General features: G+C 38.4%; 1 protein-coding gene across 6 annotated transcripts; it reads left to right on the top strand.

Annotated features, from left to right (window-relative positions):
- The first annotated feature begins 33,473 nt into the window (after nucleotides 1-33,473).
- Nucleotides 33,474-66,484, top strand: HD1 (histone deacetylase 1). 6 transcript variants are annotated; one of them, XM_028208380.2, is made up of 8 exons: nucleotides 33,474-33,725; nucleotides 34,249-34,793; nucleotides 35,594-36,034; nucleotides 47,148-47,378; nucleotides 52,389-52,459; nucleotides 52,538-52,595; nucleotides 65,774-65,845; nucleotides 66,058-66,484. In XM_028208380.2, the coding sequence occupies exons 2-8, from the start codon at nucleotides 34,263-34,265 to the stop codon at nucleotides 66,151-66,153; spliced, it is 1,500 nt and encodes a 499-aa protein (XP_028064181.1). In that variant the 5' UTR covers nucleotides 33,474-33,725; nucleotides 34,249-34,262; the 3' UTR covers nucleotides 66,154-66,484. The 6 variants fall into 6 exon arrangements, with proteins under 6 accessions (XP_028064181.1, XP_028064183.1, XP_028064182.1 ...); XM_028208382.2 differs by having other exon boundaries at nucleotides 33,476-33,714; XM_028208381.2 differs by having other exon boundaries at nucleotides 33,483-33,828.
- The last annotated feature ends 5,605 nt before the right edge of the window (nucleotides 66,485-72,089 follow it).

Genomic DNA, 72,089 nt, shown 5'->3' with positions numbered 1-72,089 from the left:
CAGCAAAGTTAAGTTGTCGCAATGACACGAGTTTGCATTCTCTCCACAGAACAAAGGTTGGAGTCTCTGATTGATCAAAGCAGAATTTCTTGTTCAAGACTTGCTCAGTTGAAAAGTCATTATTATACCTTGAAATATCTTCCTCAACTCCAGATCTGAAACCAGAATTTTGACAGGTTGAAATGCCTCTCCGACGAGCAACCCACACCACGGTGCCATCTTTCTTATCTTCCATTTTCTCGAACAATTATGTTTCACAAAAGCACGTCCTAGCAGGTGTAGAAGGCTTGAGTACACGAGAAATGGACAATCGAAGCTCGCCGGAATCAAAATTCTGTGAAGTGTTCTCAAAACCGTCAACATTTGAATACGAAAAAGAATCATCCGTATGCTTACTAAAGCTCCTCATGGACTTGAGTTTCCCAGAAAATCCCGAATTCGTTTCTCGGAACTCTGAATTTTTCTTCATAGTCGTCTCAGCCGAGCAAACAGCTCCCATTGTGCTTAGATTATCCAAAGAAATTTTGAATTTATCTGGAGAGAAATTCCGAAGTCCAGAGAAATTGGCAATGCTTTGTCCTTGTTTTACTTGATTTTCCCCATCATCATACAAGCATTCAGCCTTTGTATTTTCCCACCCTGCCATAAAGCATCAATATCAGTTCCAGAGCAATTCAAAATTTCTCTGGAGATAAATTCAAAATTTCTTTGAAGATAAATTCGGAAGTTAGAGAAATTTGGTTAAAACACATTATGAAAACACATTGGATAAATTTCGAAGTTAGAGAAATTTTGTTAAAACACATTTCGAAGTCAAAGAAATTCCAAAATCAGAGAAATTCAATATTTCTCTAGAGAAATTCCGAAGTCTAGAGAAATTTCCAGAATTTCTTTGGAGAAAAATTAAAATTTCTCTGGAGAGAAATTTCTCTGGACTAATTTTCTCTGGATCAATTTTCTTTGGATCAACTTGAGGGACCTTAGACATTATGAAAATATTGAGTGTCCTTTATGCTGTAAAATCTTAATACCAGGGACCTTAAAAAAAATTCCCCTTTAATTTATTATCACCAATTATTTTTACTAATTGAACAATCAGATTTTTAGATTGGTCCAAGGTAGAATAATGCACATTTTTTAAGTCAACCCAGCATTGGATAGTTTTTTTATGCCAATACAATTTTCTAAATTTAGATAATTTATATAAAAATTGATTCAAATTCAGCTTCTAAATTACTTTTGTGTTTAATCCAATACTAACACTCTCAAGTTAATTCATACCCATCATAGCCTCAAAAACTAGGATATAAGTTCAAACATAAAATTTAAATTGATTATTATCAATTGTTTTTACTAAAATCAATTTTTTCGATCAAGTGCAAAGTAGGGTTAGAATAAGGCCTATATTTTAAGGCGACCCAATATTAGATAGTTTTAATTGGCAATAATTTTAAATATAAATATATAATTTTTGGCCCAAGTTTAATTTTTTTTAATAAATATGCATATACATGTATATATATATATATTTATTTTTGCTAGGGTTAATTGCACCAAGACTCCCTCAATTATGAATGAATATTGCTTTCTCTCACTCATCTATGACTCTATACATATTGACTTCCTCAATTATGAAAATTATACAAATACACTCCTTTTGGAGGTGGTTTGGAGAGGGTGAAAATGTTATATTTTTATAGTTAAGGAGATCAATATGAACAAATTCATTGATGAGGGAAGATAAAGTAAAATTTGTTAATAGTTGATAGGGTTTTGGTGTAATTAACCCATTTTATTATAAAAATCAAATACTAGCACATGTGTATTTGTTAATTTAATAACTAAATAAATAAATGGATTAAGTGGTTCATGAGTTAGGCATAGACTAAGGTAGTGTTTGATAAAATTGAAAACTAAAAATTAAAGTATTGAAACTTGAATGTTGATTTTTTTTTTAAGTTGAAAATTATTTGATAAAAATTTAGGTGCTGAACTAAAATTAAATTGTTTGATATGTATAAGATCAAATTTAAAATTTATTTTTTAAAAATTATATATTTCATGTTATGGTGGTGGTAGTTGTGGTGGTGACATGGTGGTGGTAGCGTTGATGGTGGTGATGGTATGATAGTGGTGGTGGCGGTGGTAGTGGTAGTGGTAGTGGTAGCAATAGCGGTGGCATGGTGGTGGTGGTGTAGCGTTGATGGTGGTGGTCGTGGCAGTAGCGATGGTAATAGTAGTAAAATGATAGTGGTACTTATGACAATAATAACAATGGTGATGAAGGTGATATTGGTAGTGGCAGTGGTGGTAGTGGCGGCAACGTGATGGTAATGGTAGTTGTAGTGGTGACGGTGGCAGTGGCACGGCGGTGGCGGTGGTGGTAGCGGTGGCGGTGGTAGAAGTGGTGGCGGTGGCATGATGGTGGTAAATGTGATGGTGATAGTGAGTTTATAGCAGTATATATCAATATGTGTATTTAATATTTATAAATTCAATTAGAATTAAATAAATTTCATAGGACTTAATTTTTTATTTTATTTTAAGTTTTAGTGTATATTTTAAAAGGTAATTAAAATTTTAAGTGATATAAATTATAGTTATCAAATGAGTTTAATTGATTATCAATTAATAAATTTAATTCTAAGTACTGAATTAGGTAATCGAACATCCCATAGATAATGTTTTAATGATTAAATTAGAGCAAAATTAGTGCAAAGATCAATTTGATTAGATTCTATATTATGTCTAGCTCAACTCTAATAACTCAATCCAACTACTGTTCATTCTTACATGAAAATTATAAGGAAAAATATACTTTTATGCAATATGATTTAATACAATTCAGTGAACTTTGACATGGGATAAACTAAAATTGAAAAACTTATAGAACATAATGTAGTTTTATTTTATCATAAATGTTCTCTCTCTCTCTCTCTTTTCATTTCTATCAATTAAACTATGATATTTATTTCTTATTAAAAACTTAGAATATACAATTAATTCCATAAATAATAAATAAAACCTCCAGTAAGAATAGTTAAAATTTAATTGATTCTAAATTAGTTTTCCTATACATGTCAAACAAATTTTATATTGTTATTTAATTTTAAAATTAAAATTTAATTATTTATTTAAACCATGCGGAACACGAGTACACCACTAATTATTAAATTAAATAAAAAGTGACTTTTAGTTATTTTTATAAATTTGAGAATAAAATACTATTTTTTATATTTAATATTATGAGAAACTTGATAATCCTATACCATTCTATCTCACAATCCTAACCTCTTCTATATCCATCAATATATCTACGCAATTTGTTAAGTGAAAGTTTCAAAGTGAGCAAGACTTGAATTTATAATTGTGAGTTTAAGGGAAGTTAAGTATATATTATAATATTAATTTTATTATTATTATTTATTATTATTTATTTAAGTTGCACACGACTTGTGGCTAATAAATCTTTATTAGAATAAGAAATTACCCTAAAGTAAATTTTATGGGTAAATTATAAATACACCTTTGCTTAAAATATAAATTGCCTCTTGTGATTTGAAAAATTATAAATATTTTTTTGTCAAAATTTTTTATTTAACAGAATTAACTAAAAAAATAAATTAATGATTGCTCTACTCTACGATAATAAAATTACTTAAATCATTAATTAAAAAATATTTCTAATATCATTAAAAATTATTAATTGATTTCATAATTTATTAATAAAAAAATAATTTATTATAAAATTAAAAACATCAAGAATGAAATATAATTTTTAAAATTATAAAAGATAATTCATACTTTAATCAAATATGAAGAATCAATTTGTAATTGGGTGGTTCTACTTACACCACTCTTTTACCTCTTTACACCTTCCATCTCATTACACCACTAGAAAAAATATTAGATTCTCATTACACTCAATATATTACCAAGACAAACCCTAAGGTAAAAAAATCTTGAAAACCCATCTTTACACCCATACTTTTCCGGTGTTCAGATGCCGGAAACAATATATACTTCTAGCATTTTGTTGCTATACATTTACAGAGCCACTTTCTTCTAAACAATGTTTGTTTAATTTGTACTGGGCTTGTTCGGTAATACAATGCTAATTCATTTGAATTACTCCAGTGCTATGTTACTAGATACAATTTTTTTCTCCAGCATTATGTTACCGTTCAATTAGATAATTTCAGTTTGCTTCACAACAAAGCCAGTGGAGCCCACATTGAAGTGCTTGTTCGGTCACACAATGCGAAACAACTTTCAAAACTTCTGTGTTATAAAGCCAAAATGAATTGGTTTGTCCAGCCTTTTGTTCCTATATATTTACAGAGCCACTTCCTTCCAAATAATGTGGTAACAATTTGTGTCGGGCCTGTTCAGTAATAAAATGCTAATGAATTTCAATTACTCCAGTGTCATGTTACCAGAAAAACTATTTTTTCCTAACGTTATGTTGCCATGCAATTGAATAATTTCAATTTGTTTCACAACAAAGTCAGTGGAGCCCACTGTGAAGTGTTTGTTCGGTCACACGGTACTAGAGAAATTACAATTTTTCGGTGTTATGTTGCTGGAAAAAATAGATTTGTCCAGCGTTTTGTTGCTATACATTTACAGAGCCACTTTGTTCCAAACGATAATTTGAGCCTGTTCGGTAATACAATGTTAACAAATTTGAATTAATCCAATTCGATAAAAAAATATTCATAAATCAAACACGCATGTATAAAATCATACATAAAAAGTATCCATAAAAGTTTTCATAAAAAAATAAGTATACGAATACCCATAAAAACATTCATAAAATCTATCATTATTTGCGTCCATCAATCAAACATGTTATCACAATTTGTCTATATCAATTGTTTCAGCAGTTATTACGTCAGGGCTAATGTACGGGGAGCAAATATTCCGACAAGCCCGTACTCCTTTCTTCCGAGCTCCGTCGATATCCGATCACCTGCGAGCAGGAAACGGTGAGCTACCCGGCGGTGTGTGGCCGGAAAAACCCTCCGACGATCAAGTTAGCACACACCTTAGGATGGATAGAGAGAAGGGAGAGAGTGTTTTAGTGTAAGAATTCCTTACAGAGATGTTCGTGTGTCGCGTATGGGGGGCGCAGACAAGCTTATATACCTTCTGAGCCCCATATCCACTCCCAGTCATCTCCTGACACGTGGCTCTGCTATCCCATCTGTCAGCGTAAACCTTGCCGATCATCACCTAATCTCAACTGCCTGACTTCACCGCTGGAGCTCGGCAGCCGAGCTGCTCTACCACGGTCATGCCATGCTTCCTACCCAAGCGCCTAACTGGATAAACACATGGAGGATCGGGCTAGGCGGCATCCCGGCAGTGCCTAGCCCGGATACCTCCTTTGGTCGGCCTTCCTGCCGGTCAAACAATCTCCTCGGTTGACCACGCCTTTCCGGGCGCCGGTTACTCAGCTTGTCTGGCTTCAGCCATCCCCTGATCAGGCAGCTCGGTCCAACCAAGCGCTATCTAGCCGAGCTCCTTCTTGGGCCGGGGCGGCTCACACTTGGCCCAAGTTCTGCCCGGCCCAGGTTCTGGCAGCCCATTTCCTGGCGGATGGTCAATCATCTCGGCCCCATGCACCGTTGGGCTCTCAATCTGCTCGGCCGTTACCTCGGCCCAACTTCTGATCATAAATCACCCTCTCAATTGCCCCTTAATTCCGTCCGCGAAAGCGTGACTGGGATTATTCACTTCAACCGAGATAACATTTCTCCGGTCTCCAAGAGGCCAGAAGGCAACCGGACTGGTTAACAACTGTCCGCAAACTTGACCGGTTGTCCGCCACGGATGACGCCCTCTTTTTCGGAAGTAGCTCGGTTGGCTCTTCGAATTTTTAACCCGTCACTTCAGTACTGACATTGCCATAAATAGGGACACGTGGCGGGCTGCCATTGGTCATCGGGCAGCCAACCCGCCGTCCGTGCCAGAATTTTGAATTTTGGCGGCCTCCAGGGAAGACATTGAGGTGATGGCAGATAAAACTTGGGTCGAGGCCAGGCATGTCGTAAGGCGACCATGCAAAGACTTCGATATTCGCCATCAAAAACTCAATCATCTCGGTCCTCTCTATGGCCGTGAGACTTGAACCGAGCAAGAAGAATTTGTCCGGCTGCTCGGTATCAATCCGCACTTCAACCAATTCCTCAACAGCCTTATCTTCGGCCCTGGTGCCCACATCATCCAAGACACCCTGGTCCTCCGGTCCCTCAATCATTTGAACGAATCCTTTGGCAGCCCGGCTTCCGTTGACTGCCACGAAGCACTGCTTGGACATGACCTGATCGCCCCAAATCTCCTCGATTGCCCCCATAGCCGAGGGAAATCTCATTACTTTGTGAAAAGTTGATGCCACGGCTTGCATGGCGTGTAGCCATCCCCTTCCAAGGATAAGGTTGTACGTCGAAGGCACTTGCAGCACCCAAAACTCAACTTGTTTGACCACGGATCCCGCTTTGACCGGCAGGATAATCTTTCCCAAAGGCCACTCTGGTTGCGAGTTGAATCCAACTAGTGGCGAAGTTGCCAGAGCTAAGTCTGTCTCCCGGAGTTTAAGCTGTTTGAACGCATCATAGTACATGATCTCGACCGAGCTTCCCTGATCGATCAAGATCCGCTTAACATCAAAGTCCTTGACGCGTAGTGTTACTACTAGGGCATCGTTGTGCGGCGTCTGGATACGCTCTAGATCCCTTGAGGTGAAACTAATCACGTCTTTTTCTCCTGTCTTCCCCCTTTTGATGGCAGACTGTACCGACAAAACTTCCCTCATATGCTCTGCCTTTTTTATCATGCCCCAGAGTTCATAAACTCGCTCCGGTTCCACGATGCTGTGGATGACATTAACAACTCCTTGTGGTGGTGCGTCTCGGTCATCCTGTCCCCTGGGATCGACCGGAGCCTGATTCGGCTTTACTCCGCCATCAATGTAAAGGTCTAGATGCCCGGCCGCAACCAGCTATTCCAAGTGCTGGCACAATGGAAAGCAATCCTCTGTTCGGTGGCCCCTCTCCCGATGGAATGTGCAGCGATACCGCGGATTGTAGCCCTTCTGCCCATCGCCCAACTTAGCAGGAAACCGGACATACTCCTCGTCTTGGATTTCACTAAGTATGCGCTAAATTGGAATTTTGAAGACCGTGGTGATGCCAGTCCTCGCCTTCATCCTTCGGTTTGCGTCTGCTATGTCATCTCGGGGGTAGTCATCCCGGTCATTCCGACGTCCTCTGCCCCGATTTTTTCGGTTTGAACCACGGTTCGATTCCTCTGCTCGGTCATTTGAGCGGCTGGACTCTTGCACAACTGCATGCACTTTGCCTGCTGTCATCTTGTCTGTTGCTACCGGGGTGGCCTTCACGGTAGAAGCTGATGCGTCATCCTCTACTCGGATGTGCTCATTGATGCGCTACATGAGCTGGCCCATGGAGGTCGGCTGGTGCATGGTAAGCGAGTCCCGCAGTCTATGTCCGACCGGGAGACCACGCTTGTATTGCGTGATTGCAAGGTTGACCGGGCAGTCCAAGATCTCGTTGAAGGTTTCCCAGTACCTTGAGTTGTATACCTTCAGTGTGTCGCTCGGTTCCATCTTGACACTTAGCAGATGATCAACTTCCTTTGGTGTTTTTGTGTTGGTTTTGAAGCGTGTAACAAACGCCTCGGCCAACTGATGCCACCTTTGTATGCTCCCTTCCGGCAACCGCTCGAACCACTTTAAGCCCAGCTCGCCTAAACTTGACGGGAAGATTAGGCACATAAGTCCGTCATTCCGCCTATGTCCGGCCATAACCTGTCGGAAGTGACTCACATGCATGTAAGGATCGGTTTTTCCGTCGTAGAGTGTGAACTTAGGTTGGTGGAAGCCTGCCGGAAGTGGTGTTGTTTCAATTTCCAGGGAAAAAGGAGTGGCACTCAGCCTGGCCAAGTCCATATCTTCAAGGAGTGGCACTGCTTGGCGGGGTGGAGGCATTCCGACCTCATCGCTGGCGTGAACCCCGTAGGATAGCCGCTGGAAAGCTGGTATTCTCTGGGCTTCACGCCGGCGGGCCCGCTCCTTTAAGACCGCCCGTAGATCCTCTGACTGAGCGGAGTAAGAGTACCTCGACGTCGTCTCCGGACGTGAGGGTTTGTAGGTGCTGTCTTGCGCGCTAGACTTCCCTGCACCCACGTCGGAGTCACCAACCTGGTAACTTCTGGTAATGGATATCGACTGAGTACGTCGCTGACTCTGACCGCCTGAACGGCGGGATGGGGTGCGCTCACTGTGGTCTCTCACTCCAACTACACCCTTCCCTTTGACATGCCGCTTGAAATCTTCCATCTCCGCCGCCATTCGCCGGATGACAGCATCTTGATCCCTCAACTTGCTTTCCAGTCGCCTGGCGTGCGTGAATGTCCGTGACTTCGTCCGCGCTTGTCCCGCGCGTCTCCAGACTGTCCGCCAGTGGGCGTTCCCAAGTCAGCCATTGGGTGGACAGCAGGAGGTCCCTCTCTCCTTCGGGTATACTCAGGGGTGGCTCCGTCGATGGCGGACAACGGAAACTCGTCGTTGTTCGCCATGGATGGCGATCAGATGAACCTGGAAGACAAGGTTTTGTCTGTCAAGCTTCCCACAGATGGCGCCAATTGTACGGGGAGCAAATATTCCGGCAAGCCCGTACTCCTTTCTTCCGAGCTCCGTCGATGTCCGATCACCTGCGAGCAGGAAACGGTGAGCTACCCGGCGGTGTGTGGCCGGAAAAACCCTCCGACGGTCAAGTTAGCACACACCTTAGGATGGATAGAGAGAAGGGAGAGAGTGTTTTAGTGTAAGAATTCCTTACAGAGATGTTCGTGTGTCGCGTATGGGGGGCGCAGACAAGCTTATATACCTTCTGAGCCCCATATCCACTCCCAGTCATCTCCTGACACGTGGCTCTGCTATCCTATCTGTCAGCGTAAACCTTGCCGATCATCACCTAATCTCAACTGCCTGACTTCACCGCTGGAGCTCGGCAGCCGAGCTGCTCTACCACGGTCATGCCATGCTTCCTACCCAAGCGCCTAACCGGATAAACACATGGAGGATCGGGCTAGGCGGCATCCCGGCAGTGCCTAGCCCGGATACCTCCTTTGGTCGGCCTTCCTGCCGGTCAAACAATCTCCTCGGTTGACCACGCCTTTCCGGGCGCCGGTCACTCAGCTTGTCTGGCTTCAGCCAGCCCCTGATTAGGCAGCTCGGTCCAACCAAGCGCTATCTAGCCGAGCTCCTTCTTGGGCCGGGGCGGCTCACACTTGGCCCAAGTTCTGCCCGGCCCAGGTTCTGGCAGCCCATTTCCTGGCGGATGGTCAATCATCTCAGCCCCATGCACCGTTGGGCTCTCAATCTGCTCGGCCGTTACCTCGGCCCAACTTCTGATCATAAATCACCCTCTCAGCTAATAAGAGTATGGAATTGATGAATACGGATAGTATATGCTTTCTTCCATTCACTAACACACGGGTGATGAAAATGAATCCAATTATTTGCTATCGGAGGTACTGGATGACCAGGTTGCAGACAAACCTATAACAAAGAAATCAATAAGCAGAATTACAAAATAAGACATGGTAATGATCTAAGTAGGCTTGGTAGTTACCTGTACAAAATGGTTTCCATTAACAAATCCTATGTAGATATCTCTTCGATCATGTGTTGCAATCGGTACTCGTCTAAGTGGTAGAAATGTTAAGCATTGTTGCATGGATAAATGATAAAGAACGACTCGATAGTATGATGCTATCAAATGGTCCATGTCTGGCATAGTCATCTCATGATTAAATCCAGGGCCAGGTTTGAAGTAGGATAAGATAGAGTTAAGGTCATCAACCCTTTCTTGTGAACCAAACAGTTGCACGTAGTACACTACATTCGAATGCAACTCAGTCAACAAGTTGCGCCTAACTTGTTGCCAATCATCTTCATCTATACCAATTAATCCAACTATTACCCTGAAACCACAATTGCCATCTACTTATACATCTTTTATGTGACGGATATATGGTCTTAACTTTTTCAAAAATTGTTCGAAGTAAGAGATATGATTTGTTGACTTCGTCATACAGACCTACATCACAAATATACAACAATGGATATATGAAATAATTGAAATGAGGCTGAACAACTATTAAAATAGATTTTGTACATAGTTACAAGTTTTATGTAATTACATACATTATCATTTTTTGCCTTCTTCCGTTGCAGTGGCTTACAAACTGGTGTAGTTGAGATGGTAACACCTTGTGAATAACTATATTCCCTAGATAGTACAAACTCAAACACAGATGACTCGCATTTAGTAGATGTGTCGATTTTGAATTGACCACGACCTCGGCCCCTACCTCGCGTGTCAGTCTTGAGTTCAGGTTCCATAAAAATGTAATGTCTGGACTAATTAACTCCCTTAACTTTCTCAGAAGGATCACTTGTTGCGTTTCATCATTCTTTTGGAATTTCTCAATAAAAAAACCAGTCTCTGTTTTGCAATCTAACTCCACAAAAGGACTTTCTGAAACTGGAAGCATATCTAACTTCTTCCTATGGGTGTTCGCGGTTCGGATTTGGACGGTTTGCGGATCGGTTTGGACCCGCCCGCATCTATGCGGTTTAGAGAAAAGACAACCCGCAACCGCTCGTAATGCGGTTTGTGGTTTGTGCGGATAGGGTTTGCGGATGTGCGGGCGGTTTGCGGATTGGACTTTTTTCTTCAAAAATTTATTTTTGAGCCTTATTTTTTTACCATTTTGTAAATATTTATTTTGGGCCCTTTTCTCCCCATTTTCTAAAATGCTCCAACATTAATAATTAATGAATTAAAACTTATAAAATTAAAAACACAACAAAATCAATTCGTAACAAAAATAAATCATTTAAAATCTTAAATCAAATCATAAACTAACACAAGTACATATTTCAAAATCCTAAACCATAACTGCATGTTCATTAAGGAATTTAAAATTCCAAATCACACTTCATCCAGGACAAGTTCAATTATGTAACAATAATAATATGATCAGTATTTATTTAGTTTCAGTTGATATAATACTATTAGCAAATGTAATGCTAGAGTAAGTTTAAAGAATAAAGGGTGTTTTGTTTTCGGCAAAAATATCTAGGTGGGATATATGAATAAAATCAACGGTAAAGATAAAAAAATAAAAATAAATAAATAAAAGTGCGAGCGATTTCTTGTGGGTGCGGGTTAAACCCGAAACCCGCAAATATGTCATATTTTAAAGCGCATCCACCTGCATTGTATTTGCGAAACCGCCCATTTGTATGTGGATTGGGCGGGTTGGACGGTTTTTGCGGATCGGATAAACCGTTGCCCACCCCTACTTCCTCCAATGAGGATTTATGCACAGGAGGGGAATCAGTCGACCTTGTTGAAAATACTCAGTCATTTCATGTGCACATGGCGACCCATGTGTACGTCGCAAAATGCAGCTACATGCAGCAACATCTATTCCCACACTATTTGATCTCTTTAACTCTACCAATATTTTGTCCAAACTACAAATTAAAATAAAACCACATAACTCAGTGAACTCAGTAGGTGTGTAGTTGTGTTGGACTATAATCAAATTTTGCTGAAATAAGGCTTTAATGTCTGTATGCTGCAACTCTAACAAATTTTGTATTTTGGTCTAAGATGTCTCAAAACTACCTTGACTTGATCCAAGTTGTCTCTTCAATTTAGCATAAGAACTCTCTACCCTACAAGTATGTATATTTTGGTATTTAATATAAAAATCAAAAAAATATAGCAATTTATAAATGTAAGGACCATAATTTACCTGTTTGTAGTAGTATTTCCGAAATGCATGATATTGTCTATCCAAGCTACAACAAATTTTTCCTTGTATGGCTCTAACCAATTGGTAGTAACATACTTAATAGCTTGAGGATACATACTAAATTCGGTCTTCAGATTGGAAAATTGTTCATTGAATTCTCTTTCTATTCTAACCAATACCAAAGCACTCAAACTATGCATGAACTTATCCTATTTATCTTTCGTCTCAAAAACCTTCCTGCACTTCATCAGAACATTCTTGCTAATATTCCATCTACATAAAAGATTAGTGGCCATAGGTAGAACTTTTGATATGCCTTTCGTCAAAACCAACCCTCTATCTGTAATAATGACTTTTGGAAAAGCAGTATTCTCCATAACAATACGCAATATGCCTAAAGCCCATGTATAGTTGTCCTCCCATTCATGACCTAGATAAGCAAAAGGAACTGAAAATGTCAAGTTCGTTGATGTTACCCCAACAATCTCTAAGAGAGGGAGTTGATACCTATTAGTCTTGTATGTGCAATCCATAATCAACACATGTGGAAATGCACGTAACAACTTCAAACCAACCATGTGTGCCCAAAACAAGTTAGTCACCATCTCTCTATCATCACATCGATGCCACTCAACATAATTTTGAATCAACAATTGCCCCAATAGTTGTTGCATCTGTGATCTTCCCGCCCTCTGTACTACTCGATGTCGATGACGTGCGTTGTAGATTGTCTTCATTGTTGTTGCATTAAAGGCATCCCTTTGTTTCAATGTAACCAATATCTTTTTTGGTCGCACCATACTCTTTGACATGTCAACTAATAAGGATGTTTCCTCCTTAGATAATCTGCCAGCAAATGGGTACCCTTCAAGATGATCAACAGACGGATGATTGTGCACTCTGCATAAGACATGCAACATTCACTCGTCATTTGTAGGTAATTTTTCCCTCCTTAATAGAAATGGACATCCACACCTTTTAGAACCTATCAACCTTAATCGTTCCCCCTTGATATTCCTGTTATCTCTATAGTAACCACTTCTTTCACAAGCAATGGTAAGTCTTGGTTTTCTGCCATTACCTCCCGCATTTGATGTCTTTACAATAATGGCAAATCCAGTCTTCCTCCCAATGTCAGAACCTATTTAATTAATGCTTGATGACTACTAAAAATCTAAACATAATAAATACATTTATACGTCAAATTATAATAGAACTCAATACCAATTGAAAATAAGAAAAATCGTGTTCATTAAAAAACTTAACAAACCTCGTCTGTAATGAATTGATGACTAGAGTCCACTAATAATGCAGTACTTATGTTGTTGCAATGAGTATAAGTATAATCCTTCAAAGCAAAAAAAAAAAGAAAAAGAAATTGAACATACATGGCAATGAGTTGCCGAACAAATTTAAAAAGTCCGGCTTTATATTACTAGAAATGTATCTTTTATTCGGCAGTTGGATATCTCATATTTTTTGTTCGACAGTTTGATATCATACTATGTTATTTTGTTCGATTTCAAAATACCGAACAAAAGTCGAAGACCAGTCTAGAAAATTGAAGCAAAAACCTGCCAAACAAATAAAAAAACTCACCATTTCACTTTTTTTATGGTTCTTCATCATCGTTTCTTCATCCATTGCTTTCTTTGATGATCAAAATACTATGATTCTCACTTTTTCAAAAACGATGTATAAGAGAAAAGAAAAGTTGAGAAATGAAAAAAATGAGTAGGGATTGAAGACCAAGGGGTGTAAAGAGGTAATCAAATATATTTAATTTTAGTGTTTTGTCCTTAAAAGTAATTTCACACATGGATAAAATTAGAAAAAAAAAAAAAAAAAAAAAAAACTAGATCCCAATGCTCATGTATGGTTCATCCTACGACGTTTACGATAGTAGACTTGACGCTCTGTACGTGTCGATGTAGATCCCAAACTCTGTCTATCAAGAACTTGCAACATCCGACCAATGGTTTCATACAGCATGTCAAGGTGCAAGACATACTCATCACGACCGCGCCTATGGATTGCAGCACCAACATTGAAAGCACCATGATTACACTGCAAAAAAATTGATAAAAATCGTACTTAGTGTTTGATTTATGGTGAACCACTTAAAAGAGAAATAAGTTAATTCACAATTTGCTTACCCACTCAGGATCCATAGTAATATCATTCTTGGGACGTTGAACACGTGGATCAAATTGAGAATGCTGCGTAGGATTTTGAGCAACCCGGTGCAAAAACACGAGCATACCGCTCACGGTATCCCCGTACACATTCAGATGGGTGCTGCTGTACAGGCACACTACAAGCGTTAATGGACAACACATGATTCTCCCATTACGCCCATATCGTGTCATGGTATTGATACATGATTCTGTCATGTCCTGATTTACTGCCTCGTGTAGCTCGAACCGGAGATAATGGTGCTGGTGGGATGGTTTAGACCCTACCAAACTGTCGCAAAACATTATTGGGGTGATAGGGTTCAACAATATCAAAGTATTTCAAACATCCAATATACTATGCAACCTCATGAAGTGGATGGTGTGTCCTACATAAACGGTATGGATCCAACTCGATCTATAAATAGGCAATGCATAATTTTAGTTATGAAATCTTATTTTTTTTACAATATAACACTATTATAAAATGCCTAACCTCATTAGCACGTAACATGTCAAGCTGCTCTCGTAATGTCTGCAAGTGGTCTTCTGTAAAACCCCTATCTCTCTATGGACTCTAACGACAGACACGAGGTTGTTCATCAGAATAGGACAAATTGGGATGAGGCCTTCCTAAGCGAAAATGCTCATAAATCCATGCTTCCAATAGTTTCAAGTACCCAGCAATCTGCGAAGAGGGTAAGCAATGGGTACACGAGGTTGTTCAAGTCCTAATTGTCTATACAGGAATGCCAAAGCTGTAGCTCCCTATGCATATGAGCTAATAGCATCAATGTCAGTCAACATGTGCAGGTAAGCAATGGGTACTCGAGTCCCACTCTTATCAGCGAAGAGGGTACAACCTAATAAATATAGCAAGTAAGTTTTCGCTGCATATTCTATGAAATTTGCATCATCTGTATCTTTAACTTCATGAAATCTGATTCTCAACCACTCTAGCTTCACGGATTGCCCACGAGATTGAACTAATTCTACAAATGCATCATTCACTGGCACTCCCAAAGTAGCACTCACTAGTTCAACAGCCTCGTATCTTGTTAACTTAGGACATGACAAATCCCTACCAGTGACTGGAATGCCAAGTATGGTCCGTACATCATCCAACGTGACAGTTATCTCACCGTCTGGCATGTGAAATGTATTTGTCTCTGGATACCATCTTTCAACGAAGGCAGATATTGCCACTCTATTGCCATGTCGATATGTGTGATCAATAAGGACATTAAGACCAGATTGCTCAACCAAATGTTGTCATCTAGCATTTTCGAATGTTGGTGTCATCTATGGCCACTCGACAAGCTTTCGAGAACGATTCAAACATTTAAGAGGTCCCCGTTCCTGCATTTCACATGAAAATATAAATAATTTGAAGCATATAGTACATATAATTAGTTTATTGTTGAGAAATTCAAAAAATACCTTTTTCTTCCAAATAACGGCATCAACATGGTTACGGAAGCTAATTAGCAATGCAGGATCCTCTAGAGCACCAGAAATTGGTTCGGTGTTGTCATCGTCCACACTAATATCGTCCTCCATGAGGTCAGCCCCTACACCAATATCGTCATCGTCATCGTCATCGTCATTGTCCACACCAACATCGTTATCAACATCATCATTATTCACATCTACATGGCCATCCTCCTCTACAGGGACATTCACTTCTAATGCTTCAGGTTCTATTTGCCTAGCACGTCTTCTGTTGGATGCCGTTGGTCTCTTACGTGAGACACCACTAACCATTTCTGTGTAAAAAAAAATATTAAACCCAATATCAGCAAAAACTCGAATATGTTAAATAACTGATGTAAACAATATTAGCAAAGAAACCATAATTTCATAGATAACATTCAATTTAAAAAAGAAAAATTTAATGTGTAAATGTATAGAAAAGGGAAAAAATTCTAATTCTAGAAGAACAAAATACATTATGTTTTAGAAAAAAAATTGTTAAAATGATAAGTAAAGGGGAACTTGGCACTATTTGAAACTTTTTTGTTCCAGAAAATTGCATCAGCATATTGCAAGAGGGGAACATATAGCAAGACTGAGAATTCTATTGAAAATTAAAAAAGTTATAAGAACATATTGCAAGAGGGGAAAAATGAAGAAAATCACATATTGATCTTCTAATGACCAGGAGAATTTATAAGATTTTGAATTTTAGAGTGGCATAACCATTAGGTTACCAACAGACATGGTTTAAATAGCATGGGTTTTCTTCAGGCTTGGTGCGAGTAATAGTTTACATTGAATGGATGTTGCATACCCATTGGGATTATATTTTCTTGAAATTCATGTCTTCAAATTCAAAATTTTATTTTTCATTTTTTTTGTATTGTTTCACACAATAATTTTTGCCTTAAATGAGTGTATGGGTTACGTAGGACATTTGTCAAACACATGATTATTTGATGAAGATGAAAATAGTATCAAAGCTTTAAGTTATAGAATGAAGCCAAATTGCCTTATTCCTGTTAAAGTGAAGAAGAGCAATGGATTTTAAATTTATACAGTATAGGATATTAGAATAATATTTGCCTATTAATCCAAAAGTATGAGGTTGTAATATGAGTTCAACCTATAGAAACAACAAGAACTTTTTAATAAACTTGGATTTGGGTGTGTTTGACTTCCATCTAACTTTCCCCAAGTGGACTTCAAACTGATTTTAGATAGAAAGTAATAGAATAAAATTGAAAAAGAGACAAAGACTCACGACATAGCTTCTTATAATTAATTTGTTCATTGTTCCCAATTTTTCGTTAAATTGTCAAAAAGTGAGAAGACCAGCTTGCTTGTTTTCTGTAGTCATTATCTGTAGCCATTATCTGTACTGATAAGGTTAAGAACTTGGATTGGACTCTAGTTTTCTTCTCTTTCTTGCTGTAAATTTTTGAGCTCATCTTAAGTGAAGTATTGTTCAGATACGTGCGTCAGTGATTAAGAAGTGGACCTGTGTTTCATAAAGGGTTTTGGCACTTTAGTTGTGTGTTTCACTTGGGGTCTTTTACAACAACTTGATTTAAATAGGGCCATGTTTTTAGTATTTTTGCATGAAGTTCTTGTAGACTATTGCCCCAAATATTTAGATAGGTGATAATAAGTTATTTAACTTGGGTGACTTGTTGTACAAGTGGAATGCAATCTTGAAGTGTATAATCATCAATACTACTATGATCTAAAAGTTAAAATTAATAAAATGTATTTTATTTAAAAAAACAAAAACAGTTTAAGCTTATTAAAAAGTGCATAGAAACTGGGCTTGAAATGGGCTTTTCTAAATGCGTGTTGAGGATGGAAGCAATTTTGGCAAGCTTTCAACTATAAGAGTGACACCATTAATAATACTAATGCTCTTAGTTTTCTCATTTTTGTTTTTTTTATTTGAATATAGTGCATGAGATTTGCAAATAACAGTTCTTTTTTTTTTTATAAAAAATTTGGAACTCTTTGCTTTTTGGTAACAATTTGCAATATTAGAATTAGAATAATCTAATATAAGGATTGATCGAAATGCAAGATTTGGCTTTAAAGGCTCTAATCCAAATCTTATCCCTAATTCAATACCAAATCTTTGAACCAAGTAATGCCCTAAAGTGTAGGCTTCCAATCTGAGCTAAATTTTGGTGAAAGCTATGTAACTTAAGCAATTGCCTTCAATTAGCATAAATAACTATAACAATGTCCTAGCTATCTGCAGCTTTTATTTAATTAAAAAGCAAGCAATTTGTATATTGTAGTTGTATATGCATATTTGTGGCAGTGATGGTTGGCCTAATGGTGGATTAGCAATATTAGGAGCAACTAACCCACAACTTCAATTTTTTCGACAATTATTGACAACCTTCTATGGCACCTCTTTACCCACATAACTCTAACCCTTTCCACTTGACTATCACTCTAAAAAAAAATAATAAATAAATAAATAAAATAAAAATAAATAAATAAATAAATAAATAAAGACAATGGGCAAAACAGAGGATCAAAAACCTGATAAAATAGAAAACCAAAATTTGAACTTCAACATTCAAACTAGCACAAAAAATCACTGTGACAACCCTCACCACTGATTAGTGCTAATCTATGATTAAGCATGTTAAGTGACCGATTAACTGAAATTCTGACTGACTGATTGAGTGTATTAGCTTAAATGCAAATCTATCTGTTTGACTGCTAAATGATCTGTTCATGTTTTATGTTTTAAACTGCAAATGGAAGGCCTTATCGGCGGTCGAATCCGAAATTGATTAGTGTTTTATGCTAATTAGAATTAATATGATTTTATGGTAAATTTAGTTGAAATTTGATTTGGTATGATTAAATTGGATTAAATAATGTTAAATTGCATTAGTGGGCTTATTTACCAAATTACCACTTAGTGGCCTTTCATGAGCCTTTTATTTGATTCATCTATGTTAGCTTTATCACATTTCCTCAGCCATTTGAGACCCATAACCGACTAGAGAGAGAGAGTGAGAGGAAAAAACTCGATTTCAACAAATTTAGCTTGGAGACTTGAAGATTTTGAAGAGAGATTGCATAATTGAGCCTCTAGACTTGAAATTGAAGACTTAAGGTAGAGCTTTTACCTTCTTGTTTATGAATTGAGTTGGTTCTTCCATGGTTTAGAAGATGTTGAGGTCTAGAGCCAAGTTATGGCTTAAAATGTTGAATTAAGGCTTAAATCATGCATGCATGTTTACATTCTTGTATTTTGAGGTTGTTTTCATAGAATCCTCACATGCATGTCCATATTTGGGTTATAGTTCATGAATTCATCATGTTTTTGAAAGGATTGGCTCATTTGTTCTGGTATTAGAAGCTTTGTTTTCAATTGAACACTTGCATGTTGCATGTTCATCATGTTCTTGATGTTTATTTGAAAATGGTGTTCAATTGACTCACCATTGGGCTTTGATTTTACAAATTGATCTTCAAAACATGTTATATTATGGGTTTAAAGTGTTTTTCCAGAAAATGGGCCCAAGAGGTTGAGTTTTGATGTGTTCAATGTTGAGTTTCATGCTTGGAGACAAATCTGGAAACTCCAGATTTTGGATCCACGCTCAAGCGAAGAACTCCACGCTCGAGCGTACACTCCGAGTTCATGCAGTCCGCTCGAGCGAGTATAGTGACACTCGAGCGTGAAATGCGTGTATCTAGTACTTTGCATGTGTTTACAGTCCGCTCGAGCGAGGGAATGCATGCTCGAGCGAGGACTTGTGTCTCACGCTTGAGCGGGGGTCGAGCGCCCGTCGAGCGTGAATTTCATACATCCAGTACTTTTACAGTCTGCTCAAGCGTAGAAAGCCACGCTCGAGTGAGACCCCTGTTTTCTGAAAATTCTAAAAAGTGTCTTAAAGTGCATCTTTGCATCCTCATTCCATCCTAAGCATTCCTAGGCCTTGTTTAAGGCATCTTAATGAGATTAATGCTATAGAACCACGCCGAGTCAAGATAGGGACTAAGTTATTGTTTTCCCAAACATGCAACTAAGTGTGTGTTCATTTTGTAACTGTGTAGGGTTAGCATCCGAGGACGTTCACTAGCCTATCTGTAACCCAGAACTCTGTGAGTAACAATGTTGTAAAGATATATTCAATCATGAATAATTTTTGAATGATCAACTGTACTGCTTTCTAAAATGAAATGATATTTCTTACTGAATGAATGCCTGTCTTATTTGCGAACTGTATTCGTGGCATCCATAGCAATTTACTGTTACTGTACTGTACTGTTACTGTCATAGAGATCTCTGTCAGTTTCCATGTTTGGAACCACTACTGTTTGCTGATATGATGGCCGTCAATTGACTGTTCGATCTGTTAAGACCTACTGTATTGTTTGCTATTGGATGTACCACTTATGACTGCTATGATCGAATAACTATTATACTGTTCAAATGATTGTTTTAAATACTGAAAGGACATTCATTCCTAACCTCTTTACACAACTGTTATTCACTAGGCTTTAGCTTACTGTTTATATATATATGTAGGAGTCCAGGCACCGGATTGGAGCTAGGAGCGTTGAGTTAAACTCTATTTTTGTCAAGCCAGCCACTGTGCCTCACTGAGAGGTTCCAAGTCCTTTAAGCTAGGGCTTTTTGGGGTGTTTTAGATTCCCCTTTCTGTTTCTATTTTGTATAGGCTGTATGAGACTTGTACTGTACTGTTATGGTAGGGATTTGGTTCCTAACCTGAACGCTTGTATATGATGTATGTTTATACCATTATGGTTTGAATGTGAATTACGTTATGAAATTTTTTTTTGCATACAGACTGTCACAGCTTATTGGACATCTTTCATTTACTGTTTTGGCTTCCACCAGACCTTGTACTCTGTATTACTGTCTTTACTATTAAGCAGGCCTTCGGTAATCACAGATTACTGGCCGGTTACGGTGCTAAACCCATAGGGGCGAGTTTGGGTCGTGACAGAGTGGTATCAGAGCGATATCAAACCACGAGTTATACCGTACACACGTGTCCAAATAAGCTATAGGATGTCCTAAAAAAGTGATTAGGGCATTGCATGAGCATCGGAAAGTGTGTGTGGCCATGACATGAATATATGTGCTAATGTGTTAATATGTTAAGTATGCAACTGTCTATGTTTATAATTGCCATAATTGTCTAGAGTGAAATGGATAACGCAAGAAATGATGATGAACCTGAATCATCTGAGGCCAGAATGGCATGGCTCGAAAGAATAGTTGAACTGCTAACTGAGGCCTTAAGGCTATAACAGAACCAACAGCCCCCACCTCATTCGGTACAGCCGGAACCGAATGTGAATGATGACGTAATTGCCCTAACACAGAAGTTCAGTAAAATGAAACCACCGTCATTCTAAGGAGGCCTTGAACCGCTAAAGGCCGAAGAATGGGTCCTAGAGACCGAGAAACTGTTTGAAATCTTTCCGTGTTCTGAAGCACACAAAGTGCTACTGGCTGCCTTCACCTTACAAGAAGAGGCTAGAAGGTGGTGGATGCTTGTCCGTGACACCGACACTGTTATGACTTGGGCTCAGTTTAAGGGAGCCTTCTTTGAGAAATACTTTTCACAATGTGTCAGGGACCGCAAAGTGACTGAGTTTGAACAACTGAAACAAGGCACTATGTCCGTAGCTGAGTACGAATCGAAATTCACTGAGCTCGCCAGATATGCACCACACATGGTGGATACCGATTACAAAAAGGTCAGGAAGTTTGAAGGCGGCCTTAATGTTGAAATCCTTGACAGAATCAATGTTCTGAAACTACTGAAGTATGTGGATGTTCTTGACCGAGCAATAATGGCTGAGTCGAACATCGAGGCACTGAAACAGACTGAAACACCAACGACCGAGTGGCGTGGTAAGAGACGAGGCTTCAAGTTTAAGAAAGGCCAGAACAGTTCAATGAATAAAAAGCAAAATACAGGGTTAACAACCAGTTTCAGTCAGGGAAGTGGTTACATACTACCTTGTTCTGATTGTAGTAAGAAACATAAAGGGGTTTGTTATAAAATTTCAGGTGCTTGTTACAGGTGTGGCAAGGTAGACCACATGGTCAAAGATTGCCCTTCTGCTCCTCAAGGCAATAGTAAAGCTGCACCAAGCGCCGCAGCATCAACTGCTCCACCGAAACCTAATCCCAAAGTTACTGGAAAAGAGCCTATAAGGCAAAGCCGAGAATTCCCACTCGTACCAAGAGATGTGCAGAATACTAAGACCATTGTGTCTAGAATACTCTCAATTTGTGCTCAAAATGCATATGTTCTGATTGATTCGGGGTCTACACATTCATATGTATCGCATGCTTTTTCGCGAAAATTAAATAGACCACTGGAACCTATGAACTATCTGTTAGTTGTATCTTCACTTGTTGGGGGATCCATGACTTGTGCTTATATGTACCCTGCATGTGAGATTATTGTTGAAGATGCGCATTTGTATATTGATTTACTGCCATTGAATATTGATCATTTTGATGTGATATTGGGAATGGACTGGTTAACAAAATATCATGCTACATAGACTGTGTAACTGTCACGACCCAAATCCGCCCCTATGGATTTAGCACCGTAACTGGCTAGTAATCCGAGATTACCGAAGGCCAAGAGATGTGCAGAATACCGAAGGCCAACATGCCCCAAAAACATAACATGATCAAGCCAAAATTCACATTTAGACAGTTTAGCATGAAGTTTCTGTTCTCTTAGGGTCTGTAGGGCAAGCCTCAGATGATGTTCATGTTCTTCTATACTTTTGGAGTAAATCAGTATGTCATCAATGAATACAACAATAAAGTCATCAAGGTATGGTTTAAAGATTCTGTTCATGAGGTTCATAAATGCAGCAGGTGCATTGGTAACTCCGAAAGGCATAACTAAAAATTCGTAATGTCCATACCTCGTTCGAAAAGCAGTTTTGTCAATATCTTCTGGTTTAACTTTCAACTGATAGTATCCTGATCTGAGGTCGATCTTAGAGAACACTTGAGCACCCTGTAACTGATCAAATAAGTCATCAATACGTGGCAATGGGTATTTATTTTTCACGGTTACCTTGTTCAGTTCACGGTAGTCAATACACAGTCTCAGCGAGCCGTCTTTCTTTTTCACAAACAAAACAGGTACGCCCCACGGTGAAGCACTGGGCCTAATGAACTTCTTATCTAACAGTTCCCGCAGTTGCACTTTCAATTCTTTCAATTCAGTTGGAGCCATTCGGTAAGGAGCTTTAGATACTGGCTGGGTACCCGAAATCACATCAACGGTGAATTCAATCTCCCTGTCAATCAAGTCCTCTGGCAGATTATCTAGAAAAACATTTGAGAATTCTCTGACTATGGGAATACTATTTACATTAGCATTATCATCAGTAGATACAGTCAATACAGAACACAGATACCCTTTACACCCCTTTCTAATCAATTTAACAGCTTTCACAGATGAAATCAAATACGGAGGAGGTACTACTCCACTTCCATTAAACACAAATTCAGGCAAACCAGGTGGACGGAAGACTACTTGTTTCATTACACAGTCTATAGTAGCATGGTATTTCGTTAACCAGTCCATTCCCAATATTACGTCAAAATGATCAATGTTCAGTGGCAGTAAATCAATATACAGATGTGCATCTCCAACAATAATTTCACAAGCAGGGTACATATATGCACAAGTCATGGATCCCCCAACGGGTGATGATACAGCTAACAGATAATTCATGGGTTCTAATGGCCTATTCAGTTTTTGCGAAAAAGCATGCGACACATATGAATGCGTAGACCCCGAATCAATTAGTACATAAGCATTTTGAGTACAAATAGAGAGAATACCTGGCACAACGGTCTCGGTATTTTGCACATCTCTTGGTACTAGGGCGAACACTCGGCCTTGCCTCATGGGCTCTTTCCCGGTAGCTTTGGGGTTCCGTTTTGGTGCAACAGTTGATGCTGCCACGCTTGGTGCAGCTTTACTATTGGTTTGTGGAGCAGAGGGGCAGTCTTTAACCATGTGGCCCACCTTGCCACACCTGTAGCAGGCTCCAGATATTTTGTAACAGACCCCTTTGTGCTTCCTGCCACACTCAGAACAGGGTGCTATGAAACCACTCCCTTGGTTGGGGCTAGTTGTTGTCCTGTATTCTGTTTCTTGTTCAATAGGTTATGCTTGCCTTTCTTGAATTTAAAACCTTTCTTTTACCACGCCATTCAGACGCTGGTGTTTCAGTTTTCAGTGCCTCGATGTTCGATTCAGCCATCAAAGCTCGGTCAAGAACATTTACATAATTCGGTAGCTTCAAAACATTAATTCTGTCTAGTATTGCAACATTAAGGCCGCCTTCAAACTTTCTGGTCTTCTTATAATCAGTGTCCACCATGTGTGGTGCATATCTAGCAAGCTCGGTGAACTTTGTTTCATATTCAGCAACGGACATTGTGCCCTGTTTCAGCTGTTCAAATTCAGTTACTTTTCTATCCCTGACACACTGAGGGAAGTACTTTTCAAAGAAGGCTCATTTGAATTGAGCCCAAGTCATTACAGTGTTGTCATCACGGATAAGCATCCACCACCTTTTGGCCTCTTCGTGCAAGGTAAAGGTAGCTAACAGTACTTTATGTGCTTCAGAGCACGGAAACACTTCAAATAACTTTTCTGTCTCAAGAACCCATGCTTCAGCTTTTAACGGTTCCAGGCCTCCCTGAAAGGATGGCGGTTTCATCTTGCTGAACTTATGTGTCAGTGTAATTATGTCATCATTAATAGGTGGCTCTGGCTGTACTGGAGGAGGTGGGGGCTGTGGGTTCTGTTGTTGCCCTAATCTCTCAGTTATGAGTTCCATCATTCTCTCCAGTCTTGCCATTCTTGCCTCAGAGGATGAGGATTCCTATTCATTTGCAGTTCTTGTATTATCCATTTCACTATAAGCAGTTATAGCAATTATAAACATAAGCAGTTGCATACTTAAGCAGTTTATCACATTAGCATATATTCAGTCATGTCATAGTCACACATACTTTAACAAGTTCATGCAATGCCCTAATCGCTTTTCTAGGACATTCTATAGCTCATTTGGACATGTGTATGCGATATAACTCGTGGTAAGTATCGCTCTGATACCACTATGTCACGACCCAAACCCGCCCCTATGGGTTTAGCACCGTAACTGGCCAGTAATTCGAGATTAATGAAGGCCTGCTTAACAGTAATACAGTAAAACAGAGTACAGGGGCTTGGCGGAAGCCAATACAGTAAATAAACAATGTCCAATGAGCTGTGACAGTCTGTATGCCAAAAAGACTTTTCATGCACATATATATATATATATATATATATATATACACAGTGCAGAACAGTATGTACAACATTTATAATCATTCAGATCAGGGACCTAATCCCTATTAAACAGTACATTAACAGTCTATATAGTTAACAAAACAGTTACAGAGACAGACGGGGGAAATTAAAACACCCCTAAGCCATGGCTTGACAGGCTCGGAACCTCACAGTGAGGCACAGTGGTTGGCTTGACAAAACTGGAGCTTACCCCGACGCTTCTAGGCACGGTTTGGTGCCTGTACACCTACATATATATATGGGCAGTGAGCTAAAGCCCAGTGAATAACATAATGCGTAAAGAGGTTTAGAATGAATGTCCTTACAGTAACGAAAACAGTTCATTAAATCAGTATTTCAGTCGTTCAATCAGTATAGTCATATGTGGTACATCCATTAGCATAACAGTACAGTAAACAGTAGGTCTTGAAAGACCGAACAGTCAATGATGGCTATCAATCAGTAAACAGTAGTGGTTCCAACAAGGGAACCGACAGAGATCTTTGTAACAGTAGCAGTCAGTGACAGTATTTGCTAAGGATGCCACAATACAGTTCAGAATAGAGGAAATACATTCATTCTATTAACAGTATCAATTCAGAAACAGTACAGTTCAATTGTTCAGAAGATAATCATTTTTGAACATATCTTTACACAGTTGTTACTCACAGAGTTCTGGGCTACAGTTAGGCTAGAGCGCGTCCCCAGTCGCCAATCCTACACAGTTTACAGATTGAACACACACTAAGCTACACAGTTGGGAAAGATAATAATTTAATCCCTAATTTGCCTTGATGTGTTCTATATCTATATCCTTATTAAGATGTCTTAAACTAGGCCTAAGAATGCCTAGGATGGGATAATGATGCAAAGATGCATTCAGAAAACAGTTTTAGAATTTTCAGAAAAAACAGAGCCCCGCTCGAGCTCAGGTTTCCCCGCTCGAGCGGACATGCAACAAAGGTACCCGCTCGAGCGGAAAATCCCCCTCTCGAGCGGACTGTAAAAGTACTGGATAAGTGAAATCCCCGCTCGACGGACGCTCGAGCTTGAGACACAAGCCCCCGCTAGAGCGTATAATCCTCCGCTCGAGCAGACTGTAAATCAATGCAAGATGCTGGGAGCTCGATTTTCCCGCTCGAGCGTCAATTTCCCCGCTCGAGCGGGAGTCAAAAATCTGGATTTTTCAGGTTTGAGTCCCGAGTTCAAAATCATGTTTTGATGCATAAATTTCGATCATCTTGGGCTAAATTTCTGGAAAACACTTGTAAACACATAGAATAACTTGATTCAAAGCTCAATTTAAGAAACCAAAGCCCAAGGGTGTTTCAATTAAATCCAATTTCAAACCAATTTTCATAAACAAGATGAACATGCAACATGCATGAAGTTAAACAACTTACAAGCCTCAAATAAATGCTCTATTGAGGTAATATCTTCAAAGACAAGATGAATTTATGGACTTAACATAAATATGAGCATGCATGTGACAATTTTCCATGGAATCAACTCAAAATTCAATAATATAGGCATGCATGCATGAATTAAGCTATAATTCAACATGTTAGAACTAAATCATGAATTGGCTCCTCAATTAGACATGAACCATGCAAGAATCAACTTAAACACAACAATAAGAGGTTAAATCTCCTTACCTAAGTCTTGAGTTTAAGGTGTAGGAGCTTAATTATGTAATCAACCTTCAATTTCTTTAATTCTCCAAGCAAAACACAAGAAGGAATTCAATTCATCTCCCTCTCTCTCTCTTGGTCGGCTAAGGCAAGGGAAATGAGCTGATGAAATGTTTGCCTAATATAGTGTATAATAAGGCTCAAATATAGTTCATGAAGTGGCCCACTCACAATGGCAAAGTTGTAGATAAGCCTAACTCTTTAATTAGCTGTATTTAATCTAGTTTAATCATACTAAATCAAATTTCGGATAAATATGCCATAAAATCACATAAATTATGATGATCATAAAACACTAATCGATCTCCGGTACGGCCACCGATAAGGCCTTCAATTCACAATTTAAACATAAAACATGAACAGATAATCAAACAGTCAAACAGATAGATAATGCATTTAAACAGATACAGTCAATCAATCAGTTTCAGATTTCAGTCAGTCAGTTCAGTATTTCAATCAGTTCAATTACTTTTCATAATCAGTCTCAGTTTAGCAGTAATCGGTAGATTATCGGTAAACAGTGGTGAGGGTTGTTATAGTAACAAAACAAGTTATTTTCCGTCCACCTGAACTGCCTGAATTTGTGTTTAACGGAGTTAGAGTAGTACCTCCCCCGTATCTGATTTCATCCATGAAAGCTTTTAAACTAGTTAAAAGGGGTGTAAAGGGTATCTGTGTTGTGTATTGACTGTACCTACTGATGCTAGAACTGATGTGAACAGTATTCCTATAGTCAGAGAATTCCCAGATGTTTTTCTAGATGATTTGCTAGGGGATTTGATTGATAAGGAGATTGAATTCACCATTGATGTGATTCCGGGTACATAGCCAGTATCTAAAGCTCCTTACAGAATGGCACCGACTGAATTGAAAGAGTTGAAAGTTCAGTTGCAAGAGTTGTTGGTTCAGCTGCAAGAGTTGTTAGACAAGAAGTTCATCAGGCCCAGCACTTCGCCATGGGGCGCTCCAGTTTTATTTGTAAAGAAGAAAGACCGCTCATTGAGACTCTGCATTGACTACCGTGAACTGAACAACGTAACAGTGAAAAATAAATATTCATTGCCTCGTATTGATGACTTATTTGATCAGTTACAGGGGGCCCAAGTGTTCTCCAAAATTGACCTCAAATCTGGATACCACTAGTTAAAAGTCAAGACAGGGGACATTGAAAAGACTGCCTTTCGAACGAGGTACGAACATTATGAATTCTTAGTTATGCCTTTCGGAGTTACCAATACACCTGCTGCATTTATGGATCTTATGAACAGAATTTTCAAACCATACCTTGATGAATTTGTAGTTGTTTTCATAGATGACATTTTGATTTATTCCAAAAGCACGGAAGAACATGAACATCATTTGAGAACTGCCCTACAGACTCTAAGAGAACAGAAACTGTATGCTAAACTGACAAAATGTGAATTTTGGCTTGACAATGTTATGTTTTTGGGTCATATAATCAGTAAGGATTGAATTTCAGTTGATCCGCAGAAAATTGAAGCAGTAATGAATTGGCCTAGACCGACAAATGTTACCGATGTTCAAAGTTTTCTAGGCTTAGTCGGGTATTACAGAAGGTTTGTCAAAGACTTCTCCAAAATTGCCCTACCACTGACTCAATTGACTCAAAATGGGATATCATTTGACTGGACTGACCAGAGAGAATCAGCCTTTCAAGAGTTAAAGACTCGACTTGTGACTGCGCCGATTCTTACCTTACCCTCAGGTACGGATGGTTATACTATATTTAGTGATGCTTCTTATAAGGGTTTGGGATGTGTTTTAATGCAGAATGGTAAAGTTATTACGTATGTTTCCTGACAACTAAGACCGCATGAAAAGAACTACCCGACCCATGACTTGGAACTTGCTGCAGTAGTGTTTGCACTGAAAATCTGGCGTCACTACCTTTATGGGGCAACATGTGAGGTGTATACAGACCACAAAAGTTTGAAGTACTTCTTCACACAGAAAGAACTGAACATGAGACAACGGAGATGGTTAGAACTGATAAAAGATTATGACTTGCAAATTTTGTACCATCCAGGAAAAGCTAACACCGTTGCTGATGCACTCAACCGGAAATCAGTTGGAAATTTATCCTGTTTACTCACCGGGCAGAAAGAATTGCTATGTGACCTTGAAAGATTTGAAGTTGAGATTGTTTTGCGCGAACAAGGTGGAACCTTAGCTGCTATTTCTGCTCAACCGGCACTTATTGAAGAGATTAAAGAGAAACAGCAATGTGATGACTTCTTGAAGAAAATCATCGATGAACGAGGAACTAAACCGAGGCCGGGTTTCAAATTTGAAAACAATGTACTGAAATTTTAGGGAAGGTTATGTGTACCGAGTGATTCTGAACTGAAAAGAAGAATTCTGCAAGAGGGCCACAATTCAAAATTGTCTATCCATCCAAGAAATACGAAAATGTACCAAGACTTGAAACTGAATTTATGGTGGCCGGGAATGAAGAAAGAAATTGCTGATTTTGTGTCGAAATGTCTTCATTGCCAACAAGTTAAAGCCAAACATCGACGACCCGCAGGCTTACTGCAACCCTTACCGATACCGGAGTGGAAATGGGAATATATCACTATGGATTTCATTGTTGGTTTACCTCGCTCCAGTAAAGGTATGGACTCAATTTGGGTTATTGTTGATAGATTGACTAAATTTGTTCACTTCTTACCTATCAAAACAATTTATAATGCGGACAAATTGGCTATAATCTATATTGATGAGATTGTTAGATTGCATGGAGTGCCTGTGTCCATTGTTTCTGATAGGGACTCAAAGTTTACATCGAGATTCTAGCAAAGCCTATAGACATCATTGGGTATTGAACTGAGACTGAGTAGTGCATATCATCCTCAGACAGATGGCCAGTCAGAAAGAACCATCCAGACTCTGGAGGATTTACTGAGAATGTGTGTCCTTGATTTTCAGGGAAATTGGGAAAATCACTTACCGTTGGCTAAATTCGCTACAACAACAGTTTTCATTCAAGCATTGGTATGGTGCCTTTCGAGGCTTTGTATGGCAGAAAATGTCGATCTCTAATTTGCTGGGCAGAAGTTGGAGATGGGTCTTTGCTTGGGCCCGAGATTGTACAGGAAACCACAGAAAAGATGAAACTGATTCAACAGAGATTGAAAACCGCACAAAGCCGACAGAAAAGTTATGCAAATGTCCGAAGGCGAGACAGAGAATATGAAGTAGGTGATCACGCTTTTGTTAAAGTGACACCAATGAAAGGCCAGACTCGTTTTGGAGTTAAGGGTAAGTTAGCGCCGAGATATGTCGGGCCGTATGAGATTATTGAAAAGATTAATCCGGTGGCGTATCAAGTAGCGCTTCCTCCTGAAATGGAGCATATGCATAATGTCTTCCATATTTCAATGTTGAGGGATTGCCTCCGGGATCCCTTCCATGTGATTGAGCCTACCCGTGTAGTGCTAAGTGATGACTACACTTATGAAGAACGACCTATTCAGATTGTAAACAGACAGATCAAGAAGTTAAGGAACAAAGAAATCCCGTTAGTGAAAGTTGACTGGCAAAACCATGGTGGCATGTATGCCACTTGGGAAAGGGAAGACGATATGATAAAAAGATATCCTGAATTGTTTCCACTGAATCCAGTATTCTTCCAAAATGAAGGTAATTCGAGTTTGGAGGACCAAACTCTTTGTAAGGAGGGGAGACTGTGACAACCCTCACCATTGATTAGTGCTAATCTATGACTAAGCATGTTAAGTGACCGATTGACTAAAATTCTGACTGATTGATTGAGTGCATTAGCTTAAGTGCAAATATATCTGTGTTGACTGCTAAATGATTTGTTCATGTTTTATGTTTTAAACTGCAAATGGAAGGCCTTATCGGCAGCCGAATCCGAAATTGATTAGTGTTTTATGCTAATTAGAATTAATGTGATTTTATGGTAAATTTAGTTGAAATTTGATTTGGTATGATTAAATTGGATTAAATAATGTTAAATTGCATTAGTGGGCTTATTTACTAAATTATCACTTAGTGGACTTTCATGAGCCTTTTATTTGATTTATCTATGTTAGCTTTATCACATTTCCTCAGCCATTTGAGACCCATAATCGACTAGAGAGAGAGAGAGAGAGTGAGAGGAAAAAACTCGATTTTAACAAATTTAGCTTGGAGACTTGAGGATTTTGAAGAGAGATTGTATAATTGAGCCTCTAGACTTGAAATTGAAGACTTAAGGTAGAGCTTTTACCTTCTTGTTTATGAATTGAGTTGGTTCTCGCATGGTTTAGAAGATGTTAAGGTCTAGAGCCAAGTTATGGCTTAAAATGTTGAATTAAGGCTTAAATCATGCATGCATGTTTACATTCTTGTATTTTGAGGTTGTTTTCATAGAATCCTCACATGCATGTCCGTATTTGGGTTATAGTTCATGAATTCATCATGTTTTTGAAAGGATTGGCTCATTTGTTCTTGTATTAGAAGCTTTGTTTTCAATTGAACACTTGCATGTTGCATGTTCATCATGTTCTTGATGTTTATTTGAAAATGGTGTTCAATTGACTCACCATTGGGCTTTGATTTTACAAATTGATCTTCAAAACATGTTATATGATGGGTTTAAAGTGTTTTTCTAGAAAATGGGCCCAAGAGGTTGAGTTTTGATGTGTTAAATGTTGAGTTTCATGCTTGGAGACAAATCTGGAAATTCCAGATTTTGGATCCACGCTCGAGCGAGGAACTCCACGCTTGAGCATACACTTTGAGTTCATGCAGTCCGCTCGAGCGAGTATAGTGACGTTTGAGCATGAAATGCGTGTATCCAGTACTTTGCATGTGTTTACAGTCCACTCGAGCGAGGGAATGCACGCTCGAGCGAGGGCTTGTGTCTCACGCTCGAACGGGGGTCGACCGCCCGTTGAGCGTGAATTTCATGCATCCAGTACTTTTACAGTCCGCTCGAGCGAGGAAAGTCACGCTCGAGCGGAGCTCTTTTGTCTGCATGTCCGCTCGAGCGTAGAAAGCCACGCTCGAGCGATACTCCTGTTTTCTGAAAATTCTGAAAAGTGTTTTAAAGTGCATCTTTGCATCCTTATTTCATCCTAGGCATTCTTAGGCCTAGTTTAAGGCATCTTAATGAGGTTAATGCAATAGAACCACACCGAGTCAAGATAGGGACTAAGTTATTGTTTTCCCAAACGTGTAACTTAGGCCTCGTTTGGGAACAGGCTAATTTAGTAACTTTTTGACTATTTGGCTAAAAAAGTAGGTAAAAAAAACTTGTATGTTTGGGATGACTTTTTGGCTAATTACGAAAAGATGTGCAAAAAGTAGAGAGAAAAGAGAATCTTTGACTTTTTGGTATGAGTTGTTAGCTTTTTGGCTAATTTAGTAACTTTTTGGCTAATTGGCTAAAAAAGTAAGTCCCCAAATGGGGCCTTAGTGTGTGTTCATTTTGTAACTGTGTAGGGTTGGCATTCGAGGACGCTCACTAGCCTATCTGTAACCCAGAACTCTGTGAGTAACAATGTTGTAAAGATATATTCAATCATGAATAATTTTTGAATGATCAACTGTACTGCTTTTTGAAATGAAATGATATTTCTTACTGAATGAATGCTTGTCCTATTTGCGAACTGTATCCGTGGCATCCATAGCAATTTACTGTTACTGTATTGTACTGTTACTGTCACAGAGATCTCTGTCGGTTCCCATGTTTGGAACCACTACTGTTTACTAATATGATGGCCGTCAATTGACTGTTCGGTCTGTTAAGGCCTACTGTACTGTTTGCTATTGGATGTACCACTTATGACTGCTATGATCGAATAACTGTTATACTGTTCAAATGACTGTTTTAAATACTGAAATGACATTCATTCCTAACCTCTTTACACAACTGTTATTCACTGGGCTTTAACTTACTGTTTATATATATATGTAGGTGTCCAGGCACCGGATCAGAGCTAGGAGCGTTGGGTTTAACTCTATTTTTGTCAAGCCAGCCACTGTGCCTCACTGAGAGGTTCCAAATCCTTCAAGCTAGGGCTTTTTGGGGTGTTTTAGATTTCCCTTTCTGTTTCTATTTTGTATAGACTGTATGAGACTTGTACTGTACTATTATGGTAAGGATTTGGTCTCTAACCTGAATGCCTGTATATGATGTATGTTTATACCGTTATGGTTTGAATGTGAATTACGTTATGAAAAGTCTTTTTGCATACAGACTGTCACAGCTTATTGGACATCTTTTATTTACTGTTTTGACTTTCGCCAGCCCCTGTACTCTGTATTACTGTCTTTACTGTTAAGTAGGCTTTCGGTAATCATGGATTACTGGCCGGTTACGGTGCTAAACCCATATGGGCGGGTTTGGGTCGTGATAATCACAAATCCAATTAAATTCTAAGATCAAAACCACCAAAGCTATGTTGGGAATGTGCTATTCTTTGTCTATTCACAAAAAATGATGACATAGATGATATAGATATATATATATATATATATACACATCTATCTCTATCAATATAGAAAGAGAGAGATGAGTTTTTTTACTTACCTTTGACAAATGAGAAGAATGAGTTCAATCGTCCATGCCGTCCAAATCCCTCAACGCTAGTGTTGTCTACTCTTCTTTCCTGCGTTGTTCTTTATGCGTAGTTTTTTTTTCCTTTTTTTCCTCTAAAAGTATGGGTGTAAAGAGATGAATTTTGAAGAGTTTTTTACCTTACGATTTGTTCTGCTAATATATTGAGTGTAATAAGAATTTAATTTAATTTTTTTTTATGATGCAATACGATAAAGATTGTAAAAAGATAAATAAGTGGTATAAAAAGATAAATAAGTGGTGTAAGTAAAATCACCGAACTCATATAAGGGATAGAAAGAGGTGAAGTAGTAGTTTAATTAGAATCACCTTTTGTAATTTACCCTAACTTTATTTTTCACAACATCGTCGCTGAAATAGCACGAGGCTGCCAAAAGAAAAAGGTGCAGTCAGTGCGTTAAGGAGAGGAGAGGAGAGGAGACGAGACGAGATTCGTTTGAACCGCCGTGTGAACCGGCAACAGAGCGACCATCCTCGTCCTCGTCCTCGTCCTCGTCCTCATCATCGTCATCGTCAACAACAGCTGTAGTGTAGTGAGTAGTCTGTAAGTAAAAAGGGTTGATCAATCATGAACGGATTGCTTTGGGGCTTATTGTTATTGCCCCCAATATACCATACCGTACCAAAAATGATAACTAATGGACACAGTAAGGCAGTGCCGGAGTTGGAACTTTGAAATATAGCCTACCCTAGCTTCAATTGTTGTTTTTGCTGCTCTTTGCAAGTTTTGATTGGGAGGGAGGGAACACACACAGTTCACCAGCTCCACGATTATTCTTCCCCACCCCACCCCACCCCACCCCACCCAGGTCTTTCTTTCCTGTATGTGGATATTGTATCTGTTTCTCTTCCGTTGTTCCGTGGAGGAAGTTTCATCTCTCTCTCTCTCTCTCTATTTATACATGTATCCTCAATAGTGGTTAGTTAGTGTATACAATCCAACCAATCCAACCAATCCAACATTCATCTTTTAGCTATTCTTTTTGGTGTTTGTTAATTGATTTGGTCTTCCTTTAGGGCTAATTTTTGAATTTTTTTATGTGCTTTGATTGTTAACTTCACTCCAGGTCAAACATAATTGATGATGGACGCGGGAGGCAATTCTCTTCCATCTGGACCTGATGGTGTGAAGAGGAAAATTTCTTACTTTTATGACCCAGAGGTTGGCAATTACTACTATGGTCAGGGTCACCCTATGAAGCCACATAGGATCCGAATGACCCATGCTCTTCTTGCCCACTATGGATTGTTGCAACACATGCAGGTCCTAAAGCCCTTCCCTGCACGGGATAGAGATCTTTGCCGCTTTCATGCTGATGATTATGTGTCCTTTTTGAGGGGTATAACCCCCGAGACACAGCAAGATCAGCTAAGGCAACTCAAGCGATTCAATGTTGGTGAAGACTGCCCTGTCTTCGATGGTCTTTACTCTTTCTGTCAAACTTATGCTGGTGGATCAGTTGGTGGCGCAGTTAAGTTAAATCATAGTCTCTGTGATATTGCCATTAATTGGGCTGGTGGACTACATCATGCTAAGAAGTGTGAGGCATCTGGATTTTGCTATGTAAATGACATTGTCTTGGCAATCTTAGAACTTCTTAAACAACATGAGGTGGGTGGCTCACATCACAGACTTACGGGTTTGTGTCTCATGATATTCTCTTTGTCCATTTTCTTAATTTTGTTGCTCTCATGCTGAGTGTTCTTATGCTTTAAGTAAGAAAGTGTGCTTAACGAAAATATGTTTCGCTGACCAGTCAAGTGCCTTCCTTCCCTGTGGTGTTGTAGAACCGGTGTTTGATATTGTCTATAATAGGATTCGAATAAAAGCCTTAGTAGTTCAAGAAAAATGTAAAGAAGAAACATTTTTCATTAAACACCAAGATGGACATCACCAATCAATATGTTTTTTTCCTCTCTCTCTCTCTCTCTCTCTCTCGGGAGGGGTTCTTTTGGTTGTGTTTGTCAAGTTTAACTTTGAAAGATGAAAGAGGCAGTTCTTATTTGATACAAGAATGCAGTAGCTCAGAGCTTGGGTCTTTTTGGGGCCACTATTCTCCAGATATTTTGGACAGTGGCCATCCGAGGGCCACATTTGCCGAGGAGAGAATCTGACAGCCTGCCATTGCTGTGGCCCCGAACCAAAAAAAAAGAGGGGGGGGGGGACCAGCTATCAGATTAGCGCCTCTGTGAATGTGGCTGGCTTTCTGGAGGAGTCCGTGCATTAATTTTAGGAGATGTCTAGTGCTGTTTGCTTATGACCTCATTAACTTTGCGATGTAGTCTATCAATCTAAAAATTACCCTTCTCTGATTGTTATGTAAGTTTTTAGGGTCTAATTTGTGCATTTGACCTAGATTTACCTTGTTTTAAACTTTCCTACGTGCTAATTTAATCTCATTTGAATTGTAGCGTGTTTTGTATGTGGACATTGACATTCACCACGGGGACGGTGTTGAGGAGGCTTTTTACACCACTGACAGGGTCATGACTGTGTCATTCCATAAGTTTGGAGATTATTTTCCTGGTACTGGGGATGTACGTGATATAGGATATGGGAAAGGGAAATACTACTCCCTTAACGTACCATTGGATGACGGGATTGACGATGAGAGCTACCACTTCTTGTTCAAACCAATCATTGGTAAAGTGATGGAAGTTTTTAAGCCCGGTGCGGTGGTTCTCCAATGTGGTGCTGATTCCTTATCTGGGGACCGGTTAGGATGCTTCAATCTTTCAATAAAAGGCCATGCAGAGTGTGTCAGGTATATGAGATCTTTCAATGTGCCACTATTGTTGCTGGGTGGTGGTGGTTACACCATCAGGAATGTTGCTCGTTGTTGGTGTTACGAGGTATGATGTTTGTTTCTACATAAATCAATTCCATATCGTGAGTTTGCAAATTAATTGGTTGAATTTGTCATCAATGGGGCATGTTTGGCTTTAAAGATGCCAAATCTATCATGCAATAAATATTTTTGTGCATCATGAATAGGACACTTATTTTTTGGGTACAATGGAGGCCGAAGCGAGAAAAGCAATCACTAATGTTGGCATCCCCAGTCAGCGGCATCCTTAGCAAGAAAAATCTGCAATGAATTCTCTGAACCAGCAGGTCACTAGATTGTTGGAGAGCTTTTTGTGTGAGTTGATCAACACAACCATTAGCTTCATGAGGTGCATATTGAAGATTGCAGATCCACTCCCATGCCATCATCTTTCAAATTTGCAAGATCAGATTATGACTTGGATGACTGAAATTATTCCACCAGATGTGATCCAAAGCCTCTTGCAAATCTGTTTCCAAAGTCGCTTGTTGATATCCCCACTGCCAAGCCACATTAAGGCCTTGCCTTATAGCCCAAAGTCCATTAGAAATAGCTGTTGCCCACCCAATATTGTAGAGAAAACCAATCAACCAGAAGCCAACACTATCCCTTATCAAATATCCAATACCTGTGATCTGCAGATTGCCAACCGAGGACCCATCAGTGTTAACCTTCACTGATGCTGCCATGAATGCTCTGTCACGCCATTCACCAATTCCACCTCTTTAACCATTTCACAGATAACATCAACTGGGCTTCTTGGAATGATGAAAGAATCTTCATGTACCGATTTATTTCTCCAAAGCCACTACAAAACCAGAGTACCCATGAATAACATTACCCAAAAGAATAATGCTATATGTACCAATTAGTATATTAACTAATGTACTAATTGATAATGTGGCATAATTTAAGAGATTTTTGATATTTGTAATGTGATTAATGAATGGGGTCAATAATAATGTCATAACTAGTGTTGGTACACTAGTTAGTATACTAATTGGTGTATGTAGCACCACCGTACCCAAAATGCTCACTGTTATTTGACCATATTGATTTTTCCATGTTTGTGTGTCAACCCAATATTGCTAAGGAAGGTTGGAAAAGGTTTGGAAATGTTTTGATTTAATTAGTTGCCATCAAACATTCTTGGGGGGGTTTATAGTCTCTAACCTCATTCAATGTTGTTTCACCATGAACGCCACAAATTGGACAATGTCTATCTCGTCCAAGTTGTGTACTACACTTCAAATGAGCAGTGAGAAGCTTATCATTTTTGATTAGCCAATCAAAGATTTCAATCTTTGCAAGTACATACTTTTTCAGATTGCCTGCCACTTCCTTCTGACCCTGTCCAGCTTCTTCTAACACTCTCAACTGTTCATATAATGCTTTAACATTGAGCTTACAATTGGTTGTTATAATGCCATACCATCCTATCTGGATTATCATCCTATATAATTGAAGTGACACTTCGTATAGCATCTAAACCATGGGTAGGCGACAACAAATATACAGCTTAGCGTTTTAAAAGGCGCGCTTAGGCGCGCGCGTGAGGCGCAGCCTTGCACTTCAAATAGGTCGAGGTGAGGCGCAATACGCAAGGCGCAGCTTAGGCGCTGAGGCGAGGGCTTTTTTTCAAGGCACAAGGCATGGGCTTCATGCGCTTTACCTATTTTTCTATTCCAACTGTTGATTAAGTGCTTTTTTTGTGGACATATTCACAGGGAATCAAAATTCTTCAATATAAAATGACCAGACGTGGTCAAAAGAGAGCAAAAAGTGATTTAAAAAAACCCTAAGTGGAGAAGATTAAAAAAAGCGATCAGAAAGTGAGAAGACAACACGGTTTCGGCTTCTTCTCTAGGTTCTTCTCTTCTTCTTCGGTGGTTCTCTTTCTCTTCTTCGGTGGGTTCTTTTGGTTAGGTTATCTCTCTACTTCTGTTTTTTCTTCCTTTGTTTTTCTTCTTTACTTCTTTTCTCATTTTCTTCTTCTGTTGTTCAATGGGTTCTCTTCATGGCTCTGCCATTATTTTTTCTTTCGTTATTTTTCTTTTCTTCTCTTCTTCTTTTCTTCTCCTGCTTCTTCGCTGGATTATCTCTCTGTTTTTTTTTTTTTTTTTTTTTTTTTTTCGTGTTATGCTTGTGAAGCTTGTTTTATGATTTTTAGAATTCTATATGTATTTGTTACGTTGAAAAGTTTGCTTATTTTATAATTTTGCTTTTCTTCTACTACTTGTGCCTCGTCTTGCACCTCGCGCTTAGGCTATTGAAGGCCTTATTGCCTCGGTGCGCTTAGAGCCTTTTAAAACACTGAGCTTACCAATTCCATCTATGACATTCTTGATAAAAGAGAATGAATAGAAATCTTGTATCACTCTTAATCAATCAATTGAGTACAATTATATATGCTAATAGAATAAAATCCTAGCAATCTAAAGGATTAAACTATCCTTAATGAACAATATAAACTCCAAATTCACACCCCCCCTCAAACTGAGGATGCGAGTGCAGAAAGCATCGAAAGTTTGCCAAGAAGAAAACGAAAACGAGCAACAGTGTGAGTCTTTGTAAAAAAATCGGCCAATTGAAGAGAGGAAGGAACAAAAGGGAGAGTAATAGTGCCAGCCTGAAGATGCTGTCTGACAAAGTGACAATCTATTTCAACATGCTTGGTCCGCTCATGGAAGATTGAATTATGGGCAATTTGGACTGATTATTACAATACAACGGAGTTGGATTAGAAAGAGATACACCCATATCAGAAAGAAGCCACTGAAGCCAAATGATCTCGGAAGTAGAATGAGCCATGGCACGATACTCAGTCTCAGCAGTGGAACGAGTAACAACAGACTGTTTCTTACTCTTCCAGGATATGAGAGAATCGTCGAGGAAAACACAAAGACCAGAAGTGGATTTACGATCAGAGATGTCACCTGCCTAATCAGCGTTAGCATAGGCATGAACAGTCAAGTTCGAAGAGGCAAATAACAGCAAACATTGTAACAAAGTGCCACGAAGGTAGCGCAGAGTACGGAGTAAGGCAACCCAGTGTGTGGAGCGAGGAGCAGAAACAAACTGACCAAGAATGTGCACAACATAGGAGATATCCGAACGAGTAATGGTGAGATAAGCAAGGCACCCAACCAACTCGAGATACACAGTGGGATCCTCAAGAGGAACGCCATCAGAAGCCGAAAACTTGGCATGCAACTCAAGAGGAGTGTCAACAATTTTGTTATCAGTGAGATTCGCACAAGAAAGAATATTATGGGATCATAGGCATATTTAGTCTGAGAGAGAAGATACCCCAGTAGGAGAAGTAGCAACCTCAATACCAAGAAAATACCGAAGAGATCCCAAATCTTTCATCTCGAACTCCTGAAACAACTGATGCTTAACCTCCTCAATAGTACTATAATCAGAACTAGTAATGATCATATCATTTACATATAAGAGAAGGAGAACAAGGCTAGCAGAAGTGCGCCGAACAAAGAGAGCACAATCATGATGACTAGGGTGAAAATTAAGCTGAAGTGCAACAGAGTGAAAGGGCTCATACCAAGCACGAGGAGACTGCTTGAGACCATATAGAGCACGACGAAGACGACAAACAACACCAGGAGGGTGAGAGAGACCCGGTGGAGGGCGCATATACACTTCTTCGGCAAGATGCCCATTCAGAAAAACATTTTTGACATCAAGTTGAAACAAAGGCCAGTGATGGGCAGCACACGAGCTTGGTAACGGGATAAAAGTCTCATCGTAATCAATCCCATAGAAAAGCCCTGGGCAACCAAACGAGCTTTGTACCGTTCCAAAGAACCATCAGAAAGGGTTTTCATCTTATAGACCCATTTATAGCCTACAATATTCTTATTAGCTGGTAATGGAACTAAATCCTAAGTCTGAGTGTTAGCTAAAGTAGTTAACTCGTCATTCATGGCAGCAATCCAATTAGGATCGTGACAAGCTTCCTTGTAGGACCTGGGCTCAAAATAAATATGAAGACAAGAAAGAAAGGACTGATAGGAAAGGGAAAAACATGTATTACTAAAACCATACTAGTTTAGAGGATGACGGGCACGATTTGGAAAACGATGTGTAGGAGGAGCGGGATCCAGAGAAACAGATGGAGGGATAGTAGAGCTAGAGATAGGCGAGCTCAGAAGTGCTTTGTGGCTCTAATAAACAAGAAGAGGAGTAGAGGAAGTGCTTGGCGAGATAGCAGAAGTGCTAGTAAGAGGCAAAGTAGAGACCTCGAGATCAGAAACAAACTCATCGGGAGAAACATCAGGAGGAAATGGGTCAATGTGAGCCAATTCATCCTGGGTAATAGGGACAGGGGTGGAAGGTATAGTGTAGTATGGTAGTTTTTCTAAAAAGATGACATGCCTAGACACATATAGTTTTTTGGTGGTAGGATTATAGCCACCATTAACCTTTCTGAGTAATGCCATATCATAAAAAGACACATAGAACACAACGAGAACTAAATTAGAGCGCTCCCGTTTAGGAAGAAGCACAAAGCATGCAGAACCGAAAATACGAAGAAGAGAATAATTGGAAGGAACACAAAAAAGACGCTCATACAGAGATGAGCCTGAGAGAAGAGGAGTAGGCATTCGATTGAGAAGATATGCAGCAGTGAGCACAGCTTCTCCCTAGAAAACAGAAGGGACAAAAGACGAGAGCAACAAAGAGCGAGCGGTATCAAGGAGATGGCGATGTTTGCGCGCAGCTCGACCATTTTGGGCAGGAGTGTCAGAACACGAAGACTGATGAATAGTGCCTGAGTAGCTAAAAACTCCTTAAACTCAGATAAGTAATACTCATCCCCCAAATCAGAATGGAGAACTTTAATCGTGGTGGAAAACTGAGTGCGAATTATGGAGTGAAAATTAGAATATATTTTGTAAAAATTAGATTTACGGGTCATCAAATAAACCTAGGTAAACTGACTATAATCATCCACAAAAGACACATAATATGGCGAACCACCCTTGGTAACTATAGGGGAAGGACCCTAAACATCAGTATGAACCAAATGAAAGGGAGAAGAACAAATAGAATTACTTTTATTAAAAGGAAGAGCAGACATTTTAGCCAGTTTACAACCACGACACTCAGAAATATTATCAATGGGAAAACTACCTAAATGTCCAGACCGAACTAACATCCTTAAACGGTCACTCGACAGATGACTTAACCTAGAATGTGAAACATAAAATAAAGAAGACTTATTGTTTAAACAAAAAGAAGACAATGCAATAGAAGAAACTTCTGGAGGAACATGCAAGCTGTCCAGGTATACAGTTCTTTAACTCTACGCTTGATCCCAATTTGCCTCTTGGATAACCGATCCTGCGCAACACAATGAGAAGAAGAGAAAACGACATCAAAACCGGAATCAGATAATTGACTAATAGAAATAAGACTGAGTGAAAGGTGAGGCACATAAAATACAGGAGAAAGAGACAAATGGGTAGAGGAAATAGAACCAATAGAGTGTACAGGCATAGAAGAACCATTAGCAGTAGCAATAGTGATAGAAGAAGAAGGGGAGACACAATTACTAAGGAGAGATGCAACAGGGGTCATATAATGTGAACAATCAGAATCTAAAATCCACGAAGTGTGGATATTACCTGAAAAGGATGAACCAGACAAACCTAACTGAGTGATAGTCATAGTGGAGGCCTGGGACGAAAGATTTGGATTAGCCACCATGAAAGACTTGAACTACTCAAACATAGACTGCATATTGGAAGATGGTTCATTGTTAGAAGCTAGTGCAGAAAAGGCGGTAGATGAGCAAGATCCCGAAAATGGTGACTTAGAGGATGGTGGACCAGACGAATGACCCTTGGGCTGCAAAAGTTTAGGACAAGCATGTTTTCAATGACCTCACTGACGACAGAAGCTGCACTTATCCATGGAAACCTGAGACTTGGGCTTACCCGGAACCTGAAACAAATGAGATGGTGCGGTAGGCAAGAGCGGAGACGTGACAAAAACTGACTGGGAGGCAGGAGCACCATGAGCCACCTTAAACTGATTTTCTTCCGTAATAAGCTCACGGATAGCACCATCAACAGAAGGCAAGGGGGACTGATGAAGAATAGCTCCCTGAAGTGGCTCAAATTGATCATGAAGGGCCATAAGAAACTGAACAAGACGTTGCTTCTCCCAATACTTGGTATAATTGTCAAGTAACTGCAAATCTGATGGTTCCATTAAAGCAAGTTGATCCCAATAAGTTGTCATCTCATTATAGAACTCCTGAATGGACTTATCTTTTTGACTAGCATTGCGAATAGACATCTCAAGTTCATACTGTTTTGCAAAGTTAGACTTAAGGTACATAGTTTTCAAATAGTTCCAAACTTGTTTAGAAGTAGAATACTTGGAAAAATTCAAACCAATGGTAGTTTGAACTGAATTATGAAATTAAGTAAGAATTTGTGCATTTTCCTTATCCCATTTAGAAACATCAGCCTCAGTTTCTTTAGATTCCATAGGTCTAATAGTTACACCAATAATATAGTTCCGGATGCAACCCATTATAAAGTTCTTCATTACATGAGACCAATAAGAATAATTGGTATCATCTAACTTAGTAGTGATAGCTTGCAATTTATCATCTGTCATATTTCTAAAATTCTATTCACTATTTCGACACGTATCAACAGAAAACCCTTAAATTTTCCTCTAAATGCAATCTCTATATCTCATCAAATGCTCATAAATAATGACTCAAATAAAAAGAGGAAGTGAATAGTACCAGAAAAAGAAAATCTTGAGACGCTACCTCCCTCCATCCGGAGACGAAATCCTGATCGTTTATCAACACAACCCCAAGTGTATAGTCACCCGTAGGGTTTCAAACTCAAAATTCCAAGTAAACCCTAGTACACGATCAAACCACTCTGAAGGCTGATGAGGGAGAGGAGTCTCGAACCACTTGCGAGGAGAGAGAGTGATGTCGATGGTCGATGATGCAAGAGAGAGCCAATGACAGACCTGCGATGCACTGAGATGGACAGAAACGATGGTTGATGATGCAAGAGAGAACCAGCAATGGATGTGCGATGTCGATGCCTGCGATGCGAGAAAGAGCCAGCGATAGGCCTGCGATGTGCAACTTCTGGTGCCAAGAATAACCAAGGTTCGATCGTAACTTTACTCTGATACCATGATAAAAGAGAATGAATAGAAATATTGTATCACTCTTAATCAATCAACTGAGTACGATTATATATATGCTAATAGAATAAAACCCTAACAATCTAAAGGACTAAACTATCCTTAATGAACAATATAAACTCCAAAATTCACACTTCTAACCAATAATCACACACCCATTTGTCTCTGTCTTCACTAGGTATATGCATATGAGCCATGGTAGATAATGGTTCATAAGTCAACCAACAATCTGCCCGAAACTTGATCTCAGCACCGTTTCCTACTCTCCATTTCAAGCCTTCTTGTAGAAGGCTTTGTCCCTTATTGATGCTCTTCTAAGTGTAAGAGGCATTTGGCTTACGTGGTCTCGAGATTAGGCTATCGTTCCTTAAATATTTACTTTGTTGTAATACTTGAGACCAGCTACTCCCTTCCTCCCGAAGCATATGCCCCCCAGTCTTAGTAAGAAGCAAAACATTAACATCTTCCATCCTTTGAAAACCCAAACCTCCAAACTCCTTGGGTTTACAAACTTGGTCCCAAGCAATCAAATGCAGCTTTTGCTTAGTTTCATCTCCTCCCCACAATAATCTTTTATGACAACATTTAATTGCTTCACATACACCACTAGGAATTTTGTTGGTTGCATCATGTATGTAGGAATCGTTGAGGTCACTGATTGAATAAGGCTACCTCGCCTTGCTAAAGAGAGCTGATTGACCTTCCAACCTGTTAATTTTTTTTTTATATTCTGCGCGACACACTGATAAGTGTTCTTAGTAACTCTTGAGTACAACAAAGCCACCCCCAGAAATTTGCCCAGTTCTCTTGTGAAAGGAACATGCATAGGAAACTTGCCTGTGCTTTGCTGATCGGTATCAATACTGAACAGGCAAGACTGAGGGAGGGAAAAGAAGCAAGAAGTGTGGTGAACATGAAAATAGTATTCTGTGAACTTGACTTTAGCTCCAAATCATGTCAGATCCCTAAAGAGTCAATTCAAGAGAATCGAATTGTTGTGAAGCATTCTCCATCTTTTGAAGCTGATTTGTTTGTATGCATTATGTTGCATGTGATGCACTTAATAATTGTAGGGCATTTCAGTCAATTATGTTTAGATTTATGCAAATTCTTGGCAACAGAATTAATTTTTACAAACTACATGGTTAAACTTTTGTTAATTTTCAACTGAGGATTACCATGCAACCTGCTAGTGTGGAGAAGAATATCTCAATATTACACCCTATGTTACCTAGAATGTGGATTGTTCTAGTACGTGGAACGGGAACGGGAACGGGAATGGGAACGTTGTACGCCACATGCTATTAGATGTGGTACGATAGGTGTAGACTTATATATATTACACTTGAGAATTTAAGATACTTCTAAGTAATTTTTTTTTAACTATTAGACATCCAATAAAATGTATATTTTTTTTTTAATTTTAATTTTTAATTTTTGATATTTTTGTCTTTTCAAAACTTAACTCACCTTAGATTTTAACTTATTATATTTGATTTTTTTCTCCTAAGGTAACGTTTAAGAAATATATTGGAAAAAAACTTTTGGAATCGCTTCGGATCACTAAATTTATCATTTTGGAATGAAAGTGTACCATGTTTCGGAACGTGCGTACTAATACATAATTTGCCAAGGTATTAGCGTTTTCTGGTAACATAGATTACACCATTAGACCTGGACAAAAAAGGCATGATGCTCCAAGACCTTGAATTTGTGCTATAATGCTGCTCAATTGTGAATATTTCATAACATTAATCCTTGCACCAAATGTTAATAACACCGAATCTACAGATAGTAATTTTTTATAGACATGAATTAAAGGTTCATCGTAGAATTTGATTATGCAAGTTTTCCTCATTTTCAAATTCACAAATGAGTACATATGGGCCTTCTTGTCAGCATCCTCTTCATAGTGGGGCTATTTGTCACAACCTTTTTTAATTATTTGACATTTTGTCACATTTCTGAATGATTATTTTGTTACTTGGGTTTATCCTATTTAAATTTGTGCAATGCCGCTAACGTGTTGATACTATAAAAAAAATGGGCACATTGTGTTTGAAACTGGCTTTGGTTTTCCAAATATGGAATTGATCAATTAGCCTCTTGTATTAAGTCCAATGTGATGTCGAAAGGAAGAATTTTCATCTCTTTGAAGCAAGTTTATCCTATTGTTGGCCAGGAGAAATTATTTAGTACAATAGCGGCAATGTGTAATGATGCTAATGTGGTTTGAAAACCCAATTGGATCTTGCCCGATTGTGCACTGGTACAATCCCCATGTTCACATCAACAAATGACTTGACATAAGCTAAAGTTAACACCATTAAATAGTATTGGTGTAATTACCACCAGAAAATAAATTTATGGCAAAAATAAATACAAAGCCAAAAAAAAAATATCATCATGAGAAGACACCAAATTTAACGTGGTTTGGCTAACTTGGTCTACATCCACGGATATTTTCTTTTGATCCACTATATTAAATCATTACACATCATCCAATCACAAAAATAATACCGGCTTACACAAAATAAAGAATTTTTACAAAGCAGATTGAGTCGCGGTAGTATCGCTTTCTTTAAGGAGATTCAACACCTTTGCAGTTGGTAAAGCCTTCAAAACCATTCGATGCAGCAGATCCTTTGACTTGTCTCCCCTATGATATAACAGCCCGAGTGCCGTGTTGGTTTAAACTATATCTGCACAAGAGGTTAAACCCAAAGCTCCACCAAGAAACACCTTTATAGATTGCTTGGAAATATGTGTAAAAAACGCAACATAAAATAGTAACAAACATAAAACATAAGACGAGAGACTCACTCTCTTCTTGATCACAACTATCTTACGGCTATGAAACACACACATAAATAGAAGTTGAGAACCGACTTAGTTAATTCAGTGGAGATGAAGCACCATTTTGTCACATGTTGTCTTGTCCATTCTTCCATAACATTACTTTTGTCGTTTTGCTCAAATACAAGAGGTGGTGGAGGAGACTTCTACCTTGTTCTATATTTTTTTATTAAATAAATTTCATAACATATATTAAATTCTATAATATTTACAAAAGGTTTTTTTTTTTTTTTTTTTTTTATATATACAAAATATGTACCAACAAAGAGTATTATGCTGCTCTAATAAAAAAGAAATGGCCTGCATGCTAAACTTCCCCGTTGTGTCTCTCTCTGTTCACCTCCCTCCTCTCTCTGTCAATCCAGATCCATCAGCCACATTGCTACCAACTCCTAAAAATGCTTCATGTTTCTCTGATTCTTGAGTCTTCTTGGTCCACCATGGTTGGGAGATACAGGTCTCACTTGTCAGCTCTTCTTGATCAAGCTATTCCCACTTGGCCTGAGATATTATCTTCAACTTGTCTCTTGCTGAATAAGACCTGTATTGGAGTGCCTTAGCTTACTTAGATATTTTATCACCTAACTCCAGTTTTTTGTACTAGATAAAAGTAAGAAAGGCAAAATATTAAGCTTACTTCTATTTTTGCTAATGGGCTCAGATATTTTTGGGCTTAGATCTGTTCAAATCTTCAGTGGTCTGGTAGAAGATACATGTTTAGCTTAAAAAGTGACTTTTGCTGGGCTGAATTAGTGGCATAGAAAAAGTTTAACGATCTGATAAGGTTGACTAAAGAATTGTTATTTATTCAGATATTTCATACATTGTTTCGTATGTATGCTAGTGGACATGCTAACAATTAACATCACTCTTTCCAAATAATGGGAGAATTATAATTTTTTTTATCTTCACAGTTTGAGGGCAATTGTTCCGGATTGTTAACTGCATCGGAATTGCTTTTCAACTTTTGTAACAAAAAATTAGGATATTATCTTCACAGATTTATGTCATCATTTGACATATTTTGTTTGTTTGCCCCCTTTTGACTAATTATTTTATTGTTATGTGTAAGGCAGACAGGAGTTGCCCTGGGTCTTGAAGTCGACGATAAGATGCCACAACATGAGTATTATGAGTATTTTGGTCCAGACTATACTCTGCATGTTGCCCCCAGTAACATGGAGAACAAAAATTCACGACCGTTACTGGAGGAGATAAGGGCTAATCTTCTTGATAATCTTTCGAAGCTTCAACATGCTCCCAGTGTCCAATTTCAGGAAAGACCACCTGATACTGAGCTTCCTGAGGTGTGCTTCTATGTTCATTTTTGTTCTATCGATTCACTCCTTGTTCTACCATAAAAAAGAAAAGAAAAGAGAGAAGCTTTTATGGAATATTACAGGACAACAAGTTTAGGGTTGTCAAAGTGTAATGCTGTTTTCTGGGGCCAGTGTCAAAATTCTTCTGAGTGATGTCTTGGTGATCAATTTGTGCTCCACTTCATTGTTGACGAGTAAGAAAAGAACTATATTCAAGATGATATGATAGGTTGAGATTGGGGTGACTGATGTGAGATTCAAAATTCAATGATGGATTCAATTTTTATGGGTTTGATGTAAAACTTCCTGGAATTTGTTTCGCTTCCTAATGACAACTTTGATGAAAGGATCATATTTCTTTCTTCGAACAAATATTGCAAAAGAACTATAGTAAAATTGCCTCTGTTCGATGTTTGTTTGCTTGATAATTTTGGTGTGTTCCTAATAATCTAAGAAGTATGGACACGGACACGTGACGTGACACGGACACGCGAACACGTAAAGTTTCAAAAAATGCAGGACAAGGCATGTTGGGGACACGTTTAAAAACATATATTTTTTTATTTTTATTATATGTATATTTTTAAATATTTAATATGTATTTTATGTCAAATATTTAATTTTATCAAATTTGTCAACCTTAGGTATGCTATTTTAGTAAAAAAAATTTAAAAATTAATTTTTTTTTTTGAAAAAAATAGTATTCAGTGTGTTTCTAATGTGTCCCTAGCATGTCTTCAACGTGTCCCTTGCTTGTCCTCAGTGTGTCCGCAGCATGTCCAAAGTGTCCCATCGTGTCCAACTCTTTCCAGCGTGTCTGTGTTTGACACATGTCGGACACTTGTACGCGACTTCTGGAGAGGTGTCCGTGCTTCATAGCCAATAATTATGTAGTTACATTAGTGTTTTCCTTTAGCAACTGAGTTGATATTCACTTTTTTCTTTCACCATTAATGAATGGATCATTGAAATATGCTTGTCAAAGGGAACGATGGGTGCTTCATTTATATCTGAATATAGATATTTTTGGTGATTAGCTTGATTCCAATTTGTCTGTGACTAAAATTTTGATTGTTTGTGTATCAGTTACATACTTAACCTTTGGCAATGTAATTGTCCTCCACTTTTAGGGGAAGAGTGTTGTTCATGACTAGTTTTTGTCACAATAACTGGTCCTTGCCAGCAAATTTAGAAAATATTCAATTTATGTGTTGATGAGCGGGCTTAGGCATTTGTTGGCTTTCTCGGAGCGAAGGCTGTGGTGAATTGTGATAGCTTTGTAGGAGCTTTGGGGAGGTGGAGTGATGGAAGTTTTCTCATAAATCTATGGGGAGTGAGTGAAGTAGTGGTAGTGTATGGGGATTTATTGGAAGTGAGTGTCTTAGAAGGAGAGAGAAGTGTATATGAGTGATGGAGGTTGAAGTAGGAAAGGGGTATGTTTTTGGAAGTGGGTGTCTTGGAAGGAGAGGGAAGTGTATATGAGTGATAGAGGTTGAAGAGGAAGGGGGTGGAAGTTGATTGCTGGGTTTTCAAGGAGTTTGTCGTTAAGGAAGCAAAGGAGGTGCAAGGAAGGGCAAGAACAACCATCACCTCTTAGCCCACAAAAGGTGATGCCAGTATGTCACAGCTGCTTAAACTCCAATAAAGCCCCAAATTTGTTCCCCACTTCCTTAACCACATTACCTAACTCCATAGATGTACAAGTAGGCCCTCACCTCCTTAGGCCCTACTCTAGATTGAAACATACCAACTCTGTAGCTAATACACAATATGCTTCCTTCCCTGAAGGAAACACAAAAGGAAGAATGCTCCTTGTAGCTCAAGCACTTGCACCCCAATCAAAACCTCCATCTCCAATTTGCCACTTTGCAACCTTAAAGTCTCTAGAATCCACACCTCCCAGCCCCCAAACAACTCCCAAACACCCTCTACAAGAAATTTCACATCACCTTACATGTCCTCTCTTCCACCTCCATATCACAACCCTCTCTAGAAACATTTAGATGCAGCCCAAGGTCATTTTCAGTCCACTTTTTAAAACTACGCCACTTGCAGATATGTTCTTGCCCTCCCTTGCACCTCCTTTGCTTCCTTAGTGACAAACTCCTTGAAAACCTAGCAATCAACTTCCACCCCTTTCCTCCTTCAACCTCTATCGCTCATATACACTTCTCTCTCCTTCCAAGACACCCACTTCCAAAAATATACCCCCTTTCTACTTCAAGTGTATATGAGTGATGGAGGTTGAAGTAGGAAGGGGGTTATGTTTTTGGAAGTGGGTGTCTTGGAAGGAGAGAGAAGTGTATATGAGTGATAGAGGTTGAAGAAGGAAGGGGGTGGAAGTTGATTGCTGGGTTTTCAAGGAGTTTGTGGCTAAGGAAGCAAAGGAGGTGCTAGGGAGGGCAAGAACATATCTGCAAGTGGCATAGTTTAAAAAGTGGACTGAAAATGACCTTGGGCTGCATATAAATATTTCTAGAGAGGGTTGTGATATGGAGGTGGAAGAGAGGACATGTAAGGTGATGCAAAATTTCTTGTAGAGAGTGTTTGGGAGTTGTTTGGGGCCTGGGAGGTGTGGATTCTGGAGCCTTAAAGGTTGCAAAGTGGCAAATTGGAGATGGAGGTTTTGATTGGGGTGCAAGTGCTTGAGCTACAAGGAGTATTCTTCCTTTTGTGTTTCCTTTAAGGGAGGAAGCATATGGTGTATTGGCTAGAGAGTTGGTATGTTTCAAACTAGAGCAGGGCCTAAGGAGGTGAGGGCCTACTTGTACATCTATGGAGTTAGGTAATGTGGTTAAGAAAGTGGGGAACAAATTTGGGGCTTTGTTGGAGTGTATGCAGTTGTGACATACTGGTATCACCTTTAGTGGGCTAAGGTGTTGGTTAGAGGTGATGGTTGTTGTATCCCTCATGTCGTGATTATTGGATGCGGGCTAACAAGGTTTGAAGTCCTAGTGTGGTCTAATCAGGACCTAGAAAGGCTAGAATGGAATTTCTATGCTGATAAGTAGGAGGTGACCGACTAGTTACAAAAGGAAACTTGGGAGATGAAGGTGGCTTGTCTAGAAAAGGAGAGAAAAGGGCATAGAGGTGGTTGAGCTTAGGGTTGAAGGGAGGGGTATGTGGCGTACATCTAGAGGAGCCTCTTAATTTGAAAATTTAAGTGGAATATAATTGGTGAGAAGGGAGAGACTATGGAGTCAATATTAAGTCAATTGGTTAGATTGTTAGGGACCATGATATTATTTAGGTGGGCCAAACAGATGGAAGACTTGGGCCTATGTGATTCTCCTAGGCTGAGAAAGGTAAATGGCCAATGCGTTGATTGAACCATAATAGAGGGGGTTATTGGGCTTTATTTTGAAAGGTAGATGACTGGCTGATGAGATCATAACTGTTAACAAGGAAGTGAGCCTTCGATGATGGGCCTTTCCAAAGTAGGTGGAGATCCTAATTGGAGTCATTTAGATAGGCCTAGATCAACATAGGTCTTTCACTACTTTGGGATGGGTTGTAGGAGTTATGTGGGAGGAATGAGGTGGTATAACCTAATCTCTTTTGGTCCACTTGAAAGACCCTTGTTTTGGTATATCACCGAAAGTATAAGACAACACGGGAGGGGAACATGGTCGATCAGTGTAGGGCTGAAGTGATCGAGCTAGGGGTAGTTGTGGTTGGGCAAGTTCTAGATATAGTGGGAGTCTAGTGTAGGAGGGGAAATGTGTGGAGAGAAGCCAAAGGTATGAGATTGTAGTAGTTGGGGGAGCAAAGAGGTTGAGCTTATAGCGGAGGAACCTATGGCCAATGTTGTACGGGATGAGGGGTGTAATGGGCATGGAAGATTTTCATTATAAGATGGCTTGGAGATGTAGGGAAAAAAAAATTAGATGGGGATCTCTATTCGATGACTGTGGTAGGAAGCTTTTGGATGACTGTGGTGGAGTGCAAGCATTGTTTGGTGATGGGAAGGTGGACCTTCAAAGAAGTTAGAGGACTTTGGAAAGCTATTAGGAAAAGTTAGGCCAACTTACTAGGACATGTTTATTATGCTATTGGAGATGGTTGTAGGGTGAGATTTTGGGTGGATCAGTGGTGTGGGGATGCTTCTCCATCCAGATCCTATTTGCTGCTTTTCAGGACTGCTACTAATAAAAATCTTTGTTCTCTAGTTTCTTGTGGTTCTTGTAAGCAAGAGAATTGTGGGAACCTTCTTTTGTTAGAGCCTTTCAAGATTGGGAGTTGGAATCAGTTGGTGCCTTTTTGTAAAATCTTTAAGAGTGAGGATTAATGTGAATGGGAAAGATGAGTTGAGATGAAAAGGAAAAAGGGAGTAGGTTTACTCTCAGATCTTTCTACTTGGTGCTAGTTGGTAGGAAGGGAAGGGATTTTCTTGGAAGCATACATCGAAATTTGAGGTTCCTACCAAAGTAGCCTTCTTTGTCATGACAATGGCTTTGGATGTTGTTCATGCCATTGACGATTTGGGTAAGGGAGGCTTTTCCTTGCTTAACTGGTGTTGCGTGTGTAAGAAGGCAGAGGAGTCCGTTTATCACCAGTTAGCAAGAGACTTGTGCAATTTATTGTTTTCCTTGTTTGGAGGTAGTTGCGTTATGTTGGCTCAGTGCTCTAGCTTTTTGACTGTTGGGATCATGGGTGCCATGTGAAGAGGGTGAAGAAGGCTTGGAGGGTGGCACCCTTGTGCTTATGTGGTGCCTTTGGAGAGAAAGAAATAGGAGAATTTTAGAAGATTTACAAATGGCTATACATTGATTCATAGACTAAAGCCTTCTTTGATACGATTTGTTCATTTTTGGTTGAAGGAGGACTTTTGTGAATCCTCTTTTTTGTTAGTAGATATTATAGGAGAGTTACATTTTGGGGAGGAGATTTTACCTGTTCTTGTTTATGTACAACTTATTGTAGATCATTATTTATATTGCATCAGCTACTTGTTTCTTGTGGTTCACTCTATAAACATAGAATATTTTTTAATTTTAGGCAGATGAAGATGAAGATGATGGAGATGAAAGATGGGATCCGGATTCTGAGATGGAAATTGATGCGGAGTGGTATTTTGTTTTTCACTTCTGTCATTTTCTTGTTACGTGCCTTTAAGTTTCAATTTTGACTAAATTATTTTTGTACAGTAAACCTCTACCAAGCAGAGTGAAGAGAGAAATTGTTGAATTGGAGCCTAAAGATATGGTATGCTTTGCATAGTCCTTTTCTTAGGGGTTGAATGATTTCACATTGCTTTGCCATTTAAATGTTTATTTGTCAGGAGGAAAAATGATTTATTCTAGAAAGAGAGGGCTTGCAAGGTCCTCCAATAGCAAGAACATGTTACATGAACAATATTTTCTTGAAGTCCAAGTAATCATTTATGTCACAAGGAATTGTGCTACTACTTATTTCATTTGTTATGATTTGTGCAAGAGAACCAATTCTGAGAATGAAATTAGTTTTAATGTGTTTTCTTCTTATTTTGTTTCACAATTTTTACCCTTATTTCCTTTTATCTGTGTGTGTTTGTTGTGGAGTAATGGTGAAGTGGGAATGGCAGCATGACATAATATGGAATGTTGTGATGCTTTACCTTTCATCTCCTTCACAAAAGCTCTGATCAATAGCATCACTGTTTATGCATCTTGGTATCCTTTGATGTAGTAATTGAGGGGAAAATTATCAAAGATTAAGTGTTCCAGGAGTTTAGGTATACTTGCCAAACAGAAAGGATTAGCAGTAAAGCAAAATAGATAAATCCCCCCAGGAGTAGCTTTGCAAATAGGAGGGTCTTGTTCATTAACAGCTGAGGAAAACTCAAATCTAGTGGCAATGATGTAGAAATTCTCCATCACTTCTCATCTATGTTACACAGACTTAGTTGTAGGAATCAGGTGTGGGTGCATATCTGGGGGTCGGACGTCTCAAAACTAAAAATGGAGGATATTTGGATATGGATATAAGTTTTTCCAATAACAACCCATAACAGCTCATGTTATTAAAAGAGAATGTTGGCCAGCTAGAAAACACTAAAAGGCTCAACTCGTATGGAGTTTACAATGTGCTGGGCCTTAAATACACACGATTGATCACATAGCAAGTGGTATTCAAGGCGTCGGCCCAAAACTTGAGAGGCACCTTTTTGCTAAAAAGCATTCTCTTACCATCTCTTGAACCACTCGGTTCTTACTCTCAAGTACTCCATTTGTTTTAGGGTTTTGGGTGCTGAAAATTCATGTTTAATGCCTAGTTTATCACAAAAATCCGAACGCTCAATGTTATCAAACTCTCTACCATGATGGGTTTGGATTCTTGTGTTGCACCGCAACACCAAGGACTTGAAAGCCTCAAAGGTGTCCATTTTTTTTTGCGTAAAAAGTTCACCCAAGCGAATAACAGTTCAGAAAATGTATTTTTTTACCTCCAATGCTTTCAATACAGTTTGGTGCCCTCAAATCCATGTGGAATAGTTCTAACGGACGCTTGGTTGTCATTTTGTCTACTTTCTTATTTGGGGCTTTAGTTTGTTTCCCCAATTGACATGGCCTACACACGTGGTTTGTAGGTCTTTCCATTTTGGGCACATCACTCACAAGCTCCTTGTTGGCTATCTTAGCTTTGTCTTTGTAGTTCATGTGACCTAGTCTTTGATGCCACAAGTCAACATTACTAACAGTGGCAGAATGGCATGTGAGATCACTTGTGATTAATATTCCATAGCAATTGTTGGATATGCACACACCATGCATCACACCTTTTTTGTCCAAAATCTGACAACCATCTTTTGAAAAATGAACCTCATGGTGTGAATTGCACATTTGACTAATGCCAAGGAGATTTGCCTTAAGACCATCTACTAGTAATACATTTTCCAAATTGGGTAGTTTGGGAGTACTTATAGAACCTCTTCCAATGACTTTAAAAGTGTTTCCGTCCCCAAATGTGACGAGTCCTTCATATTTTTCAACACATGTGAAGTAGGACTCGTCACTGGACATGTGCTAAGAGCAACCACTGTCAAGATACCACATGTGTGCATCATGAGCTTTAAGAGCGGTGTGAACAACATAGCAAGTCAAGTCGCTCTTTCTTACCCAAGCCTCTCTAGTTTTAACCTATTGGTCTCTTCGCGGTTTTTGGGTGTTATCTTAGCGGTGTCGATCCCATTTCTCAGAATAGGAGCCCGCCTAGACATCAAACATTGTTGCCTAGTCCAAGAGGTATTTGTGTTCCTCCTACCTCTTTTTTGCACATTACCATTACCATTCAAGTTAAAGCAATAAGGTCTAATGTGACCCATCATACCACAATGATGATAAATGGGTGCAAACTTACCCTTGGCAACGAACTCATGCGCTAGAGGAGGTGTTAGAGATAGAGCTATTCAAAAATCTGAGTAAATTGACCAACCTGATTGACCCGATCTGAACTGAAGTTGAATGGTTGATTTCGATAAGTTGACTGGTCGGAAACAGTTCTACAAGCTTAAGATATGTGGGGTGCTCGGTCGGCATTGGTCTTTTGATACATTGACACGTCGAAACCAAACCGATCGAAACTGGCACACTAATATATAATGTTCCAACTTCTAAGTTTTAGCAGATTAGATATTTTAGGTTATATGATAAGTTTGACTATATCTCTTTCCAGGAAAGATAATAAATAAATAATAAAAATAAACTATTCAACTTCTACTTTTTATCATTTTTAAGGAACAATTTAGAAAATCTGACATCTCTCTCTCTCTTCTCTCTCTTTTTCCTTGGTTTCTCCTTTAATTATTTCATTCAAAAAAATCTAGAGAGTACCAACAAACAACCTACCTAATAATTTTTCGTCTTGCAAATTCACCTAACCATTTGGGTTTCTCTATCAATAATTCCTTCTTTCAAAAACATTATAGAGAAAACAAAAGGCACATAGTTATCTCTCTCATACAAACCCAACTCTATCTCTTTCTTTCATTATTGATTGTCGACATAACAGAGCTCTTCCACAAACCTTATAGAGAAAACCAAAGGGCACACAGTCCTCTCTCTCATTATCGACCTAGTAGAGCTCTTTCAGAAACTGTGTGACATCAACTCATGGTGGAGAGATTAGGGGTGTTCATGGGTCAGTTTGGTTCGGTTTTTGGAACCAACCCAATCATGATTGGTTCCAAGTTTTTGGACATAGAACCAAACCAATCATGCACTAGAACCAACCCTACCTAACCTAATGTAGCTCGGGTTGGTTTGGGTTTTGGAACCACGGTTTTACTATATTAAAAATAAGCAAATCAATTACTAATAAATAATTAAAATAAATAAGTCTTTAACATTTAAACATAACGTAAATAAAAAGCAAATATTGTTTAATGCAAGCCAATACAAATTAAATCCAACTCAAGCTTAAATATAATTAATACAAATTAAATGTATTATTACAACAAATACAAACTTAATCAATTGCGAAATCTAACTCAAGCTTCTAATACTTCTTTGGTTTATCTAATAGTTCTTGTATATAAAATTATTAGGTATAATCAAGTCTATTGTAATAGAGTAATAAGGTGAAGATATGTCAATATAAATAATATTTTAATATATATATATATATATATAAATAGGTTCGATTCTTGGGTTGGTTCGGTTTAGGCAAGGCCTAAATCAAGAACCAACCTAATGCTATCGGTTTGATGATTTGAAGACTTAGAACCAAGGTTTCAAAAAGCGGTGTTACGTAATAGTTGCGGCGATAGACACTACCCGTTATACCTGCTTTTGCAGTGTGATGGAAATTCATATATGTAACGGCCATTTCAGTGTTACATAAATGCCGTAGCGGTATCGTAACGGCCCATTACACACCGTTACATACATTTACAATATTCTGAACAGCTTCCTTTCCAAAAAAAAAAGCTTACAAAATATAGATTATACACATTCTGCAATATTCAGGAGCTCAAAAATAATTTTTGTTTGTGTCTTAATTTTTATTTTTATAATCATTTCATTTAATAATTGTTAACATTTTTTATTTAGTTAGTTCAAGTATTGGTCAAAAATAATTTTGTAAACATTTATAATAAATTATTCTTAAAAAATAAATAAAATAAGAGGTACAATATGGGTTTATGATATATAATCATTAACTATTGAAATAAAATGTAAAAATTTCATTTAAAAGTGATTTAAAAATATGAAATATATTGGATCATACTTAAAAACTAACAAAAATGGATCAAAATCTATTTTAAACTCCAATAAATGTGATTTTGAAAAAAAATATATGCGTATTGGGTAAGTGTTTTTTTCCAAATTGTGTGAAAAATAAAAAAATTTAGGGTTCCGGTTACCGCAACCGTTACGCTACGGCCTTCACATCTTGCAACCGCACGACCACAACTGTTACAGCGATCACAACCGCTTTTTGAAACCTTGCTCAGAACCAAACCAATGTACTCAAAAACCAACTCAACCCAACCCAACCCAAAGAGGTCAGTTTGGTTCGATTCTTCGGTTTACTGGGTAATTTGAAAATCCCCAGTGGAGATCGTAGACCTCTTCACAAACTCGCTCCTTATAATTCTCTATCTCAGTTCTCTATTTGGTCGATCGATGGTGGGGATGGATGTATCAATGATAGCAGTGGTTGATCGATGGTGGAGATGAGTTCTTTTACTCTCATCTTTGTGTTTATGTTGAGTTCTTTCAGTCTCAGATCTATGTTTATATGTTCATTGTGCGAAACCGATCGACAAAACCAAATGAAGAAATGGTCGAGTTCGAAACCTCGGTTGACATCGGTTGATAAAAACTTCAAATCGAAAGGATCGGTTTGAGTAACGGTTGCATGTGTAAACCCGAGCCGACCGACCTACGAACACGCCTAGTTAGAGAAATGTTACCTTTTGTTGAAACAAACCCCTTTTACACGTTGACTACTCATGTCATTTGAAGTAGATGCTGTGAACTCAGTGCCGAGACTTCCGTTGTAGCCCAACCCTCCTTTATTGAATACCATCTGTTGTAAGCTGAGTGCTACTTCCAAGTTTCGTGAACCTGTGTTCTAAAACTTCAATGTGGCATTAACACTTTTAAATTCCACTTCCATTTTGGTGATCTTTGCCTCGAGTTCCTTCTTGGACTTTGCATAAGTCTCCAGTTCCTTGCCATGCGCATCATGAGCCACAACCAAGTAATTTTTCTCTTTCTTACACGAAGAGAGTTTATCAATCAACATTGCTCAATCACATGAAAGTTGGCCTACTTTGACTTGAGCATCTAGAAGTTCTTGTTTAATTTTCTCATCCAGCTTTTCCCCCAACTTGACTTTGGTTGATAACTTCAAGTTCATTTTAGTTAAGTTGTAACAATTTCTCGTAGGCTTGATGTTGTGCTTCACCATCAACTTCCTCTCCCATCTCGTCTTCCTCATGTGATGACTCTTCTTCACCATTTATTAACCCTTTCAAAGACTCCTTGTTTTCACTCTTGACCTTAATGAATCTCCAACCTTGGGGGATTCAACTTTGATTACATAGGCAATGGAGGTGCCTTGAGTCTCATCCATAGATTGCATATCCTCCTGAATAGATTTTAGGATGTCCCACGCTTCCTTAGCAGTCTCACAATGTGAAATATGACTCTTGTCACTTTTAGTGATAGCATTGAGTATCTCATTTGTTTTGAACTCCATACCATCTAATTCTCGCTTGCTCTTTTGAGCTTGAGGTTTCAAGATTTTCATATTTGTTTTTGGATTTATCATGTAAGGCATTTTAAATCTTTCTTTTTTAAATACCCATAGACGAAAGTTCAAAGATATCAAGTACATCCTCATGCAGATTTTCCTGTACAACTATTTGCTTCCGTCAAGGAAGGGAGGCCTAGATATGTTATGACCACGAGCATAATTGACTTGTCCTCAATTGTAGTCAATGCCATGTAGGCCACAAAGTTACCATCCCCTTCTTCACTGTAAGGCAACATCGCCCTTTTTACAGTAAATCTCATCATCTCAAGTCACTGTGTAGATTTCTTCTTTCTCTTCTTGCTTGGGCATTCTTGGACCAACCTTGAGCTTATCATTGCCTTCAATCTTTTGGAATGGTTCTTGAAATTAGGCTTCTTTGCATGGTTATCAGAATCCCGATCCGGATCTTACGATCCTACGATCTTACGATCCATTTGAGTACAATCGATCCGGATCGTGTAAAAAACTCCTTATAGGTAGGATCTTTCGATCCTGGTAATGGGATCTTATAGGATCGCGGAATCCCGATCCGAATCCGATCCTATCCGATCCAATTTACAAGCCTTGTTTTGTATTGTATGACATATTTTATTGTAAATTTTATGTTTGTTGTCTAAATAACAATTTGTGTGGTCAAAATAAAATAATAAAAATTAAGTAGTATTGAATCAAATAGACTAAGAAAAACAAACTAGGAAACAAACATTCAAATATTGCGGTAATTTAAAAAAATTAAATAATCGAAAAAACAAACTTAGCTTTAGCGGAGTCAAAGGAGGGTAAGATGATTGCAAATTTATCTCAATTTTTGGAGAGATTATTTTTGTGACTTGAATCCACTCCACCAGGGATGCTAACGACAAACTTTATCATTCGGTTAAGTTATTCTTTTGAGTTCTTAATCTATTTTCATATCAACTTTGTTAAATAATTTTTCTTCACTTTTTGTGCATCATTGTAGATTGTAAAGTATTTTGTTGTAGAATTCTTCTTCTTCTTCATCTTCTTTTTTGATGAAATACAATACTTTTAGCATCGAGTTTTCTATTGTATAATATTATATGTACATTTTACATGGAGTATTATATTTTTCACAATATCTTCACTTCTTTTTAATAGAATATAAGCTCATTTTGTGTATGCTTTATAAGAAATATTAATTTAAATTAAATTATTATGTAATCTGTCTTTTTCAGTAGGATCTTACGATCCTCGATCCGATTCCACGATCCGATCCTATAAACACCTCTAACGATCCAACGTAGGATCCCGATTTTAACAACCTTGCTTCTTTGTTCTTAAAAACTTTTTAAACTGTTTGGTAAACAAACCCATCATCTTGGAATCCATCTCAAGATCATCATTGTATTTTTTTCCATCCCCATGACTACTATTAAAAGCGATTGCTTCCTTTTGTTTCTTTTCTCTTATTTTTCTTCTTCCAAGTGAGCCTCATAGGTTTGGAGATTTCTAACTAATTATTCAAGATTGAGGTTTTCGATATCTTGTATCTCCTCAATCGCTGTAACTTTTGGTTGGAGCCGATCGGGTAATGACCTTAAGATTTTTCCCGCAATCTTTGACTCTGGGAGTTTTTCCTCTCAAATTGAAGTTGGAATTCACAATATCACTCAACTTGGCATAAAAATCATAAAAAGCTCGCTAACTTTCATGGTTAAAGTTTCAAAATTTGTAGCGAGTCTTTGAAGTTTTGAGCGTTTGACTGAAGTGGTGTGCCTTCATGAGTGATCTCTAGGATATCCAATGTGTTAGAATTTACCATCACCTACCACCACTACCACCTCACCTACTCCACTAAACCTAACCCACTACACCACTACCACCTCACCTACTCCACTAAACCTAACCCACTACACCACTATCACCATCCTACACACCATCCACTACACCTACATCTATATAAGGAACCATTTGTAATAGACAGAAAATGTATCAATTCATCAATCAATAATACAATTCTCTATTTCTCTTTATACATTAAATTTTTACATGGTATCAGAGCCATAAGATTTAGGCCCGTATTTTGTTTTCTCACCGGCGGGCAGCCGGCCGGCAACCTTGCCTTCGCTGCCCGCTGGAATTTTGTACACATACCTTCACTTTCCTGCATCTTCCAACTTTCTTACAACTGTTGTCCCATAGATGGGCTTCATATCTACCAGTCCATCTATGCCTTGTGACACCTCTATACTGTGATATCCTCTGTCCAACCTATACTTTTTCTTTGTTCAAGTTTGATATTTCGACAACAACAGAGCTTCCACTCGAGTAACCAGGCTTCCCATCTAATGCAATCTTTCCACTTGATTTGGAAACACCATCATGGGAGCTTGACCCAGAGATGCTAGGAGCCAGAGGACTACTGGGAGAAGCTGACCCACCAGAAGCTGCAGCAATGCTGTTATCGAATAGTGGAACAATGGCCCAGGCAAATGACTCTCTAAGATTGATGATGCTACTGATGATGACATCCCCAGTACCTCGGGGAGGCAATTTGCAGATGCTACCTTCTCTGATTCATCGCATTCAAGAGTTTCAAAGCATCTGGGTGAGTCTCCTCTCCCTGCTTATGAACCTGTGTTTGACTGGGAAAATGAGAGATCGATGATATTTGGGCAACGGAATCCAGAAGCTCATACGGCACAGTATGGCAGTGGATTGAAGATCTCTGTGAAAGTCTTATCCTTATCTTTTCAAGCAGGGCTAGTTGAGAGAGATAAATTATCAGAGGATTTCATCTTCCGTGTGTTACCAGCTGAGATGCGGGATGCTAGTAGTTCTTTTGCACCCACGTTTCCCCTTACTTTACAACCCATGTGCACCTTTTTGACATCCCTGTAGGTCCAGGAGCTATTCCACATACCAACCCATGTGCACCTTTTTTTTTTATTTTCTTCTATTCTACTTTTTTGACCCATCATTCCACCATACCTATTTTTTTTATTCTTATTCTTATTATTATTATTATTATGCAACACCAACACAACCCACAACCACCCGTCCACTTTTCATCTCTTTATTTTATATATATATCTATATATCTCTTTTTATTATATCTCAACAAAAAAAAAAAAAAAAAAAAAAAAAAACATCATCCTCTCTCTTCCGTTTGATTTCAAACTCCATTATTGATTTCAAACTCCATTATTTTTATTTATTTTCTCCAAATCACTTTCCTTCTTTCCCCCATCTTTCATTTTTGATTTCAAATATATTTTTATTATTTCTTTCTTTATTTTTCTTTCACATTATTTTTAATCTTTTTCCAATTCCATTCATCCCATCTAGCTTTGCACACCAAACCATATTTTATTCATCTCAGGGATCAACCCCGATCACAATTTTACACACACAAAAAAAAAAAAAAAAAAAAAAAAAAATACAAACAAACAACCACATTCACAGGTGGGATTTTTTTCTTCTCTACTCTGCCGCCGGTCTTTTCCTCTTGCCTCCGTCCTGGGCGGCCCTTGCCGGTGTTGCCTCCGTGTTTCCCCCTTCACTGGGCATGATCATTACTCCCTGCTCCTCCACTGCAGCATATGGCGGCCCTCCAAATCGGAACATCACGGTGGCCTTCCGTTTCAGCTCCTTATTTTCTGCCTTTAGCACACTTATCTCTGCTCGCGCATCCTTATACATGCGTTGGAGCAGAGCCAACTGGGCGTTTAACTGCTGCACCTCATTTGTCCTACTCTGCAGCCGGTGCGACAGGTTTGTGACCGCCGTCATGGTCTCCACACATGACTTCAAAGTATACTGATTGGCCTCAATATCAGTTTGCACCGCCATTTTTTGCTCCATCAACCGCATCGGAAAGTTCAACGGAGCAAAACCAGAGGCGCTTGGTTGAGGTTCACTGGCCACCGCACCAGTTTCTCTCTTGTTGACTCGTTGAGGTTGGGAAAGAGAGTGAGCAGACCACGGGACGAAGAGGCCATATTCTGGGTAGCTGAACGGGAAGACGAGGCCATGTTTTGGGTTGCTAAGTGTTTCAGAGAAGCAGCGATTACCGATTGGTACTGTCAGACAGGGTTGGTTACAGCGTGTTTCAAGATTTGCAGCTCTTCGAGACAAGCTCTCTGAGAATGCAGAGGTTTCAACTGGTTTGTTATGCTTCCAAGCCTCAACCTCCGCTTCGGTTTATAAAGACCCTGACAAAGAGGCCGACACGCGTTCTGTCGGTCCCGTGCATCGCCGCGTGTCTGGCGCGCCTTTTGATGGCTCGCCGCTCGATGATTTCTGTCGGGCACATCTTTTGATAAAGTGGGCGCGCCTTTTGAGGGCGCGACTTTTGAGGGCTCGATATATATATATATACATGTATATCTTTTGGGCAGCCTATATACACACTCATACAGTGTCTTCTTTATGGGTCCGACAAGACTCTGTAAACTGTCCCGACATTGATTCCGGTTAGCTCCTTCATGGGTCCGACAAGACTCTGTAAACTGTCCCGACATTGATTCCGGTTAGTTTCTACAAGGGTCCGACAAGACTCTGTAAACTGTCCCGACATTAATTCCGGTTAGTTTCTATAAGGGTCCAGCAAGACTCTGTAAACTGTCACAACAACTGTCAGAACATTGTCTGCTACAACGGTCCGACATGACCCCATAAACTGTCTTCTACATCGATCTGACACCACCATACAGTGTCTTCACCAACGGTCTGACACGACCATACAGTGTCTCCTATCCTTTTTTTATGTATTTTCTTGTTTTGTTCTTCTCTTCAAACTCAAGTTGGTTAGTTTCTATCCTCCTTGAGTTTGCGGGGGGCTGTTAGAATTTACCATCACCTACCACCACTACCATCTCACCTACTCCACTAAACCTAACCCACTACACCACTACCACCTCACCTACTCCACTAAACCTAACCCACTACACCACTATCACCATCCTACACACCATCCACTACACCTACATCTATATAAGGAACCATTTGTAATAGACAGAAAATGTATCAATTCATCAATCAATAATACAATTCTCTATTTCTCTTTATACATTAAATTTCTACACAATGCCTTTGCAATTTCACACGTACATATACGTCTAAATTCCTCAGGTGTGACAGGGAAAAAAAAGAAGCAGCATTGATAGCCTTGCTATTCCAACTGCAATTTTCGGAACTGGTCTTGTCTCATTCTTCAATCATTTTGGGAACTGTTATGCCATGCTTGGTAACAGTCAGTTCTTTCCATCCATATATGATTGCCAAACTTTTTCATCAGCTGCTTTTAAAAACGCTCTCATACGAGCTTTCCAATATGGGTAATTAGAACCGTCAAGTAGGGTGGAGGAATAGTGGAATTACCCTTAATGAATGGAATCTATAATCACAAATCAATCAGTATCTTGCTCCTATTGCTCTGCAAATCAAAGATTGAGCGACCGGCTCTAATACCAATTCAAAAACCTAATCCCGAGATGTTGATTTGTATTCATGAATCAATATCAAACATAGCCAACAATCAATAGCAATTCCCATATGAACAACCATAGATCTAACCCAATTTAAAGAGAATTGAATTAGATCTACTCACAAATTGAATCAATGCACACAAACGATTTAACGTGGAATATCTATCAATTGTGATAAAAAAATCATGGGCCGAAGCCACAAACAATGCACAAAGAAGATCAAGGAATTACACAATGAGTACACTTAATTACCTAGTAAATCCATGCTTGAATCGACTCACAACTCACTATGCGTCTCCCAACACCATCTTCAATCAATTGTACACCAACCGCCGAATCCATGAGAAAAGCAAGAGCTTAAAATTCGTCAAAATCACCATGCTGAAATTCCCCGAAATCCACTGAACACTTCTCGTGAAAGGTGAATTTGATGAACAATCCTTGATGATCTTCAATCCATGGAGCTATGAGTACAAGATCAATCTCAATTCATCAAGGTAAGTGGTTGGATCTATGCAGAACTCTCTCTCTCTGGTTTTCGCATTTCAGGGATCAGAACTTGAGAGTCTCAGGTCAGATCTGAAATGTGCCACGCACATATAAGTAATGTACCACGTTCATATAATAGAATTGGTTGCCTCAGACTGCTCGAGCAAACTCACAACAGCTCGAGTGGGTTCATAAAGCTCTGCAGGAAGTAGAAAATGAAATCTGAGAAACTGCTAGGGTGTCATGATCGCTCGAGCCAACTTGAGACCGCTCGAGCGGTTTATGCCCTTCTGCACTGCAGGTCTGTGATGCTCCAAGAACTAAAAAACCATTCAGTGTGTTGGTTTGAGTTTTTTGGATTACGTTTTTTAAAAATTGAGTTTTTTGATTTTCGTATTTTTTTGTTTTTAGTGAATATTTTTAAAATTTTAAACATTTTTTTTTACTTTTTTAAATGCATCTTACTTAGATGTATCTAAAAAGTAAAAAATTTGTGAAAAAATATTTTAAAAAATTAATAAATACATAAAAATACAAAATATGTACGGAATTCTCGTATTTTTTTTTTTGTATTTTTGGTATTTAGTAAATTTTTAAAAGGTTTCTTTCACAAATTTTTTACTTTTTAGGTATATTTATGTTAGGTATGTCTAAAAAGTAAAAAAAATTACTTAAAATATTAAAAAAATTCAGTAAAAACAAAAAAACACGAAAAACAAGAAAGTAGAATTTTCTGAAAAGAGTTTTTGGAAAACTCTAACTAAGCATGCTGATTGACATACGCTCGAGTGATAATAGAATAAACACATGACACGAGAGGTGGATTTGCATCTAAAACTCACTCAACCTCACAAATAAAAAGAACAATGAGAATACAACGAAAGTGGCCTTTGTCCTAACAAAAATTAATAGCAATAAATTCAAAATGGAATGCCGGGATGCACTGGTACTGGTATGTACTGTACCGATAGCAAAAACGGTACACTGGCTGGTGCGGGAGTCATGACTTTGATTGACATAGGCTAGTCTAAGTCTTTAGGGGTAAATATTGGATTTTCATAGTTTAATATGAGAGGAAGTCTTTTTTTTGGTTAGTTGTTTGTGTAACAATTATATATGAGGGGCCAGCTATCATGATAAATGCCCATTTTTGGCACAAATTTCTAAATCCCTATAATTTTTGGAAGCTTTTTAAATGTCTCAGGGGTGTTTATTTGATTTTTATAATTTAATTCTAGTGGGAAGTTGCATCCTTAACAATTAATTATGCAGAGCACCATACAATAAAATTAGTTTCTGCTTTATTTTTGTTTTTTTTTAATTATTTAATTTGAATTTTGTACTTGAAGGGGCAACTTGAACAATATCAACTCATACAGAGTCAGTTATTTTGTATTAACTCTATCTAGGGTCATATCTTTGTATTCGGTGATTTCATATACTCTAACCTTGAGTAATCCTTCTCACAATTGGATTCACTAGTCTATGTTGCACCTTGCAAACCCTTCTTTGATGTTTTTTAGCCACATCTTAGTTGGTGCCACCTATAGCTTATCATTTTCACATTTGCAATATAGCAAGTACTATTTCCTAAATCTATATTATCTATTTGTCAGATCTATTGCATTAGACTGTATGGGACCTGTTAATTGTTTTGCTTTCCTGCCTTACGAGTGTTGGTTTTGATATTCAATGTCCCAGGTGGATCAAAAAATAATTGAGGAGCAAGCTAGAGGCATCAACACTACACAGGAGCCAACTGCAATCTTAAAGGTGAAGAATTAGAAAAACAAAAAACCAAAAAATGCACATAATAGATTGACAAAAGTAAACTACATGCATGGATCAATCCTTTTCAACGCTGACATTTTTATTTTTATTTTTGGTTTTTGTTGACGACATGAAGAAAACATGCACAATTGAAGTACATAAGCACTAACAGCGTTCTTTCTGTTTGGCATGGACTCTCATTCTCATTATCACAGGCTCCAGACAGCAGATCTAGGCTAATAGATGAATCATGTTTGAAAGTTGAACAAGAAAACATGAAGAAGCCATGTGATGCACGAGCTCAAATGTAACCTAGGGCTACATGGTGAAGTTTCGTTACACCAGCACGAATGCATTTTGGCTCTACCTTTTTTAGTTTTCACATCTTTCTTTCCTTGTTTGTGAGTGCACACATTTGAAAAGCCAAGGAAGCCAGTCTCTTTCTTTTTCTTTCTTTTTTGTTTTTGTTTTTTTTTTTCTTTTTTCATAAACATTGATTTCTAAGTTTAAGATAAGATGACAATGTTTAGAACATTTCCAATAGTGTAGTACTTAACTGTAGTTGTATTCAAATCCCATAGTTAAACAAAAGGTAGGCACTCCAACGTATGCTACCTAAATAACAGTGTTATTTTTATACTACTTTCATCCGTTGAAGTTTTTTTTTTGAATGAAAACTACATCTATGTCATTATAATTGGAGGTCAATTTTCACTAATTACAACCATATCATGTGAGATTATTAAGTGAAAGATAATTTAGAACAAATAAACTATGATAAACTCAATGTAAAAATAAAGATACATCTATGCACAGTTTTATTTATTTATAGGTAATTTATACCTACACCCTTGAGATTTGACTTTAATACATAAGCGTTTTGAAAATTTTTCTCTTTAAAACGTATAATCTCATTACAAATTGTTTTCTTCATTGACTATTTGTTAGGTTAGCTAACACTATTTGTTGACAATATTAATTGATGTATTTAATGAATTTTGCTAGTGGCATCCCCCACAACCCCCCCCCCCCCCCCCCCCCTTTTTTTTTCCTCGTTATTTTGCTTTATTTTTTAGTAGTAGTGGTGGAGTTGGAGTTAAGTTTTTGTATCCCCTCTCATGTTTGATGAAATGTCGACCAAAGTTGTTGGTGAAGTAGTGGTGCAGTTGGAGTTTGAGTTTTTGTATCCCTCTCATGTTTGAAAAATATCGACCAAAGTTGGTGGTGAAAATGGATAGATGGATTGTGAATGAAGGGTGGGGTGGAGAAGCAGCGCCATACACAATACAGTCCATCTCAAAGACATGGCAACTAAGGGTGTTAAAGTCATTTTTATTTTTTTTTGTTAACGAGGTTAATAGACAAATTTTGACAAGGGAGTCATTGTAATTTTTAGATTGCCAAGAAGGTAATCTATATTTATTGCTAAGCTTCAAGGGGTGTAGGTATAATTTAGTAAGTTTTACTTAAATTAATAAATTGAAGCGGTAAAGATGTCTAGTTATTTTGACAAGGGTAATTCTATTCACGCACAACACAATCTCTCCGTACACATTATTTTCTCAATATACGCTACAAAGATTTTCAATTCTTTGATTTCTTCTCACTTTGCGCTATTAATTTTCTAAAAATTCTAAATTACCCACATCTTCTTCAACTCTTTATCCCAAACCCTAACCCTAACTCTAAACCTAACCATCACCGCTGTTCACTACTTCCTCTTTTGCTGCCGCCTACTCTGCGTAGCCCCTTTCGCCACTATCTTCCCAACGCCACTAGGGTTCTCTCTCTCTCTCTCTCTCTTGCGCGCGCACGCGTGCATACGCACATCCACGCGAGCAGTGGAAGAGAACTGCAGAGCTAGATCGTGATGGAGGGTTGGGCCGCGATGACGAGAGAGGAGATTAGGTGTTCGCAATGGAATGAGTGGAAGACGAATCTATTCGCGATGGTGAGGAATCGCTAGTGGAGGAAATTAGAGGGGTTTGCCATGGAGAAAGGGGTTGCCGGTTAGGGAGTGGTAGTGGGGGTGAGAAGTGGTGGGACAACGACGTAGGAAGACTGTGGGGGTTGCGATGGTGGCTAGCGAGAATGGCCGTGGTGGTAAGTGACTATGACGGTGATGGTGACGGTGGCCAGAGGTGGAACGCAGCGACGAAGGCTGGTGGTAGGTGGTGGTGCCGAAAGATGTATATTAAGAGTCTAGGGTTTAGACATATGTCCAAAATGGTAATTTGATAAAGGAATGTAAGTGTAATAAAAAAATTATGAAAACGGTGTGTATTGAGAGGTTTGATGATGTGTAAATAGAATTTTCTTTTTGAAAAACGGTATTAATTAAGCATCAATTATTAAAAGTTGAATAAAAATAGCATAAGAAGTCTATCGTTTGAATATCCCCGTTTGGGGAGCCGAGTTTTTAGCCCTCAAAAAAAAAAAAAAAAATAATTATCACATCATTTTTTATATTTTTTTTTCTATTTTTTTATAAAAAATTAATTAAAATAGTCAATTTCTAAACGAGATGTAATAGTTGATAGAACAAAAAAATACATCATCATTAGAGATAGAGTTATGTTAAGGACTCCAAATAAATTATTAAATATTTTACCAAACTTCTCATATAAGTGTGAAACTTACACAAATTACATATATATAAGTTACATACCTATATGAGAGATTTGATAAAATATTTAGTAATCGTTAGACATATGCTTTTCCTGGCATGGGTTTCTCTCTATACAAGGCAAAGTGTCTTTTAGCCTAGGCATGTAGCCTGTAGGGTATTCATGGACAAGTTTGGTTCAGTTCTGGTGTGTGTGTGTTTATTTTATTTTATTTTATTTATTTATTTATTTATTTATTTTATTTTTTATAGAAAATTAGAAAACAATTATGTTAAAATAAAAGTAAACAATATACTGATCAAGAAAAATAAAAAATAATAAGACCCTAAAAGGTCAAACAATATGGGGCTTGGACCAAATCTTTAGCATGGGCCTTAGACACAAGGGCACCTGGTTGGGCTAAATAGCCATAGATATGGCCGAACACTAGTTGCCAGTCTAGTTGACAATGGGTTTGGATGTCTTAATGAAAGCCCAACAAAACAAGTCTGGCAGACATGAACTGCCTGGGCTATACGAGGCCGGGCAACACCAAATTGGCCTTAAACACATGAATTGGATGTGACCAAGTCACTCAAAAGATCCACGTTACTCAAAATCCATATTGCTAAGTCAATGGATAGAGAAAAGTTCATGTTCTTTTGTGTGATGTTGATCTTTTGTGTAGCACTATAAAGTAGGACCCCCAAACACGATGAGGTATAGAATAAACCCAAATTCTTGCTTCTATCTCTCTCTACCTATCTCCTGACCTACGCATTGGAGGGACTTTTCTAGCCAGATGCATGCCCGGTGAGTTCACTGTGTTCTATCTTGCAAGAAATCCTTGCTTGGATCGCCCAAGCCAAGTTCGGAGCTCCATCACATACCCTGCGGATTTCACCCCCGCATAAGTTGCCCCTTTGAGCTCCATCACATACCTCGCGGATTTCACCCCCGCATAAGTTACCCCTTTGAGCATCTAGCTTTTAGCGGGTACTATTACTCTATTTTTTGGGTGGGAAATGACAATTTTCATTTCAATGCATGAGATTGTGATATGCCAATTTTCAAGTTATTATAAATAAATTTAAAAATTTCAATTAACCATTTTTGAGCTTAGCAGCATTGGTGTTGGTGCAAATTTGGTAAATAAGATGGAAAAAGATAAAACATAAAATAATTAGTATTGTTTCAAGACATGCTACAACGTCACTATCCTTAAGACGATATTCACCTCCGCCAATTCTGTCGAATATGGTGTGTACCGGGTTATTCGCGAATTTGTCTCCAGGATACAATGAAACTCAATCTAAAGACTGATGTCTGACTACATTATGTACGAATGAAATCAGATTTCAAATACCTTTAGATTTTTTAATCTACCAAGTAAAGAGGAAAATAACAATATGTATCATTGGGAGAAATTCCATGGATATATATATATATATATATCCAATTGTCAACCCATTCCGCTTTTATATAGGCATGAGTTTGTCCCTTCGACCAAAGGTCGTGTCAGTTAGATTTGAAAGTGACACTCTTTAAATTCAAGAGTTATATTTTTGGTTTAAATCCAATGGTTACACTATGATTTAAATCTAAAATACACACATTTTTGTTTAAACTCAATGGTTACACCATTTGATTAAAATCTAAAGTCACATCTCTTCAATAATTCATATAACTATATTATACTTTTAAATATATATAAATATATTATGAAAATGTTCCAACAATCCCTCACCATTTTCAAAATGTATGAAAATAACAACTTGGATAGATTAGGAAAATTTATGCATAAATGAAGATATCTTTCGATTTGAATCATTCACTTAATGAAAACATATCAAAGTTAATCAAGATGGCATAATAGACTTGTCTTTGAACTAGTGATCTTATATGATTAACCGGACACGTCTCACACACAAATTTTCTTCTCCTTAGGTAATTCAAAAAACTGATACGTGGATTGGCCTTGTGTCTATATTTTGTTTCTTGAGTGCTTTAGAGTCAAGTCTTTGGACTCATAGGAAGCGGCGTAACCTTCTACACTCATATAGGTAAGTTTACTAAGAGTATCCCTGTAACAAAAGTACTCTCACTCTTGTAAACTTATTAAGAGCTAAGTAGTTCAACCTCCTCTTTTGCATTACAGGTCCAATCACTTTACCTTGGGATGGTTATAAAAAATATAAAATAAAAAAAATTTAAGTGCTTGCAATCATTACATATGGTGTACTTGAGCTCATTGAATTCAAGGACTTAATATTTCTTCAAGCATTGAGTCGAGTTTCCACCAGGAGTGATATGTTACTTCGGCTTAAGACTCATCCCCTTTAATGATCTCATATCAAATCTCTTGCAAGTATTTCTTAAGATAATTCATAGTCATGTGTACAAAATTCTTACATAGCTATGTATGACCACAGTTTATGACATGATCAACATGTCCGAACTAGCAACCACCGTCATAACTACCAACTCATATTGATCTTGAAAAACTCAAGAAAAATCCGTGACAAAAATATCATGTCACTTCATTTTATTTGTTACAAGAGACTAACAAATTGTAAAAATCATCTCTTTAATTCTAAGAGATAAATCCCCACCAAGAGTAATCTTTATCTATTCTAAGCCATAGTTTTCATGCTAAATGTTTAAACAGGCGCCTATGCATCGTTTCAAATAACTGGATACCCACTTTAACATATAAATTAACCATTCTCAATAACTTTGAGAAATTAAATTGTGAGACTTAAACAATCAATACTTAAGATATTTAGAACTAATACTTTCTTATATCTTAAGTTTCATGATTTTTGTTTGTATTTGTTTTGAATTATAAATTGACCAATCAATATAAAATTTCCATTCAAATACTGTTGGAAATGGTTATAAATTCTGGGTAAAACCAGAATTTTATCCTAAGTTCGGTCTATTTTTTAGGTGGGCCCCGTGCGTCGATTTTCACGGGTCAAAGTGGTAACGCGTTCTATGCTGCGTTGTGATTCACGCGGTATATTTGGTTGCTCAAAACCATTACTGAGTGAATGGGAAATTGAAGCCAAAGTGTGCTTCATGGAAATTGAGTTTTGGTGGAAATTCCTTAAGGTTGTAAAATAGCTTGTTCCACATTGATTTGGTGGGAAGTTTTGAATGGGTTTATAAGGCTTGGGTTTGGTACCTGGGGTGTGCCCCAAGGGGTACCCAAGTGTTTTAGAGGGAGAGGTTATGGGCAAAATGGGCTAGACCCATTGGACCCAAAAACCCCACACGCGCCGCCGTCGTCGTCCGTCCGGGCGGGCTAGGCCTGGGCTTGGGTGCGGGTGTGTGGTTGGGTTGGGCTTGTTCGGTCCAATATTAATCTTTTTGGGCCAAAAACATTTGAATTTAATTTTATTTTTAGTAAAATAAAATCCAGAATTCAAAATTAAACTGGTTTGGTTAAACCGGAATTAAACTGGTCCGAATTTACTGTACACCCAAACAGGATCCTTCCCATTTTTGTTATCTGTTTAAATTGTAATCCAACAGATTTAAATCTGTTTGAATTCAAAACCAACAGGTTTCATACCTATTTAATTCAAAACCTACAGCCACCATTACATCTATAAATAGGACAACCCTCATTTGGATTT

Source organism: Camellia sinensis, chromosome 5 (genome assembly GCF_055761805.1).
Source record: "Camellia sinensis isolate YWXY chromosome 5, ASM5576180v1, whole genome shotgun sequence".
NCBI classification, from domain to species: Eukaryota; Viridiplantae; Streptophyta; class Magnoliopsida; order Ericales; family Theaceae; genus Camellia; species Camellia sinensis.
This window is presented reverse-complemented; position numbering and strand designations above follow the sequence as displayed.

Excerpts from the sequence above, each read along its gene's own strand:
- HD1 (XM_028208380.2), top strand. The coding sequence starts at position 34,263 with ATGATGGACGCGGGAGGCAATTCTCTTCCATCTGGACCTGATGGTGTG. Across the intron at positions 47,379-52,388 it reads CTGATACTGAGCTTCCTGAG|GCAGATGAAGATGAAGATGA; the intron begins GTGTGCTTCTAT and ends TTTTAATTTTAG. Across the intron at positions 52,460-52,537 it reads ATGGAAATTGATGCGGAGTG|TAAACCTCTACCAAGCAGAG; the intron begins GTATTTTGTTTT and ends ATTTTTGTACAG.